Raw genomic sequence first — 72,089 nt, forward strand, 5'->3', positions numbered from 1 at the left:
TAATACTAGTGCACTCCAAGGTGACATACTCGGCCCGATGAATACCTTCTCGAGCAAATCCTGAAGCTGCTCCTTCAACTCTCTCAACTCCGCTGGAGCAATACGATAAGGCGAGATAGAGATAGGCTGGGTACCTAGCGCCAAATCAATGCCGAAATCGATATCACGATCTGGTGGCATTCCTGGTAGATAATAAGGAAATACATCAGAGAACTCCCACACCACGGGCACGAAATCGATCGTGGCAGTCTCTACAACAGTATCCCGAACATAAGCCAGATAGGCCAAACAACCCTTCTCGACCATATGTCAAGCGTTCAAGAAAGAGATAACCCAACTAGATGTACTGCCCCCACTCAATCTATGCAACTCTGGCATTGCTAAGGTAACAGTCTTGGCATGGAAATCAAGAATGGCATGGTAAGGACACAACAATTTATACCTAGGATGACCTCAAAGTCGATGATATCAAGCAACAGAAAATCCGCTCTGGTCTCATAACCATATAAAGTCACTACACAAGACCAGTAAACCTGATCCAAAACAACAGAATCGCCCACTGGCGTGGACACATATACAGGAATACCCAAGGACTCACGAGATACATCCAGATAAGGAGAAAATAGATAAGATATATATGAATAAGTAGACCCTGGATCGAATAGTGTCGAAGTATCCATACTGCAGACAGAAATAATACCTATGATCACGGCGTTTGGGGCTACTAAATATAGTCTGGCTAGGAAGGCATAAAATCTAGCTCTAACACCACCTGGATGGCCTCCACATCTAGGGTGACCCTATCTACCTACCCTCCGCCTCAGGCCGATCAGACAGGCGGTGCGGCAATTGGTGCGGCAGTTAGTGCAGTGATCATGGGATAATGGCTCTCCTGTACTACTTTGTGCCAAAGCCTAGAGAAATACCTCCTCATATGACCAAGCTCCTCACACTCATAGCAACCTCTCTATGCGAAAGACTACTGACCCTGGGTCTGACCTTGGTGACCTGAATACCTACTGGAGGAACCCTAAACAGCCGGTGGATGGTAGGTGCTCTCTGGAATGGCCCTGAAGTAAGGCCGTGATGGAGCACTCCGAGTAGGTAGTGGTGCTGAATACATGGGCCTACTAGACTAGCCCCTCATGAGCTGATCTCTTCCCCCAGACGGGGAGTCACCGAATCTACCAGAATGTCGAGGGCGCTTATCCCTCGATGTATATTTTTGGCCCTGGCTGTGGATATGCTCGATCCTTCGAGCTATCTCCACAACCTGATCGTAAGGAGTCCCCATCTCAGCCTCTCGGGCCATACAAACCTGGATACCATAAATAGCCCGGCATGAGTCATATAATCCATGAACCACAACATACGACCCATGACCTCCTCGGGGTCGGCTTAACTGCAGAAACCCCATCCTACTCCTCAATAACAGGATTCTCCATCGGATCCACTAGTCTGGCATGCCCTCGTCCTCTAATAGGAGCTATGGCCTTCCCTCTGCCTCTGCCTCTGACAATCGAGGGAGCAGCCCCTCTGCCGCAAGGTACAGCTGTAGTGTGCATGTTCTCACCATCTGTGAGAGAATAAGAGAAAGATACTTAGCACAACATCAACTGCACGATAAGGGATGAAGAAAGAGAAGTTTCCTAACACCCTATAGCCTCATGACGATAAGTACGAACATCTTCGTACCGATCCGCACGACTCTACTAGGCATGCTCATGACTAATGAGACCAATGTGAACCTAGTGCTCTGATACCAAGCTGTCACGACCTAATTCCCACTATCGGCCGTGATGGCACCCAACATCGCCATTAGGCAAGCCAACGGTGAACTTTCAACTTACTTATTCATTTTATTACTTTAGAAATTATGGGTTTTATTAAATAAGGGAAATTAATGTGGAGAAAAACCGTGGAGATATAAAGCATTAATAAAACATAAAAATGAAATGGTGATAATATTAAGCAAAACCATAAATATCTACTAGAAATTACCAAAACCCGGTGTCACAATGCACGAGCAATCTAGTAGAATATACAAACACTATAACTTCTGTCTAAAATGAAATAGACAGAAATAGTAAATGCAACAAGAAGGAGACTTCGGGTGCTGCAGATCGAAGCATGGGGAGCAACTCACCACTAAGTCTCCGGATAGGGTGTATGCGCGCCCAAATGGCCACCAGATGTATCTTCCCCTTGCACAATTAATGCAAAAGTAGAGCATGAGTACGTAAATCAACGTGTACCCAGTAAATATCTGTTTAACCTCGAAGAGGTAGTGATGAGAGGTTGACATCGACACTTACTAGTGGTCCAATAAATAAAGTACATTAATTATGAATATGCATGAGACACAACAGTAATAATGTAATAAGAAACGGTAAATAACATGATCCTTTAGCATAATGACAGTTTGAAATCCTCAAATATCATGTTCTATCTCAAATATAAAAGAAATATCAAGTAAACATCAATTCTCAAATCAAAAGGGAAATCTCATGTATATTTTGACTCCTAATGATTTTATGCACGAATTATGCCGAGGTCATATGACCCGATCCCTAATAATCGTGTACACTGCCGAGGATCGACCAACGTGAACCATAGATGCATCTCAAATATACTACCGAGGTCATACGACACGATCCATAATGTTATTTCATAGTACTACCGAGGCGTACGCCCCGATCCATATGCATAGAGAAATTCTTCGAACTATGAGTCAAACAATTACAATACAAGGATGGGCACATAAAGAAAGCAAAAATTGTTTGAACTACGAGTCAAACAATTACAACACAAGGATGGACACATAAAGAAAGCATGATTTTACCAACAAACAAGTATCCTGCCAAAAACTCAAGGTAATGAAGCTCAAGCCAACATAATCCCTAATAAAATTTCAATTATAAATTTTAGTAATTAAACTAAGAAGTTGAGTTTAAGTACAAATATTGCATGATAAAGTCCTAAGTCTATCCGGACATAAGCATGATTTTAGCTACATACGGACTCTCGTCACCTCGTGCGTATGCAGCACCCACAACAGGTATCACATAAATATTAAAGCACCTACGAGTATAATTCCCTCTTACAAGATTAGGCAAGAAACTTACCTTGATTTCAAGTCCTCTACTCGGCTAAGAAACCACACTAGTCGCCTCACAACAATGCCAAGCAACCCGAAACTAGCCAAAAGTCGTACAAACTAATCAATATATACTCAAAAGTTCATAATTCATCAAATAGAGTAATTTCCCAACCCAATTCGTAAAGTTCATAAAAGTCACATGGGGCCCACATGCTCGGATTTCAGAAATTTTCGTAGATAAATGTTACCCATGCCCGAACGAACTCAAATATATAATTTATACTCAATTCCATAGTCAACTTCGTGGTCAAATCCCATTTTTACTACACCCTAGGTTATCTAACAAAATCCCATAATTTTCACAATTTCTATGTTAAAATTTACCCATAATTTATGTATTAAACTCACATTGGGTATAAGTCACTGTCACGACCCAAATCTCAACCTGTCGTGATGGCTTCTATCATAGTACTAGGTAAGCCGACAATCACAAATACAATGCATTTTTAATTGAAACACATGATGTAATAAGTTTAACAGTGAAAATCTCATAAATAACCGATAAGAATAACTGCGACTCAATACAAAATCCCCGAAATTCGGGTGTCACCGAGTACATGAGCTACTAAGTGTCAACACAGTCAAAACTTCTAATACAACTGTTTGGAAAGATAGAACAATGCTAAATGAACTGAAAAGTAGGAGAGTCGAGGTCTGCGGACGCCATAGTAGCTACCTCAATAGTCTCCAAGTAGATACTACTCCAAGTCTAGCAACCACCGGGTCTAGATGTACTTGGATTTGCACACGAAGTGCAGAGTGTAGTATAAGTATAACCGACCCAATGTACTTAATAAATATTAGGACTAACCTTGGGCTAAAAGCAGTGGAGACCTCAGATAGGTACAGTCCAAATCCAGATAATAAAAGTACATATATGACAGGAAAATGATAATAATAACTTAGAGAAATCTCATAATCAGTTGTACACAGTACAGAAATTTAGACATGCTTTCAAGTTCAACAGTTTAGGCTCAATACTGATAAAATATGCCAAGTATAGCTAGCAGGAGGATTATTACATCTCTATGTCTACATGTCAAATATGCATGTCACCTATAATGCAACACACTGATAAACTCATATACTCATGCTCTCGGAGTATTCAACCTCATCCAGCATGCTCAATCGCTCAACACTCTCAATCGCTCAGCACTCTCAATCACTCGGCACTCGCACTCAGCTCTCAGCACTCAACAGTACCTGCGCTCACTGCTGGTATGTCAGACTCCGGAGGGGCGGATCCTGCCCAAGCGCTATTATAAGCCAACATGGCATACTTCAGCGTGCAACCCGATCACATCATGAATCAATGAAGCCTGTTACGGCGTGCAGCCCGATCCCATAAATATCACTCACAATCAGGCCCTCGGCCTCAACTCAGCCATCAATCTCTCAAGTCTCTCGGGCTCACAAATCTCATGCCAATTAGCCCAAATAATGATACATGATGTAACAATAAGTGATAACAAAGACTGAGATATGATATGGAAATGTTGAATGTGAATGAGTACATAATTCCAATTTAAGCAAATAACTCAACAAATAGAAATGACCTCGGTGGGTCCCAACAATACCAACATATAGCCTAAGCATGATTCTAACATGGATCACAGCTCAATTTCTCTAACACATGGAGATTACATGAATAACAACAAGATTTGATAACCACATAGTACCACTGAATCATCTGAGTCACAATTACCACGGTGCACGCCCACACGCCCGTCACCTAACATGTGTGTCACCTCAACACTAGCTACATAACACGATGTTCGGGAATTCATACCCTCAATACCAAGTTAGAAATGTTACTTACCTCAAACTATGCAAATACTTAATCCAACAAGCCCTTGCCTCGTGAATCGGCCTCGAACGACTCAAATCTATCCATAAACAACTTAATACAATCAATACAAGCTATAGGAATTGATTCCATACGATAAAGCTAAGTTCTTTAACCAAAGTCAAAAAGTCAACCCAAAAGGTCAACTGTAGGACTAGGTCTTGGAATCTGACAAAATTTACAAAATCCAAATACCCATTCAATAACGAGTCCAACCATACCAAAATCATCTGATTCCGACCTCAAATCGCCTTTCAAATCCTCAAAATATAGTTTATGAAGTTCCTACAATTTTTCCCAATTTTTCCAACCCAAGACACTAAGCGGGCGTTTGGACAAGAGAATTGAAAAATTCCAAAATAGGGAAAAAATAAATTTCAAGTGAAAATGGTAATTGAAATTTAGAGTTGTGTTTGGACATGAATATAATTTTGGATTGTTTTGTAAGTTTTGTAAGTGAAAATTTTGAAAAATAACTTTTTGGAGTTTTTCAAATTTTTTCAAATTTTCAAAATGCATCTTCAAGTGAAAATTAAAAATTTTATGAACAAACGCTGATTTCGTAAAAAATGATTTTTTTGGGAAAAAGGGGAAAATTTTTTATGTCCAAACGGGCTCTAATTAAATGGTAAAAATAATGAAAGATTCATGTATATTAACCGAATCCGAGTTAGAATCACTTACCCCAATCAACTCCTAGAAAATTCCTTCAAGAATCGCCCAAAACCGAGGTCTCTAGCTCAGAATATGAAAAATGGGTCCAAACCCTCTATTTTGAAATTAAATATCTGCTACCCAGAGGTTCCTCTTCGCGATCACGGAAAGCCCCTCACGATCGCGAAGAACAAAAGAATGCTGCCCTAAAAAATGACCTTCGCAAACACAGAACTCCAGCCGCTAACGCGATGCACAGAAACTCAAAGCCACGCGATCGCGGACTCTCTCTCGCGATCGCGAAGAACAATCGCATGGGCTTCCAGACATCCCCCTTCCTTCTTCGTGAACGCGGTACCATTGACCAAAGCTTCGTGATCGCGGACCAACTCTCGCGAATGCGTAGAAAATTTTCACTAGTCCCCCCAAACAAGCCTTCGCGATTGCGGACCTTCTCACACGATCGCGAATAAGGAAACCAGATACCTGAACATCGGCAATCCCACGAAGTCCAAAATGAAACCGAACTTGATTCGAATCACACTCAAGGCCCCCGATACCCCATCCAAACATACCAACAATTTCTAAAACACAATACCAACTTAGTCAAGGTCTAAAATCACATCAAACAACGTCAAAAACATGAATCGCACCCCAATTCAAGCCTAATGAAACTAATGGATTTCCAACCTCAACAATTGATGCTGAAACCTAGCAAACAAACTCCGATTGACCTCAAATTTTGCAAAGAAGTCATAAATGACACAACAGACCTATTCCAACTTCCGAAACCAAATTCTAGCTCGGTAACAACAAAGTCAACTCTCCAAACATCAACTTTTCCAAATTTTGCCAATTCAAGTCAAAATCATCTATGGACTTCCAAATCAATATTCGGACACACTCCCAAGTCCAAAATCACCATACTGAGCTATCGGAACCATTAAATCTCCATTGCGGAGTCATTTACACATAAGTCAACATCCGATAAACTCTTTTAATTTTAGGCTTCTAACCTTGGGACTAAGTGTCCCAATTCATTCCGAAACATCACCGAAACCAAGCCAACTACCCCCGCAAGTCACATAACAACAAATGAACATAGAATAAGCAATAAATGGGGGAACGTGGCTATAATACTCAAAATGACCGACCTGGTCGTTGCATTCTCCCCCTCTTAAATAAATATTCGTCCTAGAACGAGTCTAAAATCATACCTGGAGTGTCAAATAGGTGTGGATAGTTGCTCTACATCTCTCGCTCAGTCTCTCAAGTATCCTCCTCGACTGGATGACCTCTCCACTGCACCTTCACTGAAGCTATATTCTTTGACCTCAACTTTTGAACCTGCCGATCTAAAATGGCCACCGACTGCTCATCATAGGTCAAATCCCCATCTAACTGAACAATGCTAAAGTCCAAAACATGAGACGGATCACCGAAATACTTCCGGAGCATAGAGAAATGAAACACTAGATGAACACTCGATAGACTAGGTGGCAATGCAAGCTTGTAAGCCACATATCCAACCATCTCAAGCACCCCAAAAGGGCCAATATACCGAGGGCTTGACTTTCCCTTCTTCCCGAACCTAATAACACCCTTCATGGTTGAAACTCTGAGCAATACCTTCTCTTTCACCATGTAAGCAACATTACGAACCTTCCGATTGGCGTAACTCTTCTATCTAGACTGTGCCGTGCGAAGCTGATCCTGAATCAACTTAACCTTTTCCAAAGCATTCTGAACCAATTCAGTACCCAATAGCCTAGACTCACCCGGCTCAAACCAACCAACCATAGACCGACATCGCCTCCCATACAATGCCTCATACGGAGCCATCTAAATACTTGATTGGTAGTTGTTGTAGGCAAACTCTGCAAGCAGTAGAAATTAATCCCAAGAACCCCAGAAATCATGACACAAGTGCGTAGCACATCCTCCAATATCTGAATAGCACGCTCGAACTGTCCATCCATCTGAGGGTGGAATATTGTACTCAACTCAACCCGTGTACCTAACTCTCGCTGCACTGCTCTCTAAAACTGCGATGTGAACTGCGTGCCCCGATCTCAAATAATGGACATCAGCACACCGAGAAGGCAAAAAATCTCGCGGATTTAGATCTCAGCCAATCGCTCCAAAGAATAGGTAGTCCCAAATGAAATACGCGGACTTAATCACCGATCCACAATCACCCAAATGGCATTAAACTTTTTCAAAGTTCGCGGGAGCCCAACTACGAAGTCCATGGTGATACACTCCCATTTCTACTCAGGAATCTCAAGCCTTTGAAGCAAACCACCCGACCTCTGATGATTGTACTTCTCCTGATGACAGTTCAAGAACCAAGCTACAAACTCCACTATATCCTTCTTCATTCTTCTCCACCAATAGTGCTGCCTCAAGTTCTGATACATCTTTGTGGTACCTGGATGAATGGAATACCGAGAATTGTGGGCCTCCTCAAGAATCAACTCCATATCCCATCTACATTGGGCACACAAATCCGACCCTACATCCGTAACACCCCATCATCTCCAATAGAAACCTCCTTGGAATCATTGTGTTGAACCGTGTCCTTAAGGACAAGCAAATGGGGGTCTTCATATTGACACTCTCTGATGCGATCATATAAAAAAGACCGAGAAACCATGCAAGCTAGAACCCAACTAGGCTTCTAAATATCTAACGTCACGAACGAATTGGCCAAGTCCCGAACATCTGATAGAAGCGGTCTATCACCAACAAAAATATATGCAAGGCTACCCATACTCACTGCCTTTCTACTCAAGGCATCGGCCATCACATTGGCCTTCCTGGGATGATATCAAATAGTAATATCATAGTCTTTTAACAACTCCAACCATCTCCGCTGCCTTAAATTTAGATCCTTTTGCTTGAACAAGTGCCGAAGACTCCAATGATCTATAAATACCTTACAAGACACGCCATAGAGATAATGCCTCCAAATCTTCAATGCATGACGATGACTGCCAACTCTAAATCATAAACGGGTAAGTTCTTCTTATGAGGCTTCAACTGGCGTGAAGCATAAGAAATCACTCGACCCTCCTACATCAAGACACACCAATACCAATCCTAGAAGCATCACAATACACTATATAAGAACCCGATGCTGAAGGTAAAACTAGAACTGAGTTGTGGTCAAGGCAGTCTTGAGCTTCTGAAAGCTATCCTCACACTCATCAGACCACCTGAATAGAGCACCCTTTTGGGTTAACATGGTCAAAGGTGCTGCACTGATGAGAAACCCTCCACGAAGCGATGATAATATCCGGCCAAGCCAAGAAAAATCCAAATCTCAGTAGCTGTAGACGGTCTGGGCCAACTCTGAACCTCCTTAATCTTTTTCGGATCCACTTTGATCCCCTCACTTGACATTACATGCCCCAAAAATGCCACCGAACTGAGCCAAAACTCACACTTGGAGACCTTAGAATAAAGCTTCTCCTCCCTACATCTGTAGCACAATCCTCAGATGATGTGCATGCTCCTCCTGGCTACGCGAGTACATCCGAATATCATCAATAAACACTATGACAAATGAATCAAGATATGGCTGGAATACACTGTTCATCAGATGCATGAATGCTACTGGGGCATTGGTCAGTCCAAAAGATATCACAAGGAACTCGTAGTGACCATAGAGGGTCCTGAATGTCGTCTTTAGAATATCAAAGTCCCGAATCTTCAAGTGGTGATACCCAGACCTCAAATCAATCTTAGAGTGCGCTCTAGCTCCCTGAAGCTGGTCAAATAAGTCATTTATGTGCACCAAAGGATACTTGTTCTTAATTATAACTTTGTTCAACTGTCTATAGTCAATGCACTTCCGCATAGTACCATCCTTCTTCTTCACAAACAGAACAGGTGCACCCCAATGCTACACACTAGGCCTAATGAACCCCTTATCAAGAAGCTCCTGAAGCTGCTATTTCAATTCCTTCAACTCTGTTGGTGCCACATGATACGGAGGAATATAAGTGGGCTAAGTGCCCGGTACCAAGTCAATACCAAAATCAATGCCCTCGTCGGGTGGCATGCCCGACAAGTCTGCAGAAAACACATCCGGAAAGTATCGCACTACCGGAACAGAATCAATGGTAGGAGTATCAGTACCAATATCCCTCACAAAAGACAAATATGACAAACACCCCTTCCCAACCATCCGTTGGGCCTTCAGATATGAAATCACCCCATTGGGAACATAGTCCGGAGAACCTCTCCACTCGATCCTAGGTAACCCCGGCATCGCCAACATCACGGTCTTAGCGTGACAATAAAAAATAGAATGACATGGGGACAATTAATCCATGCCTAGAATCATGTCAAAATCAACCATACTAAGCAATAACAGATCAACTCTCGTCTACAATCCCCCAATGGTCACCGCACATGACCGATACACACGGCCCACTATAATAGAATCACCCACCGGTGTAGATACATGAATAAGTGAAACTAAGGATTCACGGGGCATATCCAAATAACAAGAAAAATATGATAATACATATGAATAAGTGGAACCAGGGTCAAATAATATGGACGCATCCCTATGGCATATTGATATAATATCTGTGATCACTGCATCTGAAGCAACGGCCTATGGCCTGGCAGGGAAAGCATAGCATCGAGCCCAACCTCCACCTGATCGACCTCCCCCTCTAGGGTGGCCTCTTGCTGTCTAAGCCCCGCCCTGAAATGGCTGAGCGGGTGGTAAAGTAACTGGTGCGGAAGTCATAACCTGACCCTTCTACTGAACTGGACCTCTAAAATAATAGGAACACTTCCTCCACACATGTCAAACTCCCCGCACTCGAAGTAACTCCGATCTGCCAATGGTGGTAGAGACTGAATCGGACCCCAAGAACCAGAAAAACTACTAGAAGGACCTGGTATAGATGAACTATGAACTGATGGAGCATGAGATAATCTCTGAGCTGGGAGGGAACTGAGAGATGACTGACCCGGATGAGCACAGTATGAACCATGGCTAGATGATACACCACGATGAACAGGACAAGCCATCTGAGCGGGTCTATAAGGATGACCCCTGCTGTGGTAGGGCTGCCCTCCAGAAAAACACTACTGAAACCACCTAAACCATGAGGACTCTTGGCCTCTCTCTCCTAACGCTCCTGACTACGGACCTGCTCTAGCCTCCTAGCAATATCAACCACCTCATTGAACCTAACACCTGATGCAATCTACCGAGTCATGACGAAGCGCAGTCTATAGTTGAGGCCCTCAATGAACCTCCTAATCCTCTCCCTCTCTGTGGGAACCAACCAGATCGCATGACGAGCCAACTCTAAAAATCTCATCTCATACTGGGTCACCGACATACCTCCTGGCGTAGCTGCTCAAACTACCTACGCAACTCCTTCCCGCGAGTCTGTGGAACAAATTCTCTAAGAAGAGAATTGAGAACTCATGACACATAAGTGGTGTAGCGTCGGTTGGCCTGATTAACCCATAGGCCTCCCACCATCTGAAGATTGCCCCCAACAGGTGAAAAGTAATAAATAAGACTCAAATAGTCTCTAAAATTCCCGTCATGCGGAGGATCCGCTGGCACCTGTCCAAGAAATCCTGAGCATCCTCTGACTCAGCCCCACCGAATGCTGGAGACTTGAGCCTTCCAAACCGCTCTAGTCTCTTCTGCTCCTCATCACTCATAGGTGGACCCACCTGGGGCTGAGCAACTGCAATCGGCTGGGCTAGTAGTACCACCAGTGTCTGATGTCCCTAAACCACCTGCTTTAGTGTATGGGCGCCGGGAGTCTGAGCACCTCCCCCGGCTTGAGAAGTGGCTGGTGCAGCATGAACTGAAACCACCTGATTAATGCTAGTACATATAGTCAAAATCTAAGCCAAAGCCTCATAAAGGCCTGGAATCACAATGGGCACAGCTGGTGCCTGAGCTGGTCCCACCAGCTCAACCTCAACTAGTATATTCTCTTGAGCTAAAGCAACTGGTGGCTCCATGGGTTCTACTCTAGATGATGTGCGAGCTGCACATGGGATTTTACTACGCCCAGCCTCTCGCGGCCCTAGCTGGTGGTCGCCCATTTTGTAACGAGCCGGCCGATCGTTTTGAGTATTGTAGCCCCGTTTCCCCATTTATTGCTTATTTCATGTTCTTTTGTTGTTATTTGACTTTTCGGGGTAGTTGGTTTAGTTTCGTGGATGTTTCGGAATATGTTGGGATACTTAGTCATAAGGTTGGAAGCCTAAGTTGAAAGAGTTGACCGGATATTGACTTATATGTAAATGACCCCAAAATAGAGTTTTGATGGTTCTGATAGCTCTGTATGGTGATTTTGGACTTAGAAGTGTGTGTGGATATTGATTTGGAGGTCCGTAGATGATTTTGGATTGAAATGTCAAAAGTTGGAAAAGTTGAAGTTTGGAGAATTGAGAGGTTTGACCGAGAGTTGACTTTGTTGTTACCGGGATCGAATTTTGGTTCCAGAAGTTGGAATAGGTTTGCCGTGTCATTTATGAATTGTGTTCAAAATTTGAGGTCAATCGGACTTGGTTTGATAGGTTTCTGAATCGACTGTAGAAGTTGGAAATCCATTAATTTCATTAGGCTTGAATTGGGGTGCAATTCGTGTTGTTGATGTTGTTTGATGTGATTTGAGGCTTCGACTAAGTTCGTATTGTGTTTTAGGACACGTTGGTATGTTTGAATGGGGTCCTGGGGGGCTCGGGTGTGATTTGGATGTAATCAGATTAAAGTTTGGGCTTGAAGAAATGCTGAAGAGTTTCAAGTCTGGTGTGATCGCACCTGCGAAGAATTGATCACAGGTGCGCGACCGCAGAAGCGAGCATGGGGTCGCAGGACCAGTCCTGTAGGTGTTAGGCAGTGGTCGTATATACGAGGTGTTTTCCGCATCTGCGAGCCGCAAATGCGAAGAGTCTCCGCATATGCGAATTTTGATAGATGGGACTGGACTCGCAAAAGCGGATGGGAATTCGCAGGCGCGGATGTGCAGGAGCGAAGCGAACCATAGAAGCAGTCTCGCAGGTGCGAGTTTTGGGCCGTAGGGTGCGACTGGTTGGGTTCTTAAGTGGCTTTCACAGAAGCGGACTTTCTTTCGTAGAAGCAGAGCCGCAGGTGCGACTGGTGAGTCTGCAGGAGCGAAAATGGCTGGGCAGATATTTAAAAATCGAGGGTTTGAGTCTTCTTCTCAATTTGAGAGTTTTGGGGTGCAGACTTAGGCGATGTTTGAAGAGGTGTTCACCTAGATTGAAGAGGTAAGCAACTCTTGTTCATTTTTACTCATTAATATTGAATACTCATTGACTTATATGCCTAGATTATGTGTTTTTAAGGTGGAATTTGGGGAAAATTTGTGAAACCTCATAGACCGAATTTTTGGGGATTTGAGTGGCGATTTGATGTCTTGATTTTCGCAACACAGCCAACAAAATGGTATATGGGGCTTTCCGTTGAAGGAGAACCTTGGTTGTCCATCACGAATCATTACTTCCATGTCATTGTTAATCCGTAAGAGGCTGTACATATTGCTTTTTCTGATTTGCAGTGAGCACATGAATAACATGGTCTCCGAGAGCAAGTTCTGTTACTCCCTCTCCACAATCCTAAGTATCCATAAAATCAAAACCAATAAAATAACAAAATCTATTTAGTAACCTTTTTGGTTTTAGAGACGATCAATGAATCAATCAATTGAAATCACATACATTGATGCTTCATGTCCACGAATGCAAATAAAGACTGAGTTTTGCTCCTATAATTTCCGAAGGAGTTGAGAGAAAAAATTGACCCAAACAGATTGTGGTATTTGCTGGAAAGTAGGTAATTTTTTTAGATTGTAACTAGTTTTTTATTACCTTTGCTTCCCAGAAGTAGATATCGGCATAGTAGAGGAAAGCGTACAGGATCTTAAGACGAACTTCCATTTTTTTTGGAGGTGCCATCTCCACTTCCTTGATCAGTAACGACTTTCCTGGCTCCCATGCCATAGCAGCTGTAAAAACACATCATCATTAGCTCAGCATTACTACCAAAAGTCTCAAACAGAAAATGAGGAAAAAAAAAGTTCACATTATGTATAAGAAATGGAGTGAAGCAAATGTCATACCTTTGCAATGAATGACTTTCCCCACAATGCTTGACATTTAGATGAGCTTTAGTACGAAAACTGAAGCTTTGAACACTAGAATCGCTAGTTTTATAAGCAGTGCTGCTGCTATATAAACCATATCTCACAACATGCATGAAATTTGTCTTTTTAGCTTCAATCAAACAGAATTCATGCAGACGATCATGAACACCGCATGTTTTTGTCTCACCAGTCAATCTCCTCTTATTAACCATTATCAAGTTTCCATTGATAAGATTGTCCAGATAATCTTTTGCCACTTCCTCCAACCTTTTAGGTTTTTCAGGCTTTATAAAATTATTGAGAATGATTATATTTATGTGTGTATTAGCTGCGTTGTACTAATAGAGTAGTGGAGTTAGTAATAGTGGTAATTTTGTAATTAGGCACTTCAGCATTTTCTTCTTATTCTTTACGCACGTGTATATATACACATTTTACAGAAATGGAAAAAGGGTGAGATTCATTTCCCCAATTCCTCTATCTTCTAGAACCTTCTCTCTGAAGCTCAGAGAGTTTCATCAATGGAGGAATATCAGTCATTTTGATTCCCATCTTCGATATGGTATCAGAGCAAGGTTCGCAACCTCTGATCTACGTCTAGTGTGTGTTTCAATTTCTTCTTCGTCGTGTTCACCCGATTTGAAATCACAAATCAGAAGTTTTTCAATTCGCAATTTCTCCTAGAAATCACTGGTTCATACACTTTCAACCCTCAATCGACTCAAATTCTTAGCATTTTCTACATCAATTCATGGATGGAGACAAAGATACCATTGATACTACCACAATTTTGGATTCGACCAACCCGTTATACATGCACCCATCGGAAAGTGCTGGGACTGTGCTAGTGCCGGTAGTATTTGATGGCACCGGCTATAGATCCTGTAGAGGAGGCGTTCTCAGAGTTCTCTATGTGAAGAACAAAGTTGGATTCATCACAGGAAAGTGCAAAAATCCTAATGCTGGAGAAGCAACCTGCGATCAATGGGCACGATGCGATGATATGGTCACTTCATGGATTCTGAATTCACTCTCAAAGGATTTAGCTGATGGATTACAATACGTGAATGATGCAAAAGAACTATGGCAAGAGCTTGAGGACAGGTATGACCAAACAAATGGAGCAAAACTTTACCAATTGCAAAAGAAAATCAAAGACCTAAATCAAGGAACCCTAGATATAACCGGATATTACACTAAGATAAAGAAACTCTGGGAGGAACTCAATACCTTAAATGCACAAGCCCAATGTGGCTGTCAGTGCACCTATGGTGCCAAAGCAAACATGTACAAAACATAGCAAGATCGAAGATTAATTCAATTCTTAATGGGACTTAATGAAGTCTACACAGTTGTTAGGGGAAGTATTCTAATGATGAATCCCCAACCTACTATTGCACAGGCCTTTTCCATCCTTATTCAGGAGGAAAAACAGAGAGAAATTAAACCAAGTGGTCGCCTAGCCATGGAGTCTACCTCCTTAAATGTAAATGGACCATGAAACATCAGATTCATAACCAATTACACTCCACAAGCTAATACTATAGGACATAACTCGTACAGACCTAATTTTTCTCCTAATAGGTCTAAATTGTACTGTGACTACTGCAAAAACCCGGGGCATACCAGGGAGAAGTGCTTTAGGATACAAGGATTTCCACAAGACTTCAAGTTAACAAAAGGTAGAAATACAGGATCTGCTGCAAATGTTCATGGTTAGTGTGAAGAAATCCAAACTTGCAATGGTGAAGATGCTGAAAATAGGAATCACAACCAAAACCTTCAGAACCTGACGAGGGAATAATACAACCAACTACTGAATTTTCTGGAGAACTTCAAAGTTAATACTGCACGGGAAAATCCAAACATAATAACTAGTGGAGCTGTGAACTTTGCAGGTACTCTAGCTTGTTATACTTATAAAGAGATAGCTGAAACAACTACATGTAAATGTTCAAATTCAATTGTTGACTTATGGATTTTAGACAGTGGAGCTTCAAACCATATGACATATAGAAAGTCTTTCCTCACTAATATTAGAACCCTACCTTATCCTTTTCTTGTGACCTTACCTAATGGATATAAGGTGAAAGTGACAGAAATTGGTGATGCTCCCCTTAGTCCTAAACTAACTTTAGTTAGAGTCATGTATGTACCTGTAACGACCCGACCGGTCATTTTGAGTATTTACGCTCCTTTTAACTATTTGAAGTATTGAATAACTTCCTACGAGGTATTATGACGTGTGTAAATTATCGGTTTTGGTTTTAAGGTATTTCAGAGTTATCTTGGAAGAATGAACTTTCATGTGGGAAGCTTAAGTTGAAATAGTTGACTGGATATTGACTTATGTGTAAACGACCTCAGATTTGAATTTTTATGATTCCAATAGCTCCGTATGGTGATTTTGGACTTAGGAGCGTGTCCAAAAAATTATTTAGAGGTCCGTAGTGGAATTAGGCTTGAAATGCCGAAAGTTGAATTTTTGGGACTCGCCACCATTCTTCGAGATGGAGTGCTATGAGTGTGGAGATCTGGCCATGTGAGGAAATATTGTCCCCGTCGTATGCGAGGTACAGTTCAGTAGAGGAGTCAGTCTACTACTTCTGTACCAGTTGCTCCACCACCCGCTCCGCCAGCTCAGGGTGGAGCTCAATCAGCTAGGGGTCACCCAAGAGAGGGAGGTCGATCAGGTGGCAGTCAGGGCCGATTCTATGCTTTTCCTGCCAGGCCAGATGTTGTTGCTTTAGATGCAGTGATCACATGTATTGTCTCAGTGTGCCACAGGGAGGCATCTATATTATTTGACCATGGTTTCATCATATTTTGTTCATTTCTGGATATGCCATGTGAGTTCTTAGTTCACCTGTTTATGTATCTACGCCGAGGGGCGATACTATAATTGTGTACCGGGTGTATCTGTCGTGTGCGGGAATTATTAGGAGACTAGACCTGAGTTGGTATTTTATTGCTTAGCATGGTCAATTTAGATATTAACTGGGTATGGTGAGATATCAGATATTTTATAATATGGCCTTGGGCTAAGTGGGGAAATCTGCTATCTACGATTTGATTGCACGATTAGGTGTGACATTGGTTTTGGTCTGAGGCATACTTGTTGATTAGTTATGACTTACAGAGGTTGAGATCGGGGATGACTCGAGTAAAGTATGAAAATTATGGAATGAGTAAGTTGTTATTTTGAAGGGTGTAGTGTACACAAAGTATGAAATTGATTGGTCGTATTAAGGTAGGGTTACTTATTTGAGTGTTGATTGTGTTAAAGGATTACATGTCCTTTGGCTTGTTCGGGAGGTACAATTTAGATTTGAGCATAGCGGTGTGTTTGATGAATTTGGAGACTGGGAGTCCTCAAAAGTATATTATTTCAGGTTTCGGCCTGTTTGAGGTGAGTATTTTATTTTTACTCAGTGGAGGCACTAGTTGCATTAATTATTTGTGATAGCTACGCGCTATAAGTGTACATATATGTGAGGTTTGAGCCAATGTTCGGGCATTAGGGCAAGTACTCATACTCGAAAGAATGCTTAGGCTATGATATGCCTAGAGTTGACTATTAAGCGTAAAGTTATAACGTTTCTCGTGTTCGTACCTTTGTTGAGAACTATCTGGGCTACATTTGAGGTTTCAAAGAGGTTAATTCCCCTGAATAAATGGGGTAGTTACTATTTTTGCGTTAACTTGCCAATTTGAAGTGTGACACCAGACTTTGCACATGTTTACGTAATGGCGTATTATTTATACCAGTCGAGGAGCATGTGAATCTTATTTCGTTTATCATATACATGTGTACTTATTTGATTGTTCCTCTATGATATGCTTGGACTGGAGGCCTGTGACCATGCCTGGCGGATTATGTTATTAGCATGTGAGTTGTGCATGCGAATCCATATACTGATATTTTTAGCACGTGAGTTGTCCGTGCGAGTGATGTTAATGTGAGCTCTAAAAAGAGCTGGTTATTGTTATTAAACTTCTGTGTATCGGTTGTACAATATATAATGAGATTATAGCATTACAGTTGTGGTGGTGCTTGTTGAACTTACAATACGATTCTCTACTTTGAGACATTTTCCATTTTTGGGTACAAAGTTGCACAGTTGGGGATTGAGTTGTATTGGTGTGGCATGTCAATAACATAGTTGTGTTTAATAATATAAGGTCATTGGACCTAGAATGGATACTATCAGGTTGGATTCCGGTATATTAGGAGGATAATATCGAAGGTCAGCATAGAAAGTGACTTTATCTGGGACTATGGTTATGGCTGGATACAACTTGTTCATACTTATACAGTGGATAGATGTGAGATTCGGGTATTGAAAAGAATTCTGGATGTTAGAAATTTGGCTCCATAGTTTTTGGGCTAAGGTTAAATTAATGATTTTCAGTTATGTTATGTGGTCAGGCCTATATAGAATAGGGTGACGTGAGATCACCTCCGGGTACGTGTGTGGTAAGATGGAATAGTGATGTGGTGGCTTGGAAACAACTCCTGGCACGTTCGAGGACGAACGTATGTTTAAGTGGGGGAGATTGTAACGACCCGTCGGGTCGTTTTGAACATTTACGCTCTTTCAACTATTTGAAGTATTGAATAACTTTCTACGAGGTATTATGACTTGTGTAAATTATCGGTTTTGGTTTTAAGGTATTTCAGAGTTAGCTTGGAAGAATGAACTTTCATGTGGGAAACTTAAGTTGAAATAGTTGACCGGATAACTTATGTGTAAACGACCTCAGATTTGAATTTTTATGATTCCAATAGCTCTGTATGGTGATTTTGGACATAGGAGCGTATCCGAAAAATTATTTGGAGGTCCGTAGTAGAATTAGGCTAGAAATGCCGAAAGTTGAATTTTTGGGAAGTTTGACCGGGGGGTTGACTTTTTGATATCGAGGTCGGAATCTGATTCTAAAAATTTGAATACCTCTGTTATGTCATTTATGACTTGTGTGCAAAATTTGAGGTCAATCGGACGTGATTTGATAGGTCCCGGAGTCGTTTGTAGAAATTAGAAATTTCAAAGTTCATTAGGCTTGAATTGGGGTGTAATTCATGGTTTTAGCGTTGTTTTTAGGTGATTTGAGGTTTCGACTAAGTTCGTATGATGTTTTAGGACTTGTTGGTATAATTGGATGAGGTCCCGAGGGGCTAGGGTGAGTTTCGGATGGTTAACGGGTTGGATTATGGACTTGGAACTCTGTTGGAATTTTTCTGATGCACCATCTGGTTTCCTACATCGCGTTCGCGAGTGGAGCCTCGCGTTCGCGAAGAGGAACTGAGAGGCTGGCAGTATTTGCTCTTCGCGTTCGCGAAGAGAAGAACGCATTCGCTAAAGGTGGACTGGGTGTGCATCGCGAACGCGAGAGGTGTTACGCGTTCGCGAAGAAGAGAGGAAGCAGCTGAGGACCCCACGCATTTGTTCTACGCATTCGCGTAGGGGGTGTCGCATTCGTGTAGTGAGGGGGAAACGAAGCATCGCTTTCGCGATGGGTTGAACGCGTTCGCGTAGAAGGCATTGAGGCAGAGGCATTTTGTGCTTCGCGAATGTGAGGGTGATGTCGCGTTCGCGAAGGAGGAATTTGGATGGGAACTATTTTGTTCTTCGCAAACGCGAGGCACTGACCGCGTTCGCGAAGAAGAAAAGTCTAGGCAGTGAGTTTAAGTTCAGAAAATGGGACTTCGTCCCATTTTCAGTTTTTGACGATTTGGAGCTCGGATTGAGGCGATTTTCGAGAGTTTTACAAGGAAAACAACGGAGTAAGTATTCTTAACTCAATATTGGTTAAATTACCCGAATCCATAGTTGTTTTTATCATTTAATTGGTGAATTGAGTTGGAAAAGTTTAAAAACCCTCTTGGTTTAAATTGAAGATTTGAGGGTCGAGTTGGGTCGGATTTTGGTAAACTTAGTATGGTTAGACTCGTGGTTGAATGGGCTTCCAGATTTTGGAACTTTTGTCGGGTTCTGACACGTGGGCCCCACGGGCGATTTTTGGGTGAAATTTCGGATTTTGATGGAAAATTTGTATTTTCTTATGGAATTAATTTCTATCATTTTTATTGACTGAAACGAATTATTTGTTGCTAGATTCGAAGCGTTTGAAGGTCAATTCATGAGGCAAAGGCATAGCGGAGTAAAGAATTACACGGTTTGAGGTAAGTAACACTTCTAAACTTGGTTCTGAGGGTATGAATCCCCGAATTTTGTACGATATGAATTATTTGGAGGTGACACACACGATAGGTGACGAACATGTAGACGTGCACCACAGAAAGTGTGTCTTGAATAAATCCTGTGAAGTAGTAAAATTAAAGAATCATGTGATTATTTGAACATGTGGCACATGTTAGAGGAATTAAGCTGAGGCTAGTAATAAAGATCATGTTTAGGCTATGTGCCAATATTTTAGGACCCATGGGGTCGTGATGCTGTTGAATTAATTGTTCAAAAATATACATTTCACACTCAGTAATAATTGTCCATTGTAAGGATATTTATGGGATTGAGCTGCGCAATGCAGCAGGCCATTTGGCTTTATATATGTTATTGTTAAATGGATCGGGGATGCCCGCCTGCAGCAGGCCAGAATGGCTTTATACATTATTATTTTATGGATCGAGGCTGCCCGCCTGTAGCAGGCCTTATAGGCTTTGTTATTATACGGATCGGGACTGCCCGCCTGTAGTAGGCCATATTGGCTTTGTATTACGCTTGGGCTGAAGGAGCCCCTCCGGAGTCTGTACACACCCCCAATGAGCGTAGATGATCATCGATATTCGGGATGGACTTCCCAGGGCATGAACTTGCCTTACTTACTGCTTTTATATATATATATATGCCTTACTTACTGCTTATATATATATATATTTGGGATGGATTTTTCCAGGGCATGGACTTGCCTTACTTATTTGTATTGTAATGAGTTATCTGGACATGAATCTTGTCAGTATTATTTATATTTGGGGATAAATTATCCCAGGGCTGGATTGGCCTTATACGGTACTTGGTAACTAACTGCCAGTCGATGTGTACTTATATACGGGTTGGAACACCCCTGGGCTGGATTGACCATAAACAGTACCGAGTGACCGGATAATTTGTTACCAGTATTTATATGAGGTCTTTCTACTGAGATGTCATATGCCTCATATCATGCAGTATTGATCTATTTCACTTATACTAAGTTTAACTGTTGAACTTGAAAGCATGCCTACATTTTTGTACCATTATTTTTACTGGATTGTACCTGCGGAGCTCATCATTTCTGTCAGCCCAGAGGTTAGCCTTGTTACTTATTGAGTTAGTTGTACTATACAATACTATGCACCTCGTGTGCATATTCAGGTGCTCTCGGATACGACGACTGCTAGAATTCAGCGTTATTTCGGTTGGAGAGTATCAAGGTAGCTGCTTGACGACCGTAGACTTGATTCCCTTCCTGTTTAGTTATTGTACTGTTCTATACTTCAGACAATTATGTTTATCAGTCAGACTTTGTATTCATTTAGATGCTCATGTACTTAGTGACACCGGGTTTTGGGAGTATTTTATTTAAAATTGTGAGATTTCTTCCGCTGAATTTAATTATTTTGTTTTCAAATTAAAAGATATGGTGTTTTATTGAGATTTTTGGCATGCCTAGTATTGAGATAGGCGCCATCACGACGGGTGAGATTTTGGGTCGTGACAGTACCTAGTTTTAAATACAATCTCATTTCAATCCACTCATTAACAGTGCACTTTGATTGCATGGTTAACTTCAACAAATACCTTTGTCTGATGCAGGCCCCTTCAATGAAGAGGCCTCTGGAGATTGGTAAGGCAAGAAGTGGACTGTATTTTCTCTGTTCGAAGTGTCATAGTTGTTCAGATTCTAGTACATATGCTACTTCAATTTCTGGTTTACCTCATTCATGCTTTTCCATTCCTCACAACAATGTTAGTAAGAAAAAGGATCAAACTCATCCATTTCATTCATTGTCAACTGTAAATGAGTCATCCTGTCCATTGAACAATGTAAATACTATCCATTCATGCAATAAAACTGATCATTTTAGTATGAGTTCTTCTATTGTATGCTCTACATCTTCTGAAAATAATGTTGACTACCTGTGGCACATTAGGCTAGGCCATGTACCCTTTGTAAAAATGAGGAAAATATCTACTATACCAGTCAATTTTGCTCCCAAACAACCCTTCATTTGTTCAATCTGCCCTATGACCAGATAGACAAGGTTGCCATTCCGTGAAAGAACCACTTCATCCACCAAAATATTTGAACTACTCCATGTAGACTTATGGGGCACCTACCACATATCCACACATGATAACTACAAATATTTCCTTACCATGGTTGATGATTTTAGCAGGTCAACCTGTACTCACCTCTTAAGCTGCAAAAGCAACACTTTTCATGTTATTAAAGGATTTCTATCCATAATTGAAAACTAGTTTGGCACCTCAGTTAAACCCATTAGATCTGATAATGGTCTTGAATTTGTCAATAATGAAACCATGACATATTTTCAAGAAAATGGCATAGTACATCAGAAAACTTGTCCATACACACCACAACAAAATGGTGTGGTGGAAAGAAAACACAAATACATGCCTGAGACAGCAAGGGCCCTACTTTACCGGTCCAAACTGCCTATAAGGTACTGGGGGAGTGTATTATAACAGCCACCTATCTAATAAATAGGCTTCCATCAACTATTTTGAATAACAAAAGTCCTTTTGAACTCCTATATAACAAAAGCCCAAATACTCACAGCTCAAAAGCTTTGGATGCCTATGTTATCCTTATGTACTAAAACCTCACAGAGATAAGTTTGAACCAAAAGCCACACCTCATATATTTGTAGGTTATCCTTTTGGTACAAAGGGTTACAAGGTCCTAGATCTGGCCACAAAGAGAATATATATATCTAGAGATGTAGTGTTCCATGAAAATATTTTTCCTTTTGTAGTTTCACCTGAAAATTCTAGCTTTCCTTCTGTATTATATCTGATGACCTCTAATCCACCTTGTACTCATTCTTCTTCTGGGACTCCAAATAGTTGTAACATGTATGATAAGGATGCATCAATTTCTGTAACCAATAGCCATATATCAGATAATGTTGCACCTCTTTCTTCACCTAATCCAACAACATCTAACCATGATATGCCAAGCTCACACATATCTCCAGAAAATAGCCATGTTTTTCAACCACCCACGCAGATGCATCATGTTGAGTCTCAAGGCATTGAGACTAATAGTTCTCAACCAAATCCCTTACAAACAAATCCCCCACAACCTAGAAGATCAGACAGAACACATACAACTCCTGCACACCTCAAAGATTATGTGTATTCTTTACCAACCCTCCAACATAATGACACAGAACCTGAACATCACACTACTCCCACATCATTTAATACATTTTGTAACAGTAAACAACATGTTTCTCTTAATGTCTTGCATTCTGAAAGTCAGCAATTGCTTAGATACATTTCACATGATTGTGAGCCATCTTCTTATGAGGAGGCATCCATGAATCCAGCATGGCAAGTGGCAATGACACAGGAATTTCAAGCTTTATATGCTAACCATACTTAGGATTTAGTTAAACTTCCTGCAGGTAAGAAAGATATAGGCTGTAAATGGGTATACAAGATCAAACACAAGGCTGATGGAAGTGTGAAAAGATTCAAAGCAAGACTAGTGGTGAAAGGATACACACAAGAAGCAGGAATTGATTATACAGAGACCTTTTCACCAGTGGTAAAGATGACCACAGTCAGAACATTGATCAGCATTATAGTAAAGAGAGGGTGGGACCTCTACCAACTAGATGTAAACAATGCATTTCTTCATGGGGATCTACATAAAGAAGTGTATATGAAGGTTCCAAAAGGACTGATGGTACCTAATGGAAATATAGTATGCATGCTTAAGAAATCATTATATGGTCTAAAATAGGCTAGCAGGATATGGTATGATAAGTTGACAGAGTCCCTGCATTTCAGGGGGGTCAAGCACTCAGCTAGTGATTACTCACTATTCTACAAGAAACATGGGACTTCAGCAGTCTTTGTAGTCGTATATGTGGATGATGTGATTATTACTGGGACTAATTTGGAGGAAATTAAAGAATTGAAGGCATTACTACATAACCAATTCAAGATAAAGGATCTTGGGAAGTTACATTACTTCTTGGGGCTAGAAATGTTATATAAGACAGATGGAGTACTGATTTGCCAGAGAAAGTTTACTATGGATCTACTAAAGGAGTATGATTGCTTGACATACTCTTATGTCAGCTCTCCACTTGACTCTACCATCAAACTGAGGAGTGAAGATGGAGCCTTACTGTCTGATCCAGGGTATTACAGGAAACTAGTTGGGAAACTAAACTTTCTGACAAATACTAGATTGGACATAGCCTATAGTGTTCAACACTTGAGCCAGTTTATGCAGGCAACAAGAGAACCCCATCTAAAGGTTGCTATACCTGTTCTCAGATACTTGAAGAAAGATCCTACTTTGGAAATTTTTCTATCCAATGATCCTAACTATACTGTCAGTGCGTACTGTGACTCAGATTGGGCTGCTTGCCCTGATTCAAATAAGTCTGTGAGTGGGTACACTGTGCTACTTGGGGACAACCCTATCAGTTGGAAGTCAAAGAAACAAACTATAATTTTATTGTCTTCTGCAGAAGCAGAATATAGGTCAATCAGGAAGGTTGTTGGTGAATTAGTATGGGTGAAGAGGTTGCTCGAAGAATTGACAGTCATGTGTGCCAATTCCATAACTGTGTTCTGTGACAGTCAAGCAGTTGTACATATTGCAAGAAACCATGTATTTCATGAAAGGACAAAGCATATCGAAGTGGATTGCCACTTTGTCCGGGACAAGATACAAGAGGAGCTAATTGAACTGCATCACATTTCCACCTCCGCTCTCAACTGGCTAACATCTTGACAAAGGCACTCACAAGGGTCAAACATTCAGATCCTCAGCAAGTTGGCAGTGAACTTCTCACCTCCAATTTGAGGGGGGTATTGAGAATGATTATATTTATGTGTGTATTAGCTGCTTAGTACTAATAGAGTAGTGGAGTTAATAATAGTGGTAATTTTATAATTAGGCACTTCAGCATTTTCTCCTTATTCTTTACGCACGTGTATATATACACATTTTACATAAATGAAAAAAGAGCGAGATTCATTTCCCCAATTCCTCTTTCTTTTAGAACCTTCTCTCTGAAGCTCAGAGAGTTTCATCAATGGAGGAATCTCAGTTATTTTGATTCCCGTCTTTGACAAAAATCCTCAGCAATCCATATGTAGCCACCTCTCTCTCCCTAGCTGTCAATAAGACACGATTCCCATTATTACCATTAGGAAATAGTACTCAGTGTATGCTATCCCAAGCATCTGTACTCCAAATATCATTAATAACAACAAGGTATCGTTGACCCTTTAAGTGTTTTTGCACTGGGTCAACTAATTGACTTTCGTCATAATCCTTTAACCTTTTCTGCAGCATGTTGACTAAGTCACTATTTGATATACAATGTAAAGCAGCTAACAACACATCTCTTCTTCGAAAATCTTGAGACATTGTAACCCAAGCACGAATATCAAACCGTTGCTTGATTTCAAGATAACCATAAGCTTGTTTGTCGAGTGTTGTTTTACCCATACCACCCGCACCAGTTATCGTGACAATTTCAAGAGCCTTTTCCTGTCCAGTCAGTCTTTGCTTAATTATGGCCAAGTCATCATCGAGGCCCAAGACGAGATCTTCTAGATGTTTTTGGCACAATTACCTGATAAAGGATTAACCAAAGTATCCCTACATTGGATTTGATTATCAACATCACTTATGCTAGAGTCAGAAATAATCTCCATTACTTCTGTCTTACTTCTACCAATCTATTTTACATGCAACATCTGTAGACTAATGTAAAAAGAGCAAAATAAAAAGGGCAACAAAATATTATTAGTAAAGAGGAGTCGTTGCAAAACAGAGAAGAAGAAACAAGGGAAGAGTTAAGGGAACACTAAAATGCACCTAAAGAAGAGTCATAACACAAAATATCTACCCTATTTTTTCTCTTTTAAAGTTAGATTCAATACAGTGACTCCTCTTGCTTGAATCATCATCTTACTATTTAAGAGTGCATGTTTCTTTAAATTGCATTGCTTCTATAAGAGATGATCTTTCTCTTTGCATCATTTGTTACTTTAAAAGAATGAAACTATTGCTTTATAATAACCCATCACGAGCCTTTGTTTTCACAGATCTTCAATTCAAACACATCTTTCTGCTACATTAACAGCAACTCATATCATTCCCTCTAAAGATTTGTACTTTAAGGTTCAATTCTACCCCAGCTAACTTATTCATGAATCTTTTTTTTAAACTATATAAGAACCACCATATGTTAATGTATAACAAGCCATCAACTTTAGAATTCGTAAACCATGAAGCTAGCAGATGCATTTTCTACTAAAGCTGACATGACAAGTAGTCAACAATTTATAAATCTTCAATAGTTTCTTTAAAATAATAAGTATTATAACATATATTAGTTTTAGTACTAAAATACCATATAAAACGGGGAAAGTTGCAACTTCTTTTTTGTCTTTACATTGACATAGTAAATGTTTGTTTGCTCCTAACTTGTTAAAGGCATCTATTAAGTGTTCTCGATTATTACTTTCTATTTTGTAAATTTTGTATTATTTCTGCTCCTACCATAGCACCTTCCTCCTATGTTCTTGAACTCTAGTTTCTCTAATTTTAGCATCATCCACAACTTCTTCATATGAAGGTGTATCAGATACCTAAATGGCCCAATCCCCTTTCAATCTAATGTCAATGAAAATTGTCTGAAACTGATTAATTTTCTAAGAGACAAAGAGAAACTTACTTCAAGCGATGGCTTCAGCAACACGTATATTATTAATAACTTTTAATGAGGAATTCCAAGTAACAGAATAAAAACTTTAAAAATAATAAATGCTAATAATTCATAATTTCAGTTATCCAAGCTCAAAAATCTATCTTAAATATCCGAAAGTAAAAGAGGAAAGGAGGAGAAGATTGAGAAAATAGTAAATGCATGTAATGTAAGAACAATGTTTAGTTAACATAGTACTCATCAATAAACAAGAAATTAACAATAAAGAGAAATTACCTGAGGCAAAACAGCACAAATTAAACATAACGAAGACACAAAAAATGCAGAAACGAACTAAAACGAACTAAACAAATGGAAACTTGTGATGCAGCCATTTGGAAGCTCTTTTAGGCGTACATTTCACAAATGGTAAAATATATGATTTTTTTTCACCAAAGTAATATAACTTTATTTTGTCGCCCAAAATTATAAAACTTTTACTAACTCATACAAAATTATAGTTACCGAAAAATATATTTTTCCGGTAGTATTTTCTTATTCTACATTTTTTTTTATTTTTTTTTATTTTTAATCTAATAAATAATAACCCAATTAAAATTGGAGAAATAAATATATGTATATTTTTAGCCGCTCTTAAAAATAATAAACCATAATGAGTTTGAATAGGCCTAAATGATTAAGGTCTATAATAAACACTTAATTTAATTAAGATGCTATCATCCACATTCACTACTAACCGCCGCCGCCGCACACCATTATTATCAGCCACCATGTACTACTCACCATCACCATACTCAACTACCACCACTAACCACACCATACTCAAACACCACCTACCACAATCATCCTTAGCCATGGCTGTCACCACTTTCATTATCGATACCATCACTCACCGCCCCACAATTATGGGCTACCACCATCTATCACCCCCACCGTTATCGGTTAACACCACCACCATCATCCTCAACCACAACCATTCACTCACCTCCACTACCACAACCAACCACCCTTACCGTTATGATCAACCACAGCCGTCACGTCCATCATTATAAACTACAACTAGCCACCACCACCTTTCTCAACCACAATTACCATAACCAATCACTAGCTATTATCTAGAAGCAACACAATAAACTAATATCACTACCAATCACCGCCTCCAGTCACCTACACTTTGTAAAAATTCGTGTAATTCGGTATAACTTCAACGGTGGCCACAAACGTGAGTATATATAAAAACGTCTCGACGTCTTAATATTTAAAAATAAATGAGGCCTAAATGATCATATTTGTGCAAATCACCCTTTGTTGTTTTATATTTGAGTGAAAATAGCATGAGCTAGCCAGTTTTCAGACAGATAATTGAAAAATAGCCAGCATTTGTAAAGTTTTTAAAAAATAGCCGCTATTTTATATGGAGATAAATTATGGACAAAAATATCCTAGCTGAAACATGAAAAGTTTCAGCGTAATATGCTGGATTATGAAGCTCTTGTGTATAAACTTTCAGCATATTATGTTGGAACTCCAGCACATTATGAAATTCCAGCACATTATGTTGGGATCTCATATGTAAAAAATTCGAACTCCAACATATTATGCTGCAATTTTCCCAGATTTTAAGAATATTTTTGTTCAGATTATATCTTTGCATGAAAAAGTGGCTAAATTTTAATTACTTTTGAAACTGTAATTATTTTTTAATTATCAGTTGTAATTGATGCTATTTGTTTTTCCTCCCTGTATTATCTGGCCCAAACTTCAGCCAACTCCAAAGCCCATATTAATTCGGGGAAAAAGCCCCCAATCCCCACCCCTTTTTAAACTTTCCCAAGAAGAAAACTAACTTTGTATAAACTCTTCTACAAGAAAGAATCTGAAATACAGTGAAACGAAAAAACCAAGAAATAGCAAAGAAAAGGGTAGCCATGGATGCGGAAGAAGGAACACAACAGCCCCAGCTAGTTCTTGCACACAAACTCTTCCTTTTGACACACCCAGATGTCAATGACTTGGATAAAGTTCGCCTCCGTGAAGAAGTTCTGGAATCTGTTGTCTCCAATGGTAAATCTGATTGATACTTTTTAGGAAAATTGTAGACTTGTTTTGTTAAAGTTTAAATCTTTATTTCATTTTGTGGGTTTGTACTGATTTGCTTGTAAATGGGGTTTTCTAGATATGGTTCCGCTGTATGAAACCCTAGTTGCTAATGGGGTTTTGACTGTGGATCAGAATGTTCTTGATGCTATGCGTGCTAAGATTGCCGATGAACTCAAAAAACTCGATGAAAAGTAAGTCTTTTTTTCGTTATTTTTATCTGCATATAGTGTGGTTTGATATACTGCACTTCATTTTATTTTATTTTATTTTCCTGCGAAGTTTTATATTTGCATAATGTTGAGACATGAGACGATTTGAGTGGAGTAATGTGGTCAGTGAGGGTTTATATAGCCAACCCCAGCTTGCTAGGTCTGAGGCGTTGTTGTTGTTTTTTATAGTCCTATTTTTGTTCCTTTTGCTTTCTAGATTTTTGGGTTGAGTGTAGGGAAAGGGCCACCCTTTAGAACATAATAGTAGTGAGCACACTAAATATAAGTTGGACACAAAATTATACTTTTGATGGAATTTGAATGTGAGACCTCTTTGGATAAAGGTTAGTTTGACCCAATTTTTGATCTATTGAAAGTAACACTTAGATATTTAGGAACTGTATGGTACTATAAGTTGCAGGATCTCATTTCAAGTGGTAAGAGCAACAAGTGATGTGTGGGTTAGCCACACGTTATGAAACCCAACCTCTGACAAAAAACCTGTTATTTAAGTGGAGAAGGTTGGAGGGACGGGTTCATTATCCGCCAGGTTCGAACTGTGCCCACGAACCCCTGGGGATGTGTCGGTTATCCAAAAAAAAAGTGGTCGCAGAATCTGATTTCAAAACAATTATATGATCATTTTAAAGTGCAGGACAAAGATCACCTTTTGGAATTCTTGAGTTGCAAAATGGGAGAAAATTAAGGAGTGGAGCAGTACGAAGTTAATAGATTTGATTTTGAGTCACCTCTTATGATGGGGTAGGAGTAGCTTGAGTTGCTATTGCAAATTAGGTTAAATAGGGATAAATTTGGTTATTTGATTTTGGAGGGAGGAGGCTGTAGGCTGAGGAATAGAAATAGGTTAAATTGGTAAAGAGAGGGACTGCACTTGATATTCTATGTTGAGAATGGTTCTTGGGACTAGTCTATTTCACTTGGACATAATATGGTCGGTGTTTTTAATGCATTCAAGTCATATATAGATGACATTCTCATCAAGAGAACTTAGTAGCATTGCAATTCAGAACTCCAAATAATTAGGGTATTGGATTTAGAAACTTTGCCATACAATATGGTGTTAAAATTTCTTCCAACCTGTAGAGGTCATATTTTGTGGGTTAATAAAAAATTAGTTTCTTTCATAGGGTTGTGAAAGTGGAAGGTGAATTATTTGTTTTCTGAACCACCTGTAACCTAAAGATTTGGCTTTTGGTACACAATTGCAATTATAAAAAGAGAATGAATGACAACAAGCGGTGGTGCTGCTGGGAAGGAGATGCTCAAGCTCAGAACACTATCAAAGCGAAGTTCTATTAGAGGCAAGTAATACCCTTGCTGGAGCACAGTCAGCATATTTCTATGGTCTAGTTTCCTTTCTCAATTTTTAGTAAGCCCTGCATTCGGTATGAGAGCGTTTCAGAATTCACCACCTACTTTCTCCATGCAGTATATCTTAAGACCATGTGGAATATATTTTGGTGAAACTATGAGCTTAAATGTCCTGTCATCATCATATGTCTTACTGGGATTTATCCTTGGTGAAGCAGTTTCTGCTCTCCTATAGATTTTGCTTGGAGATGGGAAGTAAGCTTGCAATCGTATTCTTTTGGATGTCAATAATCATGATTACTGGTAACATTGCTAAGTACAGTTGGTATCTTGGTTTATCTTAATCTTATGTTTCTCATAACCACAACAACAACAACAACAACAAACCCAGCTTAATCCCATAATTTAGAGAATTTAGAGAAAGTAATGTCTTGCTAAGTGGATGGGCTTATCATTCTTAAAAATTCTTAGTGCGGCATTGTATGGATGAATACTTAGTATATTGTTCTGAGCCAAATGGGGCGTACCAGGTTGTGCTGTTTTTGTGTTTTATTATTCGAAGTCTGGGAAAGTGAGAGGAGGGTGTCAAGTTTCATTTTTTACACCTAAACCGCACATCTAACTTGATACATTCATGAAGGATTGCTGATGCAGAAGAAAATTTGGGTGAAAGTGAAGTTCGAGAAGCTCATTTGGCAAAGTCATTGTTCTACATTCGGATTGGTGATAAGGTAGTCTCTCTCTCTCTCTCTCTCTCTCTCTCTCTCTCTCTCTCTCTCTCTCTCGTCACCCTCAATAATTGCTCAGTTATTTGTTCACACTTCACACTGGGCAAATCTCAATCAATCTTTTTCTAATTTAAAATCCAGGAGAAAGCACTTGAACAACTCAAGGTGACTGAGGGAAAAACTGTTGCGGTTGGACAAAAGATGGACTTGGTGTTCTATACCTTGCAGATGGGATTCTTTGACTTGGATTTTGACCTCATTTCTAAAAGCATAGATAAGGCAAAGAAGTAAGTAGGAGTGTCTGACAACCAGTTCAGATGTTATGAGACATGATGTTCTAAATGCCTTTTCTAGTTATTAAGCTAACTCCCAATGTTTTGCTGACAGATTATTTGAAGAGGGGGGTGACTGGGAGAGAAAGAACAGGTTGAAGGTGTATGAAGGGTTGTTCTGCATGTCCACTCGTAACTTCAAGAAAGCAGCAGATCTTTTCCTTGATTCTATCTCAACTTTTACCACATATGAGATTTTTCCATATGATACTTTCATATTTTATACTGTCCTTACAAGCATCATTACCTTGGATCGGGTTTCCTTGAAACAGAAGGTATTCAACTGTTACTTCCTCTAATATCCTTGTTTGCTAGGATGATGGATTTGTGTACTTGAAATCTGTGTTCCCCCGGAATGTCCTAGATGTTACTGTGACGAATACTTGCAAATTCATTTTGGTATATGCTGCAGGTAGTGGATGCACCAGAGATTTTGACAGTAATAGGAAAGATCCCATATCTCTCCGAGTTTATGAACTCATTATATGAGTGTCAGTACAAGTCATTTTTCTCTGCATTCGGTAAGCTTGTCCATTGTTATTCATTTTCTCTTTTCGTATGTTAAAGTGTGTGTTTGTAGTTCGCAAAGGTCCTTATCTTTAAGTTAATGTAGATTATGTCCTATAGAACTTGATGTGTTTTTTCTGGCAATTTCGACAGAGAATGTAGTGTTTGCAAATTCTTGATTCTTGATAATCCTGTTTGGAAGTTTTGAGTGTCAGATGACCTTGATAGTGAAATAGGTTGAACAACTGTTATACAGTCTCCTAAATTTTTAATAAGATTCTTTTTAATATCTAGACGACTGAAATAAGCATGAAGGTATAGCTCTTTATTAATCATGTGAGTGTTAATAGCTCGATAAGACATAAAGATGTTCTTTCTGGCATATATCAACAATGAAAAAAACGACTTTCTTTCTGGCACCTGGTTTATATCAGGATGAGAAGATTGTAGATGTATCCACTATTGAAACAAAATAATTCAATTATATCGCAGAATGTATTTTTGACCTCAAATAGACATTTGAATTGGCCTTTTAGATGTTGCTGAGCTTCTGAATTTTTCTGGTGGCTCTAATCTAAGAACTCTCCACAAGAATCCTGGAATTTTTCAAATAGATTATAGTGTTTGTCAAATTGCCTACATAGTGGGATCTCATTTTCGTTAAGAGCTAATAAATCTCCTATCTCAGAGAATAAGAGCTACTCCTAATACTTATAAATTTAGTTCCCTTCAGAGCTCTAATATTTATTATGCAAGGGTCAGCTGTTCTCTTATTGCCCATCTCCCATAAGCCAATTACTTCCAAAACTCAGGCGATAATGTGTGTATAGATAGGGTAGTATAAAATGCGATATGTTAGTATTGAGTTACAGAGAGGTAAGTGTGCTTCATCTATTAAACACTTTGATTTGTTATTCACACCCTATATGTTGATCACTAGGGTCATGTGGGGCTGGGTTGCAAATGTTTGACTTTGACCTTAATGGTGTTTTCAGCTGGCTTGACGGAGCATATTAAGTTGGACCGGTACTTGCAGCCACACTTCAGATATTTTATGAGGGAGGTCAGAATAGTTGTGTATTCCCAGTTTCTGGAGTCCTACAAGAGTGTTACAATTGAGGCCATGGCCAAGGCTTTTGGGGTCTCTGAGGATTTCATCGATTTGTAAGTGCTTTATTCTTTAGCAGTGCACTGGACACTGATGTGTAATGCTCTATGCCGGACTGAGGACTGTAACATGTACAATAATTGAGCATTTTCTTTTTTCCATTCAGGGAACTATCTCGGTTCATTGCAGCAGGGAAGTTGCATTGCAAGATCGATAAAGTGGCTGGAGTGTTGGAAACCAATCGCCCCGATGCAAAGAATGCTCTTTACCAGGCAACTATCAAGCAAGGGGACTTCTTGTTGAATCGCATTCAAAAGCTTTCTCGTGTCATCGATCTCTGAATCAGTTAAACCATCAAAATTGAAAATGTTTGGTGGCCTGTAATTGTTTTTTTCTTCAATCTCGCATAGCACTAATCTGGATATGATTTGCCTTTTCATTTCGAGCTCTCGGAGTACCATTTAGTAATTTTATGAAATCAAGAGATTTCTCTGTTGGGATATGGTTATATTTTCAAAACATTCAGAGCATCTTCTAAGATCTTATTTCCTTTGAACTTTGTGTGTTAGTGATGATGAATGTGATTGAGAGTTGTATATTAGTGAAGTTAAAGAATTGGTTTATCACATATGGTATGCTATATTTGGTAACACATCCACAAGAAGGGTACCCTTGGAGTAACAATAAAGTTATTTTTGTGTTGACCTATAATCACAGTTAGAGCTGTGGAATTAGCCATTGATGCATTAGGATTGATTGTCTATATCACATTCTCTTAACTTGCATCCCTTTTTCGGGCTCTTCATGAACACGAAATGTTTCGTTCATCGGCTGCCTTTTATTTAAATGTTTCACATATCAGCCATTAAGTACATTGGTGGAGGGCAATCTGAAGCAATTATCTCACAGTTTTTTTCAAACTCAATCTAGAGCAGCTAATTCTCTCGCACCACTCGTATAACTGACACCATTTATGGGAAAGATGTTGTGGATAACTTAGTATTTTTTTTTGGGAATCTCTGAGTAAATGTCCCAAATAAGTTTTAACTTACCAACCATGCAAAACGATATATACAAGATTGAAAACAAAGTGATGAAATACACAAAAAAAAAAAAAAAAAAAATTACATATACAAAATTTCAAAAATCTAAGCAAAAAAGGATATTTTTCAATGTGTATGGTTGAAATTTATTGAAAACATATAGATGAGTCAATATACAAAATTGAGGAATATTGGGTGTGATTTGGACTGATTTGATATCAAAATTCGTAATTAAAATCGAGTTCAAAAAATTCTTCTACGATACATGTATCAAATATGTATCACTCATGTATCAAACATGTATCACTCATATATTTCACACACACGTATACATGTATCACGTATAATATTTTTTTCATGTTCATCTTCTACTTCGAATTTTCAATGAATACCTCCTCAAAACTCCACCAAATCATCCCAAAACTGAGATTCAAGCTCCTTACGATGTACCCAATCTATTCTAATAACACCCACTAAAAAAAGCAAAATTTGACCTTTTTTTTTGTTATAAATAGTTAATTGGCTAATATTGATAATATTTTATTAATTGACCAATTTTTATATTAAACTACTTATAAATGGACGTAGCTGGTAGTTTTTCTATTTTTTTTATTGACCGAAAGTTTATATATCTAAGGCCTCGTTTTTTTTTTTTAAAGATTAAAACATCTGAATACCAAGATATGTATTAAGATTAAGACATATGAATCTGAATACACATCTGTAAATTTAATATGTGTATTAAGTTCTGAATACTGACTGATTAACATTGTTTGATTTTTAGTATCTGAATGTATAAAACTTATCTTTATTTGAAAATTAATAAACACAAAATTTAAATGAAATACTAATTAATCTAATATTGTATCAATAAAATATATAGTTTTTAAAATATGATAGTTGTTGGTGGTGATGACTAACGGGTGAATGCCGGCTAGAAGTGGTTGGTGGTGGTAGTTTTGTTTGATGATGGTGGTTCAGGGTAGTAGCTAATGGTGATTGATAGTGTTGGCGATTATAATTGATGATGGTGGTGGTGGGTGGTGATAGTTAATAATGGTGGGTGGTGGTGATAGTTGTGATTGAGGAAGGTGGTGGTAGGTTATAATGATGGGCAATGCCGGCTGTGGTTGTTGATAGTGATTGGGTGGTTAGTTGTGATAGTTGAGGTGGATGAGTGTTGATTGTGGTAGAGAATGACGGTGGTATGAGTGGTGGGCATGGTGGGTGGTGATAGTCGATAATGGTGGCAGCTATGATTGAGGATGATGGTGGTATGGTGGTGGTGGTGGTGGTGGTGACATGGTGATAGTCGATAATGGTAGGCGGTGGCGGAAATTAATAATAAAAATGGATGAGAGCATCTTAATGAAATTAAGTCTCTGTTATAGATCTTAATCACATAGATCTATTCAGACCCATTAAGTGATTGTGAAGTAAAAACAAACAAACACACTTAATGATTGAGATCTGAATAATTAAGATTCAGACTTTAAAAACAAACGACTTAGGGTGTGTTTGGTATGAAGGAAAACATCCAAGAAAATATTTTCTTGAAAAACAAGTAGTAATCTTATTCATTTTCCGGTGTTTGGTACGTAAATTAAGGAAAATAACTTCTCAAGAGTATTCATAAACAATTTAGATACAATAAACATGAAGCCATAAACTTTCGAACCAACAATCATCCGAACCCACAAATTCCATAAACTTTCGAAACCATGAAATTTCGAACCCGTAAACTTTATAATTTCTAAACCCGTAAAATTTCAAATACATAAACCTCCGAACTCATAACTTTGGAACTTGTAAAATTTCGAACGTGTAAACCGAAAGATGAAAAAACTAAAACTGATAATATATAATAATAATAATTTTTTTTCCGCGAGGGGGAGGGGGCGGTGGGGCAGTGAGGGGTGGGTGATGCAGAAAAATGAAAAAAAATAATTTTAAATTAGAAAAAAAAAGTAAAAATAATAATTTTTTTCGGGGGTGAAGGGGTCGGGGTAGTATGGTGGGTGGTGACGAAAAAAAAAACTTAAATTTGAAAAACAAAAGCCTTTTTGGAGAGAGGGGGTGGGGTGCGTAGGCGTGGGATGGCGTTAGTTGGGTGGATGTGGGGAGGGTTGGTGGGGTGGGGAAAATTGAGAAAAGTTTTGGAAAATATTTTCCCTTCTCTCGATAAGGAAAATATTTTTCTTCAATTGGAGGAAAATGAGTTCATAAGTAAAATGTTTTCCAAAACATTTAAGCCAACCAAATATGAAAAAATTGAAAAATATTTACGGAAAATATTTTCCTTCATACCAAACACACCCTTAATGTTTGGGATTTGAACGATTAAGATTCAGACCTTCTTTAAGTGTTAAATGCAAACAAACAAGGCGTAAGGTACAACCCAATTCTTTTTAATTTTTTGGTTCATGAAAAGCCCCACATCTCTTTCAAGCGCCAAACCAATATCCATAAATTTCCAAGAAAATCCCCCACTGCTAACTAGAATTCCAAGCAAACCGTCAAGAAAAATTAAATGAAAAGAAAAGAAAGAAATACCAATGTATTTTCTCAGCCACAAGCAAAAGAATGGGTTAATGGCTATTAATGTCCTTTCAATTTGTTGTTGTAATATTGAGCCATGCAGGCTCTTTAAAGAAACTACAATGTGGTCTCTTTAACCTTTATATATAGAGGCTGTAATATTGGTTTATCTCATTGTAATACTATAATTTACCAAAACCAATGCCTTGTGAAGAATTATGAATATTCAATTTGAGATTAAGGACTTTCAAGAAAAGCTATCTTCTTGTTTCAGACCTTGGCAACGTTCTTTCCAGTTCTGGATTCGTGTTACAGATATCTATACTGGTTATAAGGTACTCTCTTCATTTTCTTTAGTGTGCTGAGTGTACTTTGTTAGGAGAAATAACCAATTTGCAGAGTGATGTTAATCCCAAATTTTGAAGAATTTGGGTATAGATATCAAACTACAACATTGTACTTCATCCGTGCCATTTTTTGTAACCGCGTTTGACGAGGTATGAAGTTTAAAAAAGAAAGAGACTTTTGAAACTTGCGGCCTAAAACGATATTTGTGTGGCTATAAATCATACCGTTAAGGTTAAAATGAGTAGTTTAAAGTTAAAGTCTTTTATAAATATAGAAAGATGACATTCTTTTTGGGTACAAACTAAAAAGTAGGGATGGCAAGCAATGCGGTGCAGGGTGGGTTTTCTCTTAACCCACAAAAATTCAAACCGTCCCGCCCCGCATAGCAAATGCACCCGCATTCACCCGCTCCGCATCCACACCCGCGTCCACCCGCCCACACCCGGTTAACTTTTTTTCCCCTTTATTTTGTTAGTTTATTTATTTTTTAATCTTTTGGCTGAATTTTTTTTATACATTTATGATATCTACTCATACTTTTTATTAATTTTAAAGAGTTGCAGATTTTGTTGATCTTAGAAGTGTCAGACTTACTGTAAATTCCTTTTGGGTACTAGTAAACGAATTGTTCATTCTTTCTCCACATAACTTTTCTATTTAATCGCTTTGTTTTACTGTATTAAAAGTCTACTGATTTGGAAATACCGAATTTATTATGTTAGAAGTTAACTGAGCTTAGACCCAATTTCCATCAGTGTGGGTTTCATCTTCGTTAAGGCAGAAAATTGAGTTTCCTTCCTTAATGAAGTTATAAACCCGCACCGCACCCGTACAGTTTTTATTTATTTATTTATTTCGACCCGCACCGCACCGCACCCGTATATGTTTAAACCCGCCCCGCATGTATTCAAACCCGCACTGCCCCGCATCCGCATCGCCTCATTGACATCCCTATTAAAAAGGAAAGTACAACAACAACAACAACCCAGTATAATCCCATTAGTGGGGTCTGGGGAGGAGGGTAGCGTGTACGCAGACCTTACCTCTATCCTGAAGTAGAGAGGCTGTTTCCGATAGACCCTCGGCTCCCTCCCTCCAATAACTCCCCACCTTGCTCTTGGGGTGACTCGAACTCACAACCTCTTGGTTGGAAATGGAGGGTGCTTACCACTAGAGCAACCCACTCTCATAAAATGGACTAAGGGAGTAATAAATAGTTAAATTCTGGTTGAGCTAAATACTCTATCAAAAATTAGATGTTAATTTGAGACCGAAGGAGGAGTACTCTTTTTCGGTTAATTACTCTGTGCATTTTCCTTTATATATTGGAGAGTTATTTATTGGTTCATTGGCTTATTGTAGTATATTAGGGGTTTTAATTGCTCTTTGTTAGGTGTTTCAATTGAGAGTTGGCTTTGAAAAAGATGTGCAAAAACAAGAAGCAATGTGGGAGAGGCAGCACGAGTTTGCAGCTGACAAAATATATAATATGTGCTCTGACCTTGGTGGCTTCTTCCTAAAGGTATTCAATAATCTGTCTCTAAGATAGAATTTTCAATCTTGAGATATTATTGTTGTTATTAACTACTCCCACTGTCTCAATTATGTGATGTACTTTGACTGGCACGGAGTTTAAGAAAGAAAGAAAAACTTTTGAATCTTATGGTCTAAAACAATCCATAGATTGTGTGACTATAAATCATCTCATTAAGTGTAAAGCGGGAATTTTAAAGTTAAATTATTTCTAAATATAAAAATGCCTAATTCTTTTTGAAAAGACTAAAAGAAAAAGTGCATCATATAAATTGGGATATAGGTTGTACGAGGAAAGAAAGAAAAAAGAAAGTGAAAGATTGCTGCTTTCCTCCTTTCTAAGAAGTATTTAATGGTTTGTTTTAATAAATTTGGCCAAGTTTACATGAATAATGGACATTGGAATATGTCCAGTAGACTGTAGTGCAGTATGTTAGTAGAATAGCGTTCTTGAGGTTGATGTATTGCGTTAAAAGTTATTCTTCTAAGCTCTCTTGCAGATAGTAAATCGCCTCCATATTTCTCAATGATAGGAGGGTTTAAATTTTCGCTCGAAAGTTACAGTTCGTATTAAATACTTTGGAAATAGTTTTGAGGTGAGATTTGATTAAGTGGATGTGATGGTAATATTAGGTTGCTCAAATCATTGGGAAGCCAGACTTGGCCCCTGCTGCATGGGTGAGAAGGTTAGTTACTCTGTGTGATCAAGCACCTGCTACACCGTATAACATGGTCAGGGTTGTGCTGGAGAAGGAATTGGGTCAAAATTTTGATGAATTGTTTGAAAGATTTGACGTTGATCCTCTGGGTTCTGCTTCTATTGCACAGGTAACTATTAAGTTTGATCATAAGCATTGCTATAGCTCATCGTAGAGCAACCGATGCCGCAGAGGCGGAGCCAGAATTTGAAGTTTATGGGTTCGAAAGTCTTATACCTTTAAGTCATTGGGTTCTGAATTAATAATATGTACATATTGAATGAATTTCTTAAAACAAATACATGGTTTGGACCAAAGTGACTGGTTCGACCGAACCCGTACCGTCAATGCCAGCTCCGCCCCCGACTGATGGGCATTTCTCAAACAGATGTTAAAAATATTGACCTTTCAGCTAGTGTAAACATTTGGATTTAGTGAAGTGTGTGAGCCTTGTCTAAAAGCTCAGGTAATTAGTGAGGTGACACATTTGTTCATTTATTTTAGGTCTGCAACCTTTTCCTCCACGCTCCGGCCGATTCTTTTTCTTCTTTTTTGATAATAGGTGGTGAAACATATTAGGCATGTAATTCACACATAAATAGGGCCCTATTTGCGTGGCAATGGCAAAAGTGTCGCCAGTTACATCTTTAGCAGATAAACGGAGGACTATCATTTCTCTCAAATCTGTAAGGAAAAGGAAGGCAGTCACAGATTTATCCGGTTTTGGTGAACCTCTATAGATAGGCATGAGAAGCGGCCTAAGTTACACTAAACGATTTTGTTCAATCTCCAGTACATTCTTAAACTCTATGGTTTATGTAGGGCCTGAGCCCTATCTCAATAACAGCAGTAGATTTAACCTAAGAACCAGCATTATACATCTCTTAAAGGGCCACATGATTTGAACCTGTATGACAGTTCAAAGCCAAATGAAAGATTATTTGTAAATGTAACAATTTTAAAGCTATATTCTAGTTATAAAGAGGAAATCAATATTATTTCACTCCTAAGTAGTCCAACTTGTGTTTTCTGTACTTGAAATTAGGTTCACAGAGCAAGGCTCAAAGGCGACAAAAAAGATATTGTTGTCAAGGTAAGAGAATTTGACTCATAGCATTGCAGCTTTCATGCGATTATAAGGTTCTAACATCATTGTCTTGCTCAAGGTGCAACACCCTGGGGTCCAGGAATTAATGATGACCGATATCCACAACTTGCAAGCATTCGCATTATACTTGCAGAAGATGGATATAAAATTTGATCTTTACTCTTTAACAAAGGAAATTGAGAAACAGGTGCGTAAAATTCCTGTATACGTGACTTCTTTGTAACATCAGGCCCTAACATTTTTGTAAAACAACTGAAAGTAGATGCAAACATGTTTTCCGGAGACGGGACTTCTTTTTAACATTAGTTACAAAACATTGGGTCAGGAAAAAATGTAGGTAAATGATGCTTATTTAAAGAAAATGGGAATGTTGAGGTTTCTGTTTCTTACTTCTCATCATCTGTACACATTATTATTAGATTTAAAGCCTTTAGATTTCTTTTAGCTTTGTTCTCAACATTTTATTTTGCAAATGATGATTTTTAATGCTTATATGTAAGTTGATTGGCGTTATGAGTCGATGGTCAGAGTTGTTGTTGATTTAACAACAACAATAACAATAATACCAGTAGTACTTAGTATAATTGCAACTGGCATTGAGCTTCTGGACATATATTTGATTTCGTAATCTAATTATCTCATGTGTGCAGTTAAGTAGGCTAAAAGTGCACTATTTCTTCTTCTAGAGCTAATTGCATACCTGATCCAAAGGCGGTTCTATTTTTGATCTGATAGCTTCCTGACGAGCTCATAGGCTTTTTGATTTCTTCTGCCTCCTAATTGCTCATAGTTCAAGTTTCTTCTGTTTATCCTTTTGTTTCAATAAACTGATTTCACTTCTTCCATCTAAGATTGGGTGTGAATTCAACTTCTTGAGAGAGGCTGACGCAATGGATAGAATTCGGCGTTTTCTTTACGAAAATAACAAAAAGTCCCCAGTTATTGTTCCCCGGGTGCTTCGAGATATTGTCACAAGGTGAACTGCTGCTGACCAATTGATGTTTTCATATTCAAATGTTGGTAGGTTTTGATATTCAGTGAACATTTGAGATGTCTTGCTGTTATAAGGTGGATCAAGAGATTGTTGAAAACTAAATTCTCACATCTTGTTTGCTTTCATCATTCCAACTACTAATAGATGTAAGTTAGGTTTATTTACTTTCAACCTCGGTTTGTCTGTATTTTCTGTTAGATTTATGAACTATATATTAACAATGTAACTTCTTTTCATTTACCTTAGTAATCATTTTTTTTTTGTCTAAATTTTGTAATAGGAGGGTCCTAATGATGGAATATATTGATGGAACCCCGATCCTGAATCTGGGAGATGAAATGGCAAAGAGAGGCATAAGTCCAGATGGTAAAGTTGCAGCAGTGGCAAAGCAGTAAGAAACTAGATTTCTCAGAATGAAGTTAGATTTCACGTCATATTTGGTATTCTACAATATTATGGTTCTAACACTGCTGTACTGATCACTCCACATCTTTTCTCTTCTCAATTTATTTTGGTCACCATCTCTTTCGATATATTTGTTATCTCTGCAAGACTAAACTTAACACAAAAATAGCTGGTTTCTGAATTATTCCTGAACTAACAAACTTTATGGTGATTGCGACACTTGTTCTAGGTTATTACGCCACTTATCTCACGAAAGATTCTCATTCTACACCTATATCTTGTTAGAGATGAGATTCTTCAAAATCTCTCCTCTCAACCAGAAGAACTTTTGAAGATGTCTCACCACCTACCTATTTATTAAAGAGCATAAAGTATATTCTCAAAAGCTACATAGCTTGAGATATTTGCCGTGCTAAAACATTCCACCACACAACCTTTACATTTGAACTTCTCAGCTCTTTGCCATGTTAACTATTGCAAAGACCTCCCTTTTTTTTCAGTAATGCAAATTAATGCAGAACTCTGTTATTCCTTTTCAAATATTTCCTAAAATAGAGAAGTCTTTATTCTCTTAATATGACTCTTTCAGTTAATTTATTTCTACATAAATTATTTATTCCCATACTATCATTACTATCAGTAGTTTCCAATTCTTCCTAGTCTCTTTTCAACGTCATTCAGCTTCTCTTATTTGGTTACTTGTGCATGCAGGAACATTCTTAAAAGTTTGTCCCTGGCTTATGGACAGATGATACTGAGGAGCGGTTTCTTTCATGCAGATCCACACCCTGGGAATATTCTAATCTGTAGAGGTGCTGAGGCAAGTATGCGTCTTCTCTTTTTCTTGTTTCAAAGTCGTAATCATATAAAAATGTTCTTGTTCAGAGTGCTGACAAGGATCATGCCATTCTTTTCTTAATTATTAAGGTTGCATTGCTGGATTATGGACAAGTTAAGGATCTTCCAGAAAATCTCAGGCTTGGATATGCTAATCTCGTTCTTGCTATTGCGGATGGCGATGCTACGAGGGCCAAAGAAAGTTTTAAGTGAGGAATTTACCTACGAATCTCCTGTTATATGTTCAAAATTGGTTTTCTTTCCGGTAAAACGAAATTGTGCAAAATACTAAGGGAAGGACTCAAAACCTCTGAATTAAAACCATTCTTCCAACAGAGAAAATGACTACAATAAATAGACAAGAAAATAGCAGTTTAAGTTTTAGCTAGTCACATGGAAATAAGTTGATAGTGGCAATTAAAAACAATTTTTACCCTTTAAAATTTCCTGCCCATAACTTGTAATTAAAATATCTTCTTTCAGTTTTGAAAAAGAAAATAGGATAAATATTAATGGGAGGATGAATCAACGTTATTGAAATGTGAAGAATTCCTCATCGGGGGGCAAGATTGTTAATGTAAAACACCCTTTTTCATGTGAAAAAGAAAACAGCATTAGCATTCTATTCAAGTGTGGAGAATGGAAAATGCAGTTGATTTCTTGGAGCAAACCAACTGCTCTTGTGACTGACTACAAAGATGGAAACGGGAAAATTGTTTCTGTAGGATTAATTAGAGTTGTTGCAAAAATTACATTATCATAAATACTGATATGTTCCAAGTCTTTGAATACCTCTCACTTTGAATGAAAGGGAGCTTGGCATAAACACCCTGAGCAGTTGTGAGGATGAGCAGAAAGAAATGCTTAAATTGGCGCAAGGGATGTTTGATACAAAATTACCACCTGGTGTAAAGACCCTGCAACCTTTCTCGGAAGAATCTTCGGTCAAAAAAATTGCAGTTGAGGTATGTGGTACCTGTGCTTTGAACCTCTGGTGTTTACAGTTAACCGACTTTAATCATTTTTAGCAAGGATCGCATATACTAGTCAAGAATCTATGAACTTTGCCACATGATACTACCTGTCTACATTAGGTCCACCCAGTTTGATTAGTCATAGATATTGAAGACAAGAGTTGACACAGCTCTATTTTGATAACCTCTCACTAAAGAATTTAAACTTGTTAACCGTCGGTCCAATGTTGGTGCTTCGGTAATAAGGAACTGGAGAAGTATTGAACAGTGTGTAGAAAGAGTTTCCCTTTTAGAAGGTGGACATACTTTTGGACAATCCAAAAGAGGGGCACTTCTGCAATTTTCTTTTCACCCCTTGATTTTGCAACGTAAAGTAAATGACTTCTTAGAATAGCATTAGGAGGATGAAGTGAATTTGACAAGTAAATCTCCTTTTCGTCTGGAGCTTCAGGCTCGAAAACGGACAATTCAGGAAAAAGAATTACGTTGGGCTAAAGGACTCTGGTGGGAAGTTATAACACGATGCACAAAATGTTGTAATGAGATGTAAATTAAAAAATGCAGTCTCATACCTTCTCAAGTTCTTTTTGTTACTTAGTAAAGTAATGACGCATTGTACAATTCTATCTGCATGTCCTTCACCCGCCTTTCTTATTTGCTGATTAATTACCTATCACATGTAAGGTTAATTGCGTACCAGGATCAAAGTCTAAAAACAATTCTATTTGATGTTAGGCTTTTCCAGAAGAACTTTTCTCTGTTCTTCGAACTCTGCAATTACTGAGAGGGCTTAGTGTTGGCTTGGGAATAAGTCATTCATGTGCTGAACAGTGGAGACCTATCGCTGAGGAAGCTTTGTACGATGCTGGCAGATTGACAGGTTAGTCCGTAATACGACGTCTCCTTCTTTGTCCAGTTAATTAAGTCAATCCATATCTTGGCAAGATAATATGCAGTCTTTATATTTGTACCACTTTATCGTTGTTGTTGTAATTTTATATTTGTTGTTGGCTGGGAAAGGAGTTTGTAGTGATACACGGATGAGTATTTGAGTGCTATAATCACTATGGTTACTAAGTGAAGTCTTGTTTGATATACTCATTTGCAGCTATACAGCTATAACTATGAATCACATCGTTATACATCTTATTTTGTTTCAGCTAAAGATATGAAGCGATCACGGGGACATAAAACTAGAAGAAAGCCTGGAAAATAACATTTAGCTATGGAGAGGAGCAAGTATGAATCAAATCAGAGATGGTCATGTTGCTAATGTTTTGGAGAAAGTGCTTTTCATTTCAATTCATTTGCATTTGTAGCAAAGGTTTTCAAGGACAAGTGCAATTGATTTCATAAAACACTTCATGTCTTGTACTTTTTTCTTCCAGCGGCCTTAGAACAAAGTCTGCACAATTATTATGTGTCTATTGTGATGTGAACCATGGAACTCCGATAGTTTTCATCCATTTCATTGATCGAATTGTAAAGTCCTTATTGGAAGTGAAAAGAACAGTGAACCTGAACCTTTTGCATCTTAAACTAGTTAAAGAATGCTAGCGGATGTTTGGATTGACTTAAAAGTTAGTCAAATCATTTTAAAGCACTTTTTTGCTTGGAGTAAAATTTATTCCAACCGGGTGTTTGCACCAAGCAAATGGATGTGTGCCACTTGTCTTGCATATAATTTATTTATCACTTAACTATGATTAGGTCATACGCATCTGCACTATAATTTGTGACTCTCACAGTTAAACCGCTTGGTTTTGTATAAATACCAAGTGCAGGTATGTATTTACTTCTGTTTGTTTGGTGTTTGGCAAACTAAAGAGTGAAAAAGAGGTAGCTGGTTTTTTAGATTATATCCGTTTGTCCATACCCCTAAATATCAATATATAATTTCTAAAAGTTATTAAGATTTAAGGCAGTCAATCCCTTTTATATGTCGTTGGACTATCTTTAGTCTATTTTTCTCGTAATCTTTAAATCATATGGAAGTATTTGCAAAGCTTTAAAAGTATAATCTTATTTTTTAAAGGGAAAGATTCAAATTTATCCCTTTTTCCAAATTATCCTTTTCGATATGTCTTAAATTCGCCTTTCATTCACCTATCGATCAATAGACATATGCCTCTATTTATCTTTCGATCCATGAAAGCTCACATCATAATTTCGTCCCTTATTTACCCCTCCATTTAACGATTTATTATATCGTTTGCAATAATTTTAAGCATATGCCCATGATCAAGTAGAAAGATTCAAATATACTCTAAGCGATTAAAAATATCCAAATATACTCATATGTGGCTTCAGTAGTATAAGCCACATTAAATCAAATTCTCACGGTGGAAAATCGTAAATGGGAGAGGACTTTTGTGGACCGAAAGATAATCATAGAATAAATATAGTATTTAATTTTCAAACAATAAAATCTAACAAAATATAGAATTCAATACAGATAGAATTAATTTTTTTATTAAAAATTACATACAAACACATAATTATTCTTCAAAAATCAACTTTAAGGCTAATATTTTTCAAAAACTAATATTAAAACAAAATCCAAACGGCCTATTTTAGTTTGGAGCCTTTCCCACTAAAGATGAAAAAGAAAAATAAAAACAAAAGAGAAAACACCAAAAAGGACTAATCGTAGTGAGTAGTGACAGATTCAATTTACACAGAGAGCATCGACTTCTGGAGACGTAGAAACAGATTATTATTGGCCGGCGCCTGCAAAAGGATTTTACAGAAATTGTTCGTGTTCGAGATGGGCGGCGGCGAATCAAATTACGAGATTCATCAAAACGCGTACATCAAGTTAATCCTACATGCCCTCAAGCACAAGACTTCCTCCGTCAACGGCGTTCTTCTCGGCCGGATCTCCGGCAACGACACTGCCGTTGAAATCGTCGAATCCGTTCCGTTATTCCACTCTCAGATTGGCCTCCTTCCTCCACTCGAAATTTCCCTTATCATGGTAAGTCAGTCCCCCTTTTCTTCTATCAACTTTGCATCTAGAATTTAAAATCAGTGGATTTGAACTTAGTCTTAATGAATATCTGTAAATGTCGGTGTGGCTTACTGATCTTTGTGATAATCAATTTGAACTTAGTATAAATGAATCTGATATGATTTTATAGTTCAAAAAATTCATTACACTCTCAGTGTGTATAACTTAAATCCTAGTATAAATGAATCCAATACGAGTTTAAAGTCTTAATAGCTGATGGTGTGAAAGATATTTACACAACCAGGTAACTATTAATTACTGGTTAATCATTATGATAAGCATTAATTGATACTCCCGTTTTTGTGTTTGATTGGCCACGAAGCGCATGAAAAAAAAAAATACTTTTCAAACTTGTGGCCTAAAATATTAATGTGGCTATATAAGTATGCCATTAACGTTACGATGGGAAGCTTAAGGTTAAATTATTTCCAAATATAGAAAAGTGTCATTCTTTTTGGAACTGGCTAACAAGGAGAGAGTGCCACATAAAATGGAATAGAGGGAGTTGCTAAGAAAAAATGGTAACTTGTATCACAAGGTAAAAAATAGTACATTTTCAATGTATATAACTTAAATCCAATACTTTCAAATTTGGGACAGTATCCATTACTTCTGTATGAAAATAGATTTGAATCGAGTATGAATCAATGTTTTTGGAGAATTTTCCAATAAATATTTGTTGCTAGGGTAGAAGGTAGTGGGTCTCACTGCTTTCAGCTTAAATACACTGTGCCCTTCTACTTGTAGTTTATTTGGATCTCTGATCTTGTTCGAATATTTATTTGGATAGATTGAGGAGTATTATGCTGATAAAGGTTTAAGTATTGTGGGTTACTTTCACGCAAACGAAAGATTTGATGATTTTGAGGTTGGGAATGTGGCCAAGAATATTGCAGATCACATCTTCAAATATTTCCCTCAAGCTGCTTTGCTTCTGGTACCTTTTTGATTTAATCAACATAGTTCTAATTCAAAAGTTTCAATCTTTGAGTTTTAAGTTATAGAATGCTTAAGCTTAATGTTTCTTGCATTTTTCAGTTGGATAATAAGAAGCTTGAAGCTTTACTAAAGGAGGGGAAAGACAGGAGTCCTGTAATGCAGGTATGTGCATTTCATTTTAAGGAGCTATTGGCTTTTGAAACTGAAGCTTATAAGTGTATTTTTAAGTTTTTACCCTTCTGGTTAATTATTGATGTCAAATTTCGTATTAGTTCATGCCATTCAAATTTGAAGTTTGTGGCATTTAGCTTTACCAAGTACTTGACCAGTTCTCTATCTATTGTTTGTTCTTTCATAAGAAATTCTAGCTGCCTTATGATTTATCTCCTACAACAACTGGGTTCGCAGGGAATCTGTCCCATTTACGCCCCGTGATGAAATTAGTTGGAGTAATGTGGCTGCCTTACTCTTTTGTTTTTATCCAAATGCCGAAGGTTATTACTTCTTTCCGTGTACTAGAGAACATGTTGTTGTTTGACGATAGAGAACTTTGCCCTATTGTTTTGATAACTATGGGAGTCAAGAAATCAAGTTCTCATCTAAGACTGTTTGTGCGCAATAATCTTCATTTTTCTATTTCCGCTGGGTGAACAAATATAAATCCTCCCTTCATATTCTATCTGCAGTGTTTTTAGTTTAGCCAGTTGACATGAAGGAAAAGCAGTTGATAATCCTTCTTCGCTGTCTACCTTCGTCATTGTTCTCTTTTTTCTGAAGTTCGATAAAGCTTCATCATTCTTCTCTCTATAACTTTTTTTTTGGAAAATACCGAGCATTCACATATGGTGCTTCTGCCACTAGCACATGCATGATGTCTCCACTGTTTCTATTTGTCATTCACTTTAACTCCTATAAGAATCTTTCGATCGGTCTTTAACTCCTGTAAACTTGTTTTGGTACCAAAGGAAAAATCAGCTCCAAACAGACCATAACAAGGTACTCTATACTAGTTGACGGCTGCTGCTACCATTTTCAAATTCGTTTCCTGTCTCTTTCATTGTGCAAGTAGTACCTCATTTGTATTTTTTGAGGTCTGTTTGAGAGCTTTCTATGTCGAGAAGTCCTATTAGAGCAGCTCATTGCCTGAAGTACTTAACAAAAATATGGTATGTCTGGTTGAAATGTTAAATCCCTTTCTAAGGAGATTATTTAAAGCTTGAATTTGGTCAAAGTTAGAAGAAGATTTTTTAGCTTTAGTGGCTGTTTCAAGATCCATGGAGGTAGACATGATCTTTTACTGTGCATCCCTCTTTCCATCAGATGCTAAATTTAGCTGGAGGTTAGCCCAGTTCAAGATATATGTTTTAGATAATTGATACAAAAAATAAGAAAAAGATAAATCTTACAAAAAAAGGAAATCATCCATACTTTTGCGCACTTGGAGTCACCACTTGAGTCGTATGCGGGGAAACTTACATGTGTGGTTCTTTGGGGTGGGGGGTGAGGAAGAGCTGGTAGGAGCCATCCCCTTCAAAATAGCGTATACTTGGAGCTCAATATAAAATCATATTTTCTTGCAAGACCCGTTCGGATAGCCCAGTTCAAGATATATGTTTTAGATAATTGATACAAAAAATAAGAAAAAGATAAATCTTACAAAAAAAGGAAATCATCCATACTTTTGCGCACTTGGAGTCACCACTTGAGTCGTATGCGGGGAAACTCACATGTGTGGTTCTTTGGGGTGGGGGGTGAGGAAGAGCTGGTAGGAGCCATCCCATTCAAAATGGCGTATACTTGGAGCTCAATATAAAATCATATTTTCTTGCAAGACCCGTTCGGATAAGGGAAAATCATCTGATTTATATCTTCAATTCAGTCACCCCTGTTTTGTCTTCTCAAGGCCATGGCATTGCCTCATTACAGATTGCAGAGGAAAATGAAATATTTTGTATAGGTGGAACCATGGAGGTTTGGATAGGTTAAATCTTCACCTGATATCTGTTGGGTTGGCTCTTCCTTTAAACTATAAATATCTTGAATATAGAAAGAATTAGAACCCCCACTTCGACAACTTCAGGAGAAAATAATATCAGAACCCAAATTTGTATTTGAATTGGACCTTCTATGTTCTGTTATAATCTGGATGAAGATGAATCACCATGCTTAGCTTGCATCAGAGGAGAAAGTTGCTTTAACTCATTCAGATGAAATAAAGTCCTTAGTTGGTTTCATCTGCATGGAAACAGAGAATTGTCTGGAATGAGTAGCTTCTTATGAAAGAGTTTCAATGGTTTTTAAGACCGCTGGCCTGAAAATCTTGACTTCAGAGTCCTTTTGCTGTAGTTTTTTGCAATTCATGATAAAATAAGTAAAGCGTTGCTGTAAAATTGTATCATTTGCCATGGGCGAAATCAGACTCTCTCTGCATCGTCTTTACCAATATATCCAGTGGTTCTAGATGTGATTAATTGGAAATCAGTTAGATAAAAATTTGCGTTGAGATACTTTATAGAGTCAATATCGCTATGCTCTTTATTAATTTGTTTCTCCATTTATATTTGTGTTACGTATTGCAATGCAAGCTAATTCATAGGTCTAACTACCGGTTTACTTTAAAGCTCGTTCTCTGCACTTGTTTGTGTCTTTGTCATTACTGGTCTTGCTTGTATAAGACTATGATTATTATAGATTTATACTTAAACAAGTTATTCATATCGTCATAATGGTTTCCTTTACTGTATGTCATTTGCATTTTATTCAGCTTTACACTAAGGAAGTATCTAGGAACTGGAAACTAGTGGGAGCGGATGCAAGCGGCCCTCTGAAAATCAAGGAGCCATCTGCAAATGTTGTCCTTCTAGATTATATCTCGTCAGGGAAATGGAAGGATATTGTAGATTTCGACGATCACCTGGATGACATTAGCAAGTAAGAACTATATACTGTAGTCTGCTTGAACCCTGCAAGTATCCACAATGTTCTTTATTAGTTACTAATCTTCTGTTTCTGCTAATTCATTCTGGTAGGGACTGGCTGAACCCGGAGCTATTCAAGTGAAGTTTCTATGAGGGATGGCAATTATCGTGCCTTTACCGTGTGATATTTGGTGTTTACCCCTCCAGTGTAGTCGCTGAGTTTCTGAAGAAAAGAATCTAATGTCTCTGAATTGGCAGACTGATAAAGATACCCATTTCCTAATGGCTTTAGAATATTGTAGAAGATAGGGCCATATTCTCGCAAAAGTATGCATTTCTAATAGGTCAAACATGATTCTTGAGCAAAGACAACTCTATTTTGTATTGAATGGAACCCTAAGTTTTTATTTGGAACCTTAAATCTTTAGCTTCCCTGTATCAGGGGTGTTTGTTTCTAGTAATTTGAGGACATGTTCTCTTATTGCATAAAAGACACTTCATCTAAGAGCAATCTAGCATTAGATTATGATCATATAGGTCATGGACTAAGTGTCAATTAGGAACGTACTAGAGAAATACAGATTTGTCGAAAGCCTTCCTGGGCAAAGCACCCAAGCATCAGTTGTAGCAAGTGTTTCAAATGTTAAATTCTATTATTTGAATTATTTTATAAAAAAGAACTGTTTTTGTCACAAAAAGACATTCATCTATCATCAATAGAGGTGGATTTAGAATTTTAATTCTATGGTTTCATGAAAATTTTGGGCTCATATATAGTTCAATATCTTCAACTGTTTAATTATTTTTTATATAGATAAATTCAACTCTAGAAAAGTTATGAGTTCAAATGCGCCTATATCTATAAGGCTGGATCCAGCCCCTAACAGCCAATGGTCTGTCATGTCTACGGACAAGATAATGCTGTGGTAGACTCATTGGCAGCGCGCGGATAGCCGATTCAGTTCCCTTATGTAATAATCCTACATAGTTTTTCAATTCAATAAACTGTCTTTTTGTTAGCCACGAAAAACTTTGCGTTTGACACGCGAGAACACAAGGTCAAATCAAGCCTTAACCGCGTAAATGGAGTTTATATCACCTTCATCTGGCCGAGAAGGAAGGAGAACTTGCCTCTACCTCTTCTACTATAGTTACATTACAAAAATTTAAGTCCATTCTCGTCATGATCGATCCACGTCGTAGTTGTGAGTCACCTGAACTACGAAATTTTCCGTTGATTGAGTCTTAAAATCACCTCTTGAAAAAGACATCGGGTTCAGACTCACAAATGAACAGGAAGCAAGGCAAGGTTCCTTCACTCAGGAGGGAAAAGAGGGGGTTTGAGAATGAATTCCCACAATTTATTTTGAGCCCCTCATAATTAAGTAATAATAACCCTTGAAGCGTTTCTTCTATCTCAACATGATCCATTATGATGATTGATGAGAAATGGATCACTTTCAACCAATACTTTATTTACAAGCGGTCCAAATATTATCCCTTTGACTCTACACTTGGTCCAAATTTGGACCATATACGGAGCTTCTATTATTAGTGCAATACAAGAGGCATGGGCATATTTCCACTTTCGGCAAAGTCATGTTTATTTTGGGACATAGACGAATATATGCTGTCCCATCCCTTCATTCTACTTTTCCTATAAATTATATTCACACAATCTTGCCCATTCAGACATTCCAAGGGCTACATATGCATGAAACCAGTGATCATAAGACATATAATTTCTCCTATTCTACTTATGGAGATTTGCTCATAAGTTGTCTAGAGAGTCATTGCATGAAGAGGTAGGGAGTGGATTGCAGCCAAGGATGACTTGCCGAGATGTTGTAGCCAATGCAACGACTTATCGGCAGGTCGTCCTTGGCTACATTTCACTCTTTTCTGCTCATGTAAGGCTCTGTAAGACGCATATATAGTTCGAGGTGAAGTCAGTAATTGCGTTTCACAAATCATATCCAGTTGAATTGATCTTAATTTGTCCAAAGAGTAATTGCATGAAGAGGTAGAGAGTGGATTGCAGCCAAGGATGACTTGCCGAGATGTTGTAGCTAATGCAACGACTTATCTGCAGGTCGTCCTTGGCTACATTTAGCTCTTTTCTGCTCATGTAAGGCTCTATAAGACACATATATAGTTCGAGTTTGCGTTTCATTAATCACATCCAGTGGTGGAGCCACCTTATAGGAAGGAATGACACTCCTTCGGGGGGAAAATACATTGTGTAGGTAGGTAAAAAAAATAAATTATATATACTATGTATTAACTCCCCTTAATTTCCTCATACGTTTACTTTATATATTTCTTAACGAAAATTCTGGCTCCGCCACTGATCACATCCAGTTGAATTGCTCATAATTTGTCTAGAGAATCATATCATGAAGAGGTAGGGAGTGAATTGCAGCCAATGATGACTTGCCGAGATGCTGCAACCAATGCAACAACTTATCGGCATGTCGTCCTTGGCTACATTTCACTCTCTTCTGCTCATGTAAGGCTTTGTAAGACGCATATATAGTTCGAGGTGAAGTCAGTGATTGCGTTTCACAAATCACATCCAGTTGAATTGCTCATAATTTGTCTAGAGAGTCATTGCATGAAGAGGTAGGGAGTGGATTGCAGCCAAGGATGACTTGACGGGATGTTGTAGTCAATGCAACGACTTATCGGTAGGTCGTCCTTGGCTACATTTTACTCTCTTCTGCTCATGTAAGGCTCTATAAGATATATATATATAATTCGAGGTGAAGTCAGTAATTGTTTCACAAATTACATCCAGTTGAATTGCTCATAATTTGTCTAGAGAGTCATTGCATGAAGAGGTAGCGAGTGAATTGCAGCCAAGGAGACTTGTCAAGATGTTGCAGCCAATGCAGCGACTTATCGGCAGGTCGTCCTTGGCTACATTTCACTCTCTTCTGCTCATGTATGGCTCTGTAAGACGCATATATAATTCAAGGTGAAGTCAGTGATAACATGTCATAAATCAAGTCCAGTCGAAAAGGTAGATCCAGTCATATATTGAGAACATTCAAGTTCATAGACTATTCATATAATCATAACATGTACATTTATGCGAAGTTTTTAATTTCGTATCTTCTTATGTTTTTTCTCCACTTATAGTTTCATTGTAGTTTCCCATTATTATCATTATTTCGTATTTTGTTGATTCCATTTGTGACACGATCGATCCACGCTTTAAGCAAAGAACAAATAAAATATAGAATTATTTAATTTCGTGTTTTATTGGACTTTTATTTCCTATAAGCAATTTCAAAATTAGTGATATATACTTTTAGTGTTACTTTTATACCACATTTAATTATGTGGGATAACAATCCCGAGATAGCACAAAAGTGCACTTCTCCACTTCTCCAAAGCCCGCTTACCAAAGTCCTTAAAAGGTTAACATTGAAATTAGCTAATCTAAGTTTATCTATTATAAAATCAAACACATAATTTATATTATATCACTATATTTATTTTTAACCAAACATCTACCAAAAACGTATCTTTATTAAATTAGTTCATTATTATTTACTCCCTGTATTGTATCCCTCATATTACAATTCCAGAATAGCATGTTTGCAAACCAAACCACCCCAAGTAGGATTTCTCACTTCTATTGAAGAAACAAATGGCAGGAGTGGAAAGTATAAACTGTATCACATGTATATAAAATAGCTAAGCCGTTGTTTCAAAATTTGACATGCTTATTGTGTTATCGAACTCATTTTTTTTGAATTTTCACATATTTATTTTAAATCTACGTCTATAAGGGCAACTAGTAGGGGCTTCAGTTATGTAGGCAACATTTTATTTTAGTAAATTGCAAAACGATTGGTAGCTTTCTATATGATAAAATAATTCAACGTAAGCTTTCAAATTTTCTCTTAATGAGAAGTTTTTAGTTATAGCTACACATATATTATTGTAGGTTTCAATTTTTTTTTTTTATTTATTAAAAATTTCGTGCTCGGTCAATCTATGCCACGTAAATTGAAACTAAAGGAATATTATTTGGGATTATCATGCGAGGACAGGGAGTCCGTTTCAACAACTTTGACGGATAAACATTAGTAGAATTTCTATATTTAGGTTTCAAGCCTGTCACCAACTTCACCAGAAGTTCAGCCAATGATTGATAATGAACCAGATCATATAATTGGGTTGTTACAATATTCATTTATTTTTCTACCTGTCATGGACTACGTGGATGATAAACGCGAATTCTAATTTAGAGTGAAGATTAAAGTCTGTCGCATCGGATACGACTAAGGTAATTCATTAAGTATGGGCAATCGGTGCACAAAACATCTCGCATTCACGCAGGGTCCGAAGAATTAGGGTCGCACCCCTAGAGGTGTGATATAAATATCCTATCCTAATACAAGCATTAATGACTGTTTCCACGGCTCAAACCCATGACCTATAAGCCACACAGAGACAACTTCACCGTTGCTCCAAGGTAATTTATGAAGTGTATACACAAGAAAATAGGAAAAGTTTATATTGTGAGGTGCATTTTAATGGACTACTACGGTTTAAATGGGGGGAAATTTAACACATGCTATGTCGACCTAATTTTAAGTTAATACATGCAACAATTGCATGGTAATTTTGGAACTTTTTAGATGATGATTAACTTGTACCCTAAAAAAAAGTCACAACGACACTTATAGTGTGTTTGATCAGGCTTCCAAAATCAGCTTATTATGAGAAATGATTTTCTGAAAAGTATTTTTCAACAACATACGTTTGAAAGAAGCTATTTTGGTTCTTAAAAGTGTTTTTCAACAAAATACGTTTGAAAGAAGCTATTTTTTTCAATTTCGCAAAAATAGCTTTTGATTTTACTAAAAAGCACTTTTTGTTCCTTCTAAAAACTACTCAAAATACCTTAACTTTGAAAAAATAATACTTTTGACAAAAACAAATTTGGCCAAATAAGCTATTATATTGGGCAATGAAAAAGAAAAGAAAAACGAAAAGAATATCGGATGATAAACTTGCTTGTTTGTAGATAAAATAACTGGCCAGTAGTGTAATATTACAGCGTTTGACGAAGAAAAGGCTGAACAACTCAAACAGGAAAAAACAAATTAAATCTTAGTACCCATAGATTGTGGCTTTTCAATCTACATTGTCTGAGGAACGTAGGCACCATGTTCCTCTTTCTTATGTATTCTTCGTTTGGGTATTAATATACGGATAGGAGTCTAGTTTAATTCCCACCATAATCGCGGTTTTACAATAACTTTGTCTCAATCTCAAATAAGATTAGAGTCGGCTATATGAATTTTCACTGACCATATTTCTCCATTTAAGCTCAATAAGTCATGCCATCATCATATATAAAAATAAAAATAAGTTAAATATATACATATAATAATAATAATTAAAAAATTTCTATATGATTACTAGCATATAAATGTATAATAAGGTCAAAATACTTGTAGAAAAGCAATATGACTACGATGGCTTTGCTTTTAAAAAAGTAGCCAATAGATTACAGAAACATTTGTTAGCCCTAGTTTTTTTTTGGCGTGATAACTATTCCATTCATTCCACCAAATTTCAAATCATACGTACTATCCACGAGTTTTAGATATACTTGTGCCAACTAAATATAACGTATATATGCACGAGCTTGTGGCTTGCATAAGGATTTCCTCTTCTATATATTATATATGTAGCCATGCATCAAAGATAATCTACTTATATTTCAGTTTAAACATTGCGAGCACCTAATTTTTGATTATATTTAAAAATTTTACCACTTTTTTTAGTATTTAAATAGTTTTAAGTTTAATTTTGATATTTTAACTTTTATATTATTTTTATTAGTAGGCTTTATTAGAGAATATGTAATATTTTTAACAAAGTCTATTAGGTAGAGGGCGGAAGAATTTATTTCAATTACGGATCAAATCTAATAAAATTACTTCCTACATTCCCTACACTATTTCTTTGTCTCATCACCCACCTATTACACTATTCACGTGTCACATCTCACTCCTGTTTTATTAATTCCTTGTCTCATCACCCACCTACTACACTATTCACGTGTCACTATTCCTTGACCCATCGTTCATTTTCAACACACCTCTCATCTTTTCTTAATATATGTACACACACAAAAAAGGAGAAAAACAGATCTGAAAATGCACAAGATAAAGACGAAAGAGAGCAAAAGAAAAATCCTAGCGCCTACTTCTTCTTCCCCCAGCCAGCTTCCTCCATGAAACTTCACCCAAAAAACCCATTAAAAAGCTCAACCAAATAGCACCGAGTTTCAGCCATGAAACTCACCAAAAACACTATGAAAAACACTATCTAAACTTCATAAAAACCACCTGAAAATCACCTTTAAACCAGCCCCCGCAAAAGCAATGAAAATCAGTCCCAAACCCAGCTGAAAAACCACCCGAAGCAGCCCCAAAAATACGACAAAAATCCAGCTAAGAACCCAACTGAAAATCAGTCCAAATACACCTCACAAAACAGCTCCATTGCCACCTAGTACACTAGTATCGGAGTTTTGGAGTTTCGAGGTTACAGATTGTTGGTTCTGTTTGTGGTTCGAGAGGTCCGTCGAGGTTGCTGCTGTCAAAGGTTTACTGTCGTGGTCTTTGTTCTCGGCTGGATGGTTAAGTTACAGAAGTATAAAGTTTGATCCAGTCAATATAAAGGTCCATTTCCAATCCAATCTTTTATTTGTTTGCATTATGAATGTTTAAGTTAAATGGTATTCTTGTTATTATGTAATTGCAAGTGTGTTAAAGTCATGAATATATATATATATATATATATATATATATATATATATATATATATATATATATATTATTTGTATTAATCGGATGTCATATGTATAAATAGAATAATAGTATTTCCTTTATTAGATCTAAAAAGGGAAACACCGATTTGAAATTTGTTAGAGTTATATGACGTAAAGGCTAGAAAAACTCATGAGTCACAATTTGCTACCCAGCAAGGACAGTATAACTCTCCTGAGTACCACTCGTACTATTTGATCTTTCTGCAAAGATTGAGAAGCCTGCCCGAAAGATGGCACAGGAATAAATGACCCAAAGAATGAAAAGCTTAGAACAACAGTTGAAAAACATGCAAAGGTTGGCAGGTCAGAAGAGTATTGCCTTCAAGGATCTATGTATATTCCCCGATGTTCATTTGCCACCTGGTTTCAAGACTCCCAAATTTGAAAAGTATGATGGACATGGAGACCCCATAGCCTACCTGAAAAGGTATTGCAATCAACTAAGAGGTGTGGAAGGAAAGGAAGAATTACTGATGGCTTATTTTGGGGAAAGCCTTACGGGAATAGCCTCTGAATGGTTTATAGATCAAGACACATCTTGCTGGTATGTCTGGGATAACATGGCCCAGGCCTTTGTCAGACAATTCTAATACAACATCGACATTGCCCAGACCGCAATTCCCTTTCAAACCTGAAGAAGAAGCCAACTGAAAGTTTCAGGGAATATGCCATTAAATGGAGAGAGCAAGCGAGTAGAGTTAAGCCATCCATGGAAGACCACGAGTTAATCAATGTCTTCCTTCAGGCCCAAGAAACTGACTATTTTCAAAACATGATGTCCGCAATGGACAGACCTTCTCGGAAGCAATCAAGATTGGTGAAATGGTTGAGAATGGCCTCAAGACAGGAATAATTATAAGCCAAGCAATTCTTAAATCCACAACTCAGGCTGTCCAGATTGGATATGGTAATTTTAGTGACACGAATGAGAAGGATGAAGACACCATGATGAAATCGGGGTCGAGAAGAGGTCCTAGGAGAACATCTCGAAGGTATGACCAGCCTTGTCTGGTTTTCGATGATTCCCCTGAGCTATACTACCCAACTCAGAACTCACAATACTCTGTTGCTCCACCTCAGTATGTTGTCCAGCCACCAAAACACCCTAGAAGGTGAGCACCAGCACCGCAATATCTCTACCAGCCTCCACAAACTTTTTAGGTGCTCTATAACCCACATCCAAGCCAGGGGTATAGAGGGAAACAAAGGTTGAAAGATAATTTTATACCAATAGGAGAGTCCTATGCAAGCTTATTTGAGAAGTTAAAGCATTATGACATGATTGCACCTATTACTCTAAATCATGTGGACCTACATGCAATAAGCTTTGACCCTTCTAAAATATGTGAATACCATACTAATGCCCAGGGGCACAATGTTGAAAGTTGTCGGGATTTGAAAAGAGAAATTGAAAGGATTATCAAGGAAAAACTGATTGTGATCCAAGACAGTGACACCCAGAATATCGCGCAGAATCCTTTACCTGCACATGATGATGCACACTTTATGGGGATGATTCGTGGTGACATGGAACATGAGTATCCTCTCGGGAATTTGCTGATTGAAGTTAATGATATTGACATTGGCAAAGGCCCTAGTGATTTTGATGAGCAATTTTGTGGCTAAATGTCAGGCTTTGCAATTGAAAAGTCATTCCCTCCTCACTAGGAAGGAATCTTGGTAGCTCGTTTTGATATTCTTTTTTCTATTATCTGGGTTATTTCAGGGTTGTGATCTAGATTTTATTTGTTTTTTGAGTCAAACCCTTCTATCCCTCTATTCTGTTTGTGTGAGTCTTGTCTGTCTGTTCTGTTGCTATTTTCGTTATCCGAGTTATTTTAGGATTGTAACTCGGATTTTAGGTTATTTGTCTTATTGTTAAACCCTTCCACCCTTGACTCAATGAAATACAGTTTGTCCTTTGTGTAATTCCGTACTTAATTCTTTCGCCGCTAGTTCTAGTGACATGACATGCATGCGGAACTTTTGGCCAGATCTTAGAAAATTGATTTAAGCTTGAATTGGATAATTGAGAAAAGACAGTTTTAAGGATGAAAAAGGGTTGAAATACCTTGGAATTAAGCCTGAGTAAAATTCAATTGTAACTAGAATAGTCATACCCGTGGAGTTTAAGGATCTTTACCTTCAAAATCATAGTGAAGATCAGATTTGAGAATGTTGAATCATTTGAAGTTCGGTGGAAAGATTGACATTTAATGGATGGAAAGTGTCTTTCGATCACGACACACCAAGAAGGAAGACATGTTCATCAATGCTGTGATTGTGAAGAAATAATATATTTGGCGTTCTCGAGGCTTGGGGACCCTTTTTCTGCTACCCAAACACTTTATAACCTTTGTTACCCCTTTTGAGCCAGTGTTATTTTCGTTGACCACCCTTTTTTGGAATCAAGTTTAGAGTTAAAAGTCCAAAAAAATAAAATAAAAAAAATGAAAAGAAAAGTTCATTCTCAAAGAGTACAAGCTGGGGCAACTCTTAGAAAGTTCAAATAATAAAAAAAGAAAAAGAAAAAAATAGTCAAAGGTCCATGCCCCCAGAAAATAGAAGTTGGGGCAATTTGTTTTGAAAAAAAAAAAAAAAAAGAAACAAAAAGAGAGATAAAAAAATAGTTAGGTAAGATGTTTGAACTACGTTTGACCTAATTCCTTTTAAAAAAAGGATACGTAGGTAGCCTTACACGGTTCGGTCCAACCAAATAAGAATTCAGAAGAAAAAGAAAAAAGAAAATCCAAAAATCCCCAGTATCTGAAACTGGGGCAAAGTTTTTAGTTTTCTTTTGAAGAGTCGATTCCAAGAGTTGTAAGTCTACAACCCCCTCATTTTGAGTCTACGTTTAGCCTTATGCCGTCCTTTCTTTCCAACCATATAAAAAAATCTTCCAAATAAAGACCTCCTGATCAGCCTTCAAGAATGCCAAGAAACTTATGCAATGAGCAACAATTGTCACACGACATAGAACACTATCAAGTTGCTCACAAAAGAAAGCCAAAAAAAGAAAGAAAAAGAAAAAAAAAGAAGAGAGTCTTGCTAGTGAAAACCTTTACGGGCACTGTAAGGCGATAGTAAATAGAGATAAGTAAATGAGAGAGACTTGTTGGTAAAAATTCCTCGGGGCACCACTAGTCGAAAGTGAGTCGTGAAGCTGATGCAAAGGATTGGCACGAACAAGCCCGACTTCAAAGGTCATAAGAATGGTAAAAGAAAAAATTTGATCAGTTTGATAGATCAGACCGTTAAGTCCAAAATGCATGTCATGATCATTAATGCTAGTTATTGAAAAAAAACCCTTCCTTCTGTTCTTTCCGACATGGCCATTTCTTATTAATATTGTTTCTTTGCATCATTGTGTCTTTCACTCTGAGTTAGTCCTTGTTAAAATAATCAAGAAAAGATTTTAAAATCTGCTACCAGTATTTCAGTTGCACAAAGTAAATTTGGCCAACACACTCAGTTTTAAAGTCAACATGCCTTTGAGGATTCATGCAAAGGCTCCTCCCCCAAGACTCTTGTCAGCCTACTTGGCTAAAGGAAGCGATGATAACCTCAAGGTTAATCAGGGATTCTCTGCAGTACCGAACAAGGACTATGACGTGTGCACATCGTCCAAAAGGCACTTACCAATTGTGATTCTCTATGACAGACAAATTGCTCCAAAAGCAAAAGCCATTCAAGATATCAGAAAATGTTATCTATGCAAAGAAATATCTTTTGAGATAAAGTTGATTGAGCCACAAAACACAAATGACATTGATAGCGAAATAGTCAGGGTTGATATAGAAAGTAAAGGTCCCTTGAAAGCAAAAATAGAGTCTCCCAGCCGTGCAACCAACTACCAATATAGTCAGTCTTCCAAAGACTGGATGATCACAAAGTCAAGCTGTCCAAGACTCAAGGCTACAAACCGACCACCACTTTCAAAATGATAAAATTTTCTTTGTTTGAAATAGGAACAAAGCAGTGCAAGGAAGGTAGTTCAAAAAACGAAAGAGAAAAAAAATGGAAAAGAAAAGAGAAAAAAAGAGGATTAAAAAAAATGTAAAAATAAGAAAGAAGAAAAGAAGAAGAAGAAATCTTAGTCTAATGAATCTTTCTCCTAAGATTTAAAAAAAAAAGAGACATAGTCTGATGAACTTTCTCCTAGGATCGAAATCTTAGTCTAATGAATCTTTCTCCTAAGATAAGAAAACCTAGTTTGATGAATTTTTTCCTAGGATAGAAATCTTAGTCTGATGAATCTTTCTCCTAAGATAAATAAAACCTAGTCTAATGAATTTTTTCCTAGGATAAGAAGTCTTAGTCTGATGAATCTTTCTCCTAAAATAAATAAAACCTAGTCTGATTAATTTTCTCCTAGGAAGAAATCTTAGTCTGATGAATCTTTCTCCTAAGATTAAAAAAAGAAAAGAAGAGACCTAGTCTGATTAACTTTCTCCTAGGATCGAAGTCTTAGTTTGATTGATCTTTCACCTAAGATAAGAAAACGTAGTTTGATGAATTTTCTCCTAGGATAGAAATCTTAGTCTGATGAATATTTCTCATAAGATAAATAAAACCTAGTCTGATGAATTTTCTTCTAGGATAGAAGTCTTAGTCTGATGAATCTTTCTCCTAAAATAAATAAAACATAGTCTGATTAATTTCTCCTAGGATGAAATCATAGTCTGATGAATCTTTCTCCTAAGATAAATAAAACCTAGTCTGATGAATTTTCTCCTAGGATAAGAAAGCTTAGTCTGATGAACCTTTCTCCTAAGATAAGAAAACCTAGTCTGATGAATTTTCTCCTAGGATAGAAATCTTAGTTTGATGAATCTTTCTCCTAAGATAACAAAAATAAATATTTAAAAATGTCTTAGTATGATGAATATTTCTCTTAAGATAAATAAAACCTAGTCTATTGAATTTTCTTTTAGGATAAAAAATCTTAGTTTGATGAATCTTTCTCCTAAGATAAGAAAACCCAGTTTGATGAATTTTCTCCTAGGTTAGAAATCTTAGTCTGATGAATCTTTCTCCTAAGATAAATAAAACTTAGTCTGATTAATTTTATCCTAGGATAAGAAGGTTTAGTCTGATGAATCTTTCTCCTAAGATAAGAAAATCTAGCCTGATAAATTTTCTCCTAGGATAGAAATCTTAGTCGGATGAATCTTTCTCCTAAGATAACAAAACAAAACAACCTAGTGTGATGAACTTTTTCCTAGGATAGACATCTTAGTCTGATTAATCTTTCTCCTAAGATAAAAAAAACAAAACCTAGTCTGATAAATTTTCTCCTAGGATAGACGTCTTAGTCTGATGAATCTTTCTCCTAAGATAAGAAAACTTAATCTGATGAAGTTTCTCCTAGGATAGACGTCTTAGTATGATGAATCTTTCTCCTAAGATAAAAAACCTTGTCTGATAAATTTTCTTCTAGAATAATTAAAAAAAACGAAGTCTGGATTTAAAAAAAGGATCATTTGTTCACGCCCTCAGAAAATAAGCGTTGAGGCATTTTGTTTAAAAGAATGATTTTCTCAAAAAAAAAGAAAAGAAAAAAAATCAAAAAACAAAAGTCCTTCTTGGTTCGTTTTAGCATAGGGTACACAACTCCCTAGTCTCTTTTTTCAACGTAGGGTCTCCACTCCCTAGTTGATTTTTATTTTTAGACATAGGGTCTCCACTCCCTAGTTGATTTTATTTTAGACATAGGTTCTCCACTCCCTAGTCTTCTTTTCCAACATATAGTCTCCACTCCCTAATTGATTTTATTTTAGACATAGGGTCTCCACTCCCTAGTCTCGTTTCCAAAATAGAGTATTTACTCCCTAGTTGATTTGATCTTAATTGCAGGGTACACCACTCCCTGATATTTTTGCCAATATAGGGTATACCATTCTCTGGCCACATTTTCCCAATATAAGGTACACAAATCCTTAGTTGAGACATCTTTTTGACAATAAAGGAACACCATTAAAAAAAATAAAAAAATAAAAAACCATCATGATCTTTTCAAGGTACACCATTCCCGACCTTTTATTGTTTTCAATAAAGAAGTAGTTTATAATTTTGTTACAATAACTCACGAAATTTTCTTGGTGAAAATTGGGGAAAAACAATTTCGTTCATTTGTTTGTTTTGGTGTCTGAGCAGGTTTTACCTCGAGGCACATGGTTCGAGATGACCAAAAGAAGAAGTCTCAATTCAGAATAAAAGAAAAGAAAAAAGAAGTGAATCCAAAATGCAGAAGCAGATGAAATGATGTGGACTGCTCCAGACATGATTGAAGTCACGAGCTATTTCCCGTTTTGATCAGAAGAAGCCTTAGAAGAATGAACTAACACCTATAGCTAGCAAGCATCAAGGTTCAGATCAGAGTTTGTGTGAAGAACCAGTCAAGACTCAAGACCAAATTTCAGAAAATTTATAGATAGGAATCTTGTAACTCATAGCTGATAGGCTTGTTTAGTTTCTTTTGATTTTGATTTTGATGTAATAACAGGATCACAGACCGAAGCCTTGACGAAACATCACTCGACTCTTAAACTCATTACTCCATCCTTTAACCCACTTGAACTACACGCGACTTGATTCCCCTATAACCCGGGATATGTAGGTTGTCTAAAACCAAGACTCGGTTGCACTCTTGCACTCTCTTCTCTTTTCTTTGTTTCTTCCTTTTTGAATAATGGTATGGTCAAAAATTAATCATACGGCTCACTTTGTCTTTGCCTGAAAATTTTTTATGTTTTCAAGCAAAGAGGGGCATGCTGTGAGCACCTAATTTTTGACTATATTTAAAATTTTCACCACTTTATTTTATTATTTAAATATTTTTAAGTTTAATTTTAATATTTTAACTTTTATATTATTTTTATTAGTAGGCTTTATTAGAGAATATGTAATATTTTTAACAAAGTCTATTACGTAGAGAGCGAAAGAATTTATTTCAATCACGTACCAAATCTAATAAAATCACTTCCTACATTCCCTACACTATTTCTTTGTCTCATCGTACCTATTACACTATTCACGTGTCACATCTCACTCCCCTTTTACTATTTTCTTGTCCTACCACCCACTTACTATACTATTCACGTGTCACTATTCCTTGACCTATCGTTTATTTTCAACACTCCTTCTCTCATCTTTTTTTAATATATGTACACACAAAAAAGGAGAAAAACAGATCTGAAAATACACAAGATAGAGAGAGACGGAAGAGAGCAAAAGAAAAATTCTAGCGCCTCCTTCTTCTTCCCCCAGCCAGCCTCCTCCATGAAACTTCACCCAAAAAATCCATTAAAAAGCTCAAGCAAATAGTACCAAGTTTCAGCCATGAAACACACCAAAAACACGATGAAAAACACCATCTAAACTTTATAAAAACCAGCTGAAAATCACCTTTAAACTAGCCCCCCTCCCCAAAAAGCAACGAAAATCAGTCCCAAACCTAGCTGAAAAACCTCCCAAAGCAGCCCCAAAAACACGACAAAAATCCAGCTAAGAACCCAACTGAAAATCAGTCCAAACACACCTCACAAAGCAGCTCCATAACCATCGAGTGCTAGTGTAAGAGTTTTGGAGTTTCGATGTTACAGATTGTTGGTTTTTGTTTGTGGTTCGAGAGGTCCGTCGAGATTGCCGCCGTCAAAGGTTTATAGTCGTGGTCTTTGTTCTCGGCTGGATGGTTGAGTTACAGAAGTGTAAAGTTTGATCCAGTCAATATAAAGATCCATTTCCAATCCAATCTTTTATTTATTTGCATTATGAATGTTTAAGTTAAATGGTATTCTTGTTATTATGTAATTGCAAGTGTATTAAAGTCATATATATATATATATATATATATATATATATATATATATTATTTGTATTAATCGGATGTCATACGTATAAATAGAATAATATTATTTCCTTTATTAGATCTAAAAAGGGAAACACCGATTTGAAATTTGTTAGAGTTAAAGGACGTAAAGGCTAGTTGCTATAGAATTTGGGCCAAATAAATGGGCTACTAGTATTGGAGATCTGATATAAGCTTGGGATAAGAATGATGTTTTTGGTTGAAATAAGTCACATTGCACCTTGGTTATTTAGTTAAACGCTGACTTGTTTCTTCAATAATCAAGAGCTCCGAATTACTCAAAAATACTAGTATGCCTTTAGGCACGTTCTCGTAACAAATGTCATTGTGATTATATATGCGTTCGTGTGACATAATTATGATTTTCAAAAATAAATCAAGGTACGCGTTCGCGCAACGTTGTCCAAAACAATCTTAATATAATAAAATGCTATTAATTGTTTACACGTACGCGTGACATGATTTTGGCACAATAAAAAAACGGATTCACACGTGATTCGTGTCAAAGATAATTTTATATTTTAATAATAAAAGCGGACATAGGCAAACATGAAAATCAAATAAAGCACAGTTTATCCAAAAACAAATTAATTCAAGCCAAGTTTAAGTCAATAAAGCGATTGTGCTAGAACCACGGGACTCGGGGAATGCCTTACACTTTCTCCCCGATCAACAGAATTTCTTATCCGGACTTTATTTTTGCAGACCAATAATAAAAGACTCAAACTTTCCTTTGACTAGGGATTCAAATAAAAGGTGACATGGAACACCAAAAAGCAATTTCAAGTGGCGACTCTGAATAACAAAATAATCCTTATTTTAAAATTGTCACTTTAATTTGAAAAAATCTTCAACCCACAATCCGTACAACACACATATCTTTTGGGAGTAAAACGGGGTGTGACAAACATTCACTAATTTTAATATGAGATTAGCAAAACCATGTATAACCGGAACCTATCCTCCTAAATTGGAGTTTGACATCGATCTACAGCATGATAAATATTTCATGTCTCCCAATCCGTTTACCATTTTCGGTTTATCAACAGTCAATTTGACCAACTTTTGAGTTAATTGAGATTAAGTCAATCTATTTTTCAAATTACAATTAATCTTTAGAAACTAGACCAAATTATTATTTAAACATTTAGAAGCTAAAGATAGACGAGAATACTACAAGTTGCAACGTCTTTATATTAGCAAGAAAAAATAAAATAAAAAGAGTAGACCGGTACACGAACATCTCGCTCATGCAGGGTTCGGAGAAGAAAGGAATATTACATAAATTTCCTTGGCGCTAATGTTTAGATCCCATTTCTTATTCCATGTTGAATGGATCAAAAAGAGGGTGAACATGTGGATTTTTATTCTTATCTTATCTCTATAAATATAAAGGCATAAGATAGGAATTAAGGCTGCCCATAAGGTTGAACACTTACAGCTTGTTTGGATGATTGTTAACTATTGTATTGTATCATGTTGTTACTTTAAATACAATGTTTGTTTTGATTGTTACTTAAATTTTATTGTATCGTACGACGAAATATGCCACTTTATGTAACGACCGATTTGGTGTGGTCGCGTCGTTACCGTGTCTTTTTCTCTCAATCTCATCCTTCATTATTATTAAATAATTTTATTTTATCATTTACCCTACCTTTTTATATATATACAGTATCATATTTTATATATATATAATATTACAAATTTGTTCTTCATATTGCTGGTGTGTGATATCATAAAATGACGACAAACGACACAATTTATCCAAATATTATATTTATCAAACAATACAATACAATACATTATGAAATGATATGTAACAACCATCCAAACAAGTTGTTAGCAAAACCAAACCAAAAGCTTTGTGAATTCGGTCAACGCATGTCACCCGGATATTGATACCCTTAATATCATTTTTACTTTGAATGTTTCGAGAGACTTGATATCAATAAATTGTGTCACATTTTTTTTGTTGTTGTTGTTGTTGTTTCTGATTTTATTTTATGATCAGAATAAGACAATGAAGTTTAATATTTAAAGTCTAAAACTTACAGTTTGGAATTTGTAGGATTATCGATGTTAAATGTAAAATTGTGTATAAAATCGGAGAATTCAGTTTCGTGGCCAATTACAGATGTTCTTTTAGTTATATAATTTTTCCCCAACAAATGGGTGAAACATAACATAGGAGATCGATAAATAAAACAGTTGATAATTGTATAGTTTTTAAACCAAATACAATTTTCTCAAATTAGAATGTCAACTCTCTCTATATATACACACACATAAATGTCAGCAGGACCACTCCTACCATAATTCAACCAAGGAATGTGAATATGCTAATGTTCAAAACGTCAAAGATATGATGCCCCATCTATAGTAAATGCAAGCAATCCAATTTTTAAAATGAGTGCGAAGTATCACTATATTCACTACTTCTTTATCACAATAGCTAGGAAGCAAACTTGGCATAAATATATAGTAGTTTTAAAACTATTATTTTCTAAAAATATGAAATTTTGAAGCTTGATAAAAGTCAAAGCTAATAGGAACTGAACACAAACTTGTGGAGAACGTTGATAAAGCATATAAACTACAGTTTTTGTGTGATTTGCATGTGCATACTATATATTCTATGTTCTTGTGCAAAGCAAAAAGTCAAGAATAATTAATACAATGTCAACTGTTCCAAAGTTTTTTGCTATAGGTGCATTGACCAAATACAAAGAACATTCACTTGAAGGTGCAAGAGGGGGTGAATTGTGATTTTTCTTTTCTTTTTCGCAGTAGTCGATTAATTTGAGTTCTAGTCCACTAGGATTTTCAGGAATCGAATGAAAAAGATAAATTGTAGAAAGTAAATGACACAGTATATTTTTATACTAGTTCAGATTTAGAATGAATCCTACGTCGAGTCTCCTTGGGTTGTAAGGGTGATTTCTTTCAAGTATGAAGTGGCTTAGTACAGATGAATTGATATTGTTATACACCAACAACTTTTGTCACTCGTTCTTTTCTCTATAATTGATATAATGCCTCACCAGTATTTTTTTCTCTCTCTTCTCTTCTTAGTTATACAAGAAATCTAGAGCAGACTACAATGTTTTGTTTAAAGTATAACAAAGAGATTGGAGTTGGTTTGATCAAAGTATATGCTCTTCAAATCTGGAACATATATATATATATATATATATATATATATATATATATATATATATATATATATATACACACACACTTCATGAGACCTTCTTGACTCTTGAATGACGTGAATCTTGAGAGATTGCAAACCCAAGGGAGTTGATCCTTGAAAGGAATCATAGATTAATTATTTCCAAGAATAAAGTCAAGTTTCCGTTGATCTTCCTTGATTTGTGGTCTTGACAAGCTTTTCATCCGCTAGGCATATCTTTTTGTTACTTAAGTGATTTGCGATAGATCCCTTGATTTCTGGCTCAAACGATCTCCAGTGCAGCCCTTTTGCGATCTCGTTTCCCTTTGATTTGGGACCTTCCTGTAATAGCTTCCGTCAATCATTTATCGAATCATTGATTAATTCTTCTTCTGTATCTCTGCTGCTTCTTCCTTTTTCATCTCGAATCATTGATTCTTTCCCTTGCAGTGCTCCCGGTAATAGATTGTTTCCTTAATCTATTTTTGAATGGTATTACTTCTTAATTCCTTTATTTTATTCCTTGTGATCCTGCACCACATGTGGTAAATTATTTTTCATCATTGAAACTCATAATTAACAATATTCCCCCTTTTGATGATAACAAAATTAATATATATATATATATATATATATATATATATATATATATATATATATATATATATATAAACAACAGTTTACTTCCCTGTAGTCGACTCCCTCTCAACAGGTGGTGCATATAGTTCAGTCGACTCCTCTTCAACAAGAGCTGCATATACTTCAGTCGACTCCCCCTCAACATGAGTTGCTATCTCCTGCAAAGTATAACTTTCTTTCTCCCCCTTTTTGACATCCGCAAAGAGGGGATATGCATATATACAATTGAAATTAAGTAGAAACAGACATACCATAGGCAAATATTTGCAAATTATAGGCATGCAAGGTTTAGCTAAAAATAAAGAAAAATATCCAGCGACTGGTTATCCAGTCCAAAGCAGCAAAATAACAAAAAGAGATTGTTTGAAACTTCCACAACTAACGACACAAGAAATAAGTAAGAGTGTTGCAAATCGCCTCCTTCAGATGTTCAAAGCCGGCATTGGCTGAAACTGTCACCCCATCAATCCTGTCATGAACTTCCTTGAAGGCTTTGACTGCATTTTCTCCAAGTTTGAGAATTTTGGCCCTTATCTTGAAACATCAGACCCAGTCTCATTGGAGATTGCATGGATGTCCCCAATAATGGATTGAGTTGCGTCAAGAAGGTCCTTGATGATGGTCAACTTGTTGTCAATAGCAGTCAATTTCTCCATAAGATCAGGATCATCTACACTATGATGGGAAACAGAGGCTTTGGTCTTGGGATCAGGATGAACGATCTTGACTTCACCTTCTTGTTTCTTCACCCAGGAACCTTTAGCACACACATACCCCATATTGGCAAAGGCTCTAGAGTTGTAAGACTTTGAAATAGAGACAAAGGGGTATTCTGAGATAGAGATATTGTGGGCTTCCAAAATATGGGTGATAGACATACCATAGGGTAAACTTGTGGGATCATCAACACTCTCAATCATGAAGTTTATGACCCATGATGATAGTTTAACTTTAAGTTTGGTCACAAGGAAGTAGACAAGAAAGGTATCTCGTTGAGAGAAGGTGGAGAATGATCCACTACGAGGAAGAAGAGTAGTTGCAACAATGTGGGCCAGAATTCGAGTTTCAAAAATAACATCACTGGGACCTAACTGGTTAGGAAGGAAATCAGATGGATACTTAGCAATACAACATTTTGCTTGATCAAAAGAAATTTCAAAATTATTAGGCCAAGTATTCTTGAAAAGCATAGGAAAACTGGAGCACTTATACTAAAAAATTGAGTCAAACATGGCACAATCAAGGACAATGCATTTTCTTAGAACTAGGGATTCTAACTTATTAGGCTTGCTAGAGCGAAGATTTGCATAAAACATTCTCACTAAAGGTTCATAGACTTTGGAAGGAGGTACAAAGAGGAATTTAGACCATCCTTGAAAAACAAACAGACCCTTTACCTTTCAATTGAGGGCATCCATATCATCAAGGTCGATTACTCTGCCGTGAATAATGGCTTGTCTTTCAGAGCAACAAAGAAATCCCTATTTGGGGTATCCCAGAAATTGAGGTTGGACTCTAGAGAACTCGAGAGGTCTACTTTGGATTTTTTGGGGGCAAAAGATTCATGGGGGGTCTTCCATAGGCCTTTTTTCAAGAGCTTTTTCTCCTATTTGGTGAAAGTGGTCTGATAGTTCTGCTTGAGAAGAGGCAAACCCTTTTGAGTGGTCAGACCATAGGTCTACTTGTTCTAGAGGCTGAGAAGAGGGTTTTTCCTTGGAACGAGTACTTTTTCTAGTGGAGGCAGATGAATTCTTAGAGTGTTTAGCCATTGAGAGATTTTGAGGAAGGGTTTGAAGGATTTTGAGGAAGGGTTTCTGAGTGATAGGAGCAATGAAGACAGAGAAGAGGGGATTAAAAGGAAGGGATTCTGACAGTTGAGTGCATGAAAGAAAATGGTGTCAGGAAGGGTCATGATGATTGATTTTTCTTTCTTGAAAGCTACGATTGATGGGAAAAAAGAGGGAAATCGGATGTGCTAAATTAATGCATACTTACAGAAAAAATAAAATTAAAAATGTTAGATGCACAAGAACTAAAAACTAACACATAGGTCCTAATTTTTATGATCAAGCGAAATAATACCAAGTAGTTCTCTTAGGGAGCAAAATCTATCTTCAAGTAAAGGCTTAGTAAAAATGTCCGCTAATTGATCAGTAGTGCCAACAAATAATAATTCTATATCTCCCTTGAGCAAATGATCTCTAATGAAATGATGTTTGATGTCTATATGCTTATCACTAGAATGATATACAAGATTCTTTGAGAGACATATAGCACTAGAGTTATCACAAAATATTTGAATAGGTTTAAAAAATAGTCCATAGTCACCAAGTTGATGAGACATCCATAGTAACTGTGCACAGCATTGCCCAATGGCAATATATTCTGCCTCCGTTGTGAATAATGCAACTAAGCCTTGTTTCTTACTGTTCCTTGAAATTAATGCATCTCCCAGTAATTGACATGTTCCGCTAGTGCTTTTTCCGTCTTCCTTACTACCTGCAAGATCAGCATCTGAAAAACCTTTCAGCTTAAAATTGTTAGAACGTGGATACCATAATCCATAAGAAATAGTTCCGATGAGGTAACGAATTATTCTCTTTACTGCAGTCAGATGCGATTCCTTAGGAGCTGACTGAAACCTGGCATATCTACGCATACTAAACATAATATCTGGTTGACTGGCAGTCAAGTAAAGCAAAGAACCTATCATTCCACGATATTTAGTTTTATCAACTGGATTTACTTTTTCGTCCTTGTCGAGACTTGTTGACGGGTTCATTGGTGTACCAATTGCTTTAGCACTGCTCATGCCAAACTTTTGAATTAATTCCTTTGTATATTTTATCTGGCACACGAATATTCCTTCTTCAGATTGTTGAATCTGTAGTCCAAGGAAAAATGTAATCTCTCCCATCATGCTCATTTCAAACTCACTTTGCATAAGACTAGGGAATTCCTTACACAAAAGAGGGTTAGCACTTCCAAAGATAATATCATCAACATAAACTTGAATAATAAGATTACCTCATGATGAACTTTTGATAAATAATGTAGTATCTACTTTACCTTTTGTAAAGCCATGATCAAGTAGAAATGAACTAAGCCTTTCGTACC

General features: G+C 37.2%; 4 protein-coding genes and 1 long non-coding RNA gene across 7 annotated transcripts; 3 read left to right on the forward strand and 2 right to left on the reverse strand.

Moving 5' to 3' along the window:
• Positions 1-1,418: 1,418 nt before the first annotated feature.
• Positions 1,419-7,268, reverse strand: LOC138901171 (uncharacterized). Its single transcript, XM_070188916.1, has 2 exons — positions 6,956-7,268; positions 1,419-1,576 (listed from the first exon to the last, which is right to left on the reverse strand). The coding sequence occupies exons 1-2, from the start codon at positions 7,266-7,268 to the stop codon at positions 1,419-1,421; spliced, it is 471 nt and encodes a 156-aa protein (XP_070045017.1).
• A 5,921-nt stretch (positions 7,269-13,189) lies between these two features.
• LOC108947076 (uncharacterized) lies at positions 13,190-13,837 on the reverse strand. Its single transcript, XR_011411918.1, has 3 exons — positions 13,799-13,837; positions 13,398-13,684; positions 13,190-13,295 (listed from the first exon to the last, which is right to left on the reverse strand). It is a non-coding gene; the product is annotated as an uncharacterized lncRNA (long non-coding RNA).
• A 14,758-nt stretch (positions 13,838-28,595) lies between these two features.
• Positions 28,596-33,640, forward strand: LOC104107466 (26S proteasome non-ATPase regulatory subunit 6 homolog). Its single transcript, XM_009616283.4, has 8 exons — positions 28,596-28,832; positions 28,945-29,059; positions 31,050-31,140; positions 31,279-31,424; positions 31,525-31,744; positions 31,882-31,990; positions 32,972-33,140; positions 33,251-33,640. Exons 1-8 carry the CDS (start codon positions 28,697-28,699, stop codon positions 33,423-33,425), a joined length of 1,161 nt encoding a protein of 386 aa, XP_009614578.1. The 5' UTR covers positions 28,596-28,696; the 3' UTR covers positions 33,426-33,640.
• A 3,157-nt stretch (positions 33,641-36,797) lies between these two features.
• Positions 36,798-45,085, forward strand: LOC104107467 (uncharacterized). 3 transcript variants are annotated; one of them, XM_009616284.4, is made up of 12 exons: positions 36,800-37,000; positions 38,407-38,535; positions 39,180-39,374; positions 40,290-40,337; positions 40,411-40,539; positions 41,204-41,328; positions 41,627-41,737; positions 42,463-42,571; positions 42,679-42,797; positions 43,400-43,553; positions 44,298-44,442; positions 44,723-45,085. In XM_009616284.4, exons 1-12 carry the CDS (start codon positions 36,884-36,886, stop codon positions 44,776-44,778), a joined length of 1,437 nt encoding a protein of 478 aa, XP_009614579.1. In that variant the 5' UTR covers positions 36,800-36,883; the 3' UTR covers positions 44,779-45,085. The 3 variants fall into 3 exon arrangements, with proteins under 3 accessions (XP_070044387.1, XP_009614579.1, XP_033514895.1); XM_033659004.2 differs by lacking the exon at positions 36,800-37,000 and adding an exon at positions 37,326-37,458; XM_070188286.1 differs by lacking the exon at positions 39,180-39,374 and having other exon boundaries at positions 36,798-37,000.
• Positions 45,086-46,142: 1,057 nt separating this feature from the next.
• Positions 46,143-50,890, forward strand: LOC104107468 (ER membrane protein complex subunit 8/9 homolog). The gene is made up of 5 exons (XM_009616286.4): positions 46,143-46,539; positions 47,363-47,509; positions 47,611-47,673; positions 50,276-50,442; positions 50,541-50,890. The coding sequence occupies exons 1-5, from the start codon at positions 46,330-46,332 to the stop codon at positions 50,569-50,571; spliced, it is 618 nt and encodes a 205-aa protein (XP_009614581.1). The 5' UTR covers positions 46,143-46,329; the 3' UTR covers positions 50,572-50,890.
• The last annotated feature ends 21,199 nt before the right edge of the window (positions 50,891-72,089 follow it).

This window comes from Nicotiana tomentosiformis, chromosome 11, assembly GCF_000390325.3.
Source record: "Nicotiana tomentosiformis chromosome 11, ASM39032v3, whole genome shotgun sequence".
NCBI classification, from domain to species: Eukaryota; Viridiplantae; Streptophyta; class Magnoliopsida; order Solanales; family Solanaceae; genus Nicotiana; species Nicotiana tomentosiformis.

Bases quoted from the DNA above. Each gene is read 5' to 3' on its own strand.
- LOC138901171 (XM_070188916.1), bottom strand. From the start codon at position 7,268: ATGAAGGGTGTTATTAGGTTCGGGAAGAAGGGAAAGTCAAGCCCTCGG. The intron at 1,577-6,955 runs GTCATCCAGTCG...ATTCTCTCACAG, and splicing joins AGTGAAGGTGCAGTGGAGAG to ATGGTGAGAACATGCACACT.
- LOC104107466 (XM_009616283.4), top strand. From the start codon at position 28,697: ATGGATGCGGAAGAAGGAACACAACAGCCCCAGCTAGTTCTTGCACAC. The intron at 28,833-28,944 runs GTAAATCTGATT...GGGGTTTTCTAG, and splicing joins GGAATCTGTTGTCTCCAATG to ATATGGTTCCGCTGTATGAA. The intron at 29,060-31,049 runs GTAAGTCTTTTT...ACATTCATGAAG, and splicing joins CTCAAAAAACTCGATGAAAA to GATTGCTGATGCAGAAGAAA.
- LOC104107467 (XM_009616284.4), top strand. From the start codon at position 36,884: ATGAATATTCAATTTGAGATTAAGGACTTTCAAGAAAAGCTATCTTCT. The intron at 41,329-41,626 runs GTGAACTGCTGC...ATTTTGTAATAG, and splicing joins CTTCGAGATATTGTCACAAG to GAGGGTCCTAATGATGGAAT. The intron at 44,443-44,722 runs GTTAGTCCGTAA...ATTTTGTTTCAG, and splicing joins CGATGCTGGCAGATTGACAG to CTAAAGATATGAAGCGATCA.
- LOC104107468 (XM_009616286.4), top strand. From the start codon at position 46,330: ATGGGCGGCGGCGAATCAAATTACGAGATTCATCAAAACGCGTACATC. The intron at 47,510-47,610 runs GTACCTTTTTGA...TGCATTTTTCAG, and splicing joins CTCAAGCTGCTTTGCTTCTG to TTGGATAATAAGAAGCTTGA. The intron at 47,674-50,275 runs GTATGTGCATTT...CATTTTATTCAG, and splicing joins ACAGGAGTCCTGTAATGCAG to CTTTACACTAAGGAAGTATC.